Source organism: Hyla sarda, unplaced genomic scaffold (assembly GCF_029499605.1).
Source record: "Hyla sarda isolate aHylSar1 unplaced genomic scaffold, aHylSar1.hap1 scaffold_1684, whole genome shotgun sequence".
In the NCBI taxonomy this organism is placed as follows: Eukaryota; Metazoa; Chordata; class Amphibia; order Anura; family Hylidae; genus Hyla; species Hyla sarda.
This window is the reverse complement of record NW_026608324.1, coordinates 1-69,275: the sequence shown is the minus strand read 5'-3', so window position 1 is coordinate 69,275 and position 69,275 is coordinate 1. Positions and strand designations below refer to the sequence as shown.

Here is a 69,275-nt window from a genome sequence, read left to right as displayed (position 1 = left end):
AAAGGCAGAGGCGTTTGGAAGCTCAACACTACTTTATTAGAGGACATGAAAACAAAAAATGATTTTATTGCTGCTTATAACAAATGGAGATTGCGTCAATCCCAATATAAAAATATTTTGGATTGGTGGGAGGATGTTAAAAAGTGGACTAAACTGTTTTTTATCCGTGTGGGCATCCAAAAGGCTAAGGAGAAAAAGTTATGGTTTAAAATGTTAAACACTAAAATCCAAACATATTATAAACTAAAGCAAGCCGGGCTTGAGATGGATGATGTTATTGCTCAGACAAAGAATGAAATAAAAAATGCCATTAGTCAAAAAGGAAAAGAAATGATTTTTAACAGCAAGGTGCAATGTCTGGAGAATGATGAAAAGTGTTCGAGATTCTTTTTTAAGAAGGTGGTGGGAAAGAAAGAAATGATATCTGTAATAGAAGGGAAGATAACTAATGAAGAGATGTTGCGAGAAGCACAAGTATTTTATCAGGAGCTTTTTAATAAAAAAGATATTGATATTTCCTTTACTAATGATGTTTTAGATACCTTGGATTCAAAACTTGACAAAACTGACCAAGAGAGCCTTTGTGATGAAATCTTTTTACCTGAACTTTTAAGCACTTTTAAGAGTTTTTTAAATGGTAAAACACCTGGTTCGGATGGGTTGCCAGTTGAATTTTATCTGTGTTTTTGGTCCATTTTAAAAGATGATCTTTTAGGTATTTTTAACTGTGCTTTTAAATCTGAGATTTTACCTGCGTCCTGGAGAGATGGTGTTGTTACTCTGATTTTTAAAAAAGGAGACATCTCTAAATTAGAAAATTGGAGGCCTATTACCCTGCTAAATACAGACTATAAGGTTTTAGCAAAAATTTTAGCAAATAGGCTCAAGCAGGTAATTTCTAAGGTTATACACAGTGACCAAGTATGCGGAGTACCTGGAAGGAAAATAAGTGATCATCTAAACCTTGTAAAAGATGTTTTATGGTATCAGAAACAATGTGATCAGAAATTGGCAATTTTATCCTTGGATTTTCAAAAGGCTTATGACCGTGTTTCTCATGATTTTTTATGGTTGGTTTTAAAGAAAATGAATTTTCCTGATTTTATTGTTGGAAAAATTGCACTTTTATATAAAAACTGTTTTAGTCGTATTTTAATTAACGGTTTTTTATCCCAAGAGGTATGTTTACAGTCTGGGGTGAAACAGGGGTGCCCCCTATCACCCATTCTTTTCATATGTGCAATAGAACCTCTGTTGAATGTTTTGAGAAAAGATAAGCTCATTAGAGGAGTGCCAATCCCTGGAAGTGGAGGACAGAGCGTAAAGACGATAGCATACATGGATGATGTTAATATTCTATGTCCAGATGAACCATCCCTGAAACGTGCTATCAGACAGACAGAATTTTTTTGTGAGGGCTCTGGCTTCAAATTAAATAAAAATAAATGTGATTGCTTTGCAATAGGGAATTGGGGCAATACGGAGGTGAATGTGCAATATGATAAAATCAAAATCTTGGGTGTCATCTTTGACAATGAAAATAATGGAGAGGAAAGCTGGTCCATCGTCAAAGAGAAAGTGCAAAAGAAAATAAGTTTTTGGAAAATGAGGAAATTAACAATAGAAGGAAAAGTACTGATAATGAAAGCTTTGTTGCTACCTATCATGCTATATTTAAGCTTGGTTTTCCCACCGAGTGAACGCACCTTAAAGTTTTTAAACAAGATTTGCTTTCATTTTTTATGGGGGTCTAAAATGGATAAACTCAGGAGAGATGTAATGATGAAGACAAAGAAATTGGGGGGTAAGGATGTGCCTGATTTAAAAAGGTTTTTATATATTCACTTTTTTTCTATGTGTTTTAATGGCTTGCAAAGAAACTGTTATTGGTCTTATTTTTTAAAATATGCTGCAGGTCACATTTTTAGAAAAAGAAAGTGGATAACCTTACCTTTAACGTCCCCAATCTTATTTATTCCCCCAGCGCACTATGTGGTTTTAGAAAAGATTATTCGTATTTATGGCATTGCTAATTTTAGTCAAGAAATTTGTAGTAATGCACGAAAATTAGTTCCTGAAATCAGGAAGATAGAACAGATTTGCTTAATATCTAATTATTCCACTGAGAAATCTCTAAGAGTTTGGAGGATGGTGAATATGGGATTCTTATCTAATGACTTAAAAGATCTGGCCTGGCAGATAGCACATCAATGTTTGCCTACCAGAGAATTCCAACACAGAAGAGGATTGTGTCGTAGTGCAAAGTGCCCGAGAATGGGGTGTCCTAGTGAGGAAACAGTTTTACACCTTTTTTGGAACTGTTTTTACGCCCAAGAGATATGGCATTTGATAGGACCCTTACTAAAATTCATTTCTGATCTTAATTTTTTAAATCATGAAGTTATTTTATATGGATTTTATAATGTTTTATCTGTGGAAAAGTCTCGGGTTTTGTGGATTAGTATAAATTGTATTAAAATTGCACTATGGAAGACGAGGAATATTCTTCTTTTTAAAAGAGACACTATTACCTCTAAAGATTGTGTTCGCCTAGCTCTTAGTGAGATGTATGTTTTCTATTTATTGGATAAAAAAAGATTAGGTCACAAAGTGGCTAAAAGTCTTTGGAATCTACATCTGTGGAATATGCTTTTAGCAGACTAAGTATAATCTGGACTGCGTAAGGTCTTTTAGTCTAAGAATATTATATCTAAAAGTAAAAAATCTGTTCTTATCAGTTTAATATCTGATACGTCCCCTATCTGGGGACCATATATTAAATGGATTTTTGAGAACGGGGGCCGATTTCGAAGCTTGCTTCCGTCGCCCTATGCATTGACCCGATATGGCAGTATCTTCGGGTACAGTGCACCACCCCCTTACAGGGTTAAAAAGAAAGATTCCTACTTTCATTGCTACCTGCTTGCTGGCTAGCCAGCTAGCCAGCCCTGTGGGCCTTGCTGCTGCTGCTGCTGCAGCCAAAAAACAAAAGGTGGTGCTGCTGCTGCTTCTGCTTCTGCTTGTGTCTGGCCGCTGTTGGAGCATCCAGGCACAGGACTTCTGCTGCTGCTGACTAAATGGCCTCCTTAATTGGATCATTTGAGTAGCCAGCACACCTGTGCAGGTAGGGCATGACATGATAGGCAGCTGCCTTGATAGCGGGTGGGTGCTGAATGTTCCTAATTGACAAAATAAGATTAATGCTTATGAAGAAATATAAAATCTCATCCCTTCCCCAATATCGCGCCACACCCCTACCCCTTAATTCCCTGGTTGAACTTGATGGACATATGTCTTTTTTCGACCGTACTAACTATGTAACTATGTAACATAACATGGGGGGGGGGGGGTCTCCTGGCTGTTCACACAGGTGTGTCATTGCTGTACATTGACCATGCATTGCTTCTGTGGTATTGCAAAGGCAAAGACAAATGCTTCCAGCCATCCATTGCACTAATGGATTGGTCATCAGCTGGCTGTCTATGTCCCGCATCAATATAGACCAAAGTACAGAGGGTTAGGCTATGCTATTGTGCACCTACCTGATGCATCAGAAGGTGCGAGGCCCTTGCTAAATTCTGTGCACAGACTTTGAGATCTATGCTTTAGACTGTATCTAAACCTGCTCCAACATGGACTGACATTCTGGCCTACTTTCAGCCGATGCGACTTGTCTGTCGCTGAACAGTCGCTTTTTATGTATTCAGCACCTATGTATAATGTTGTAAAAATGCTCTAGAAGCTAAAGTCGCAGAAATGTCACACATATTTGGCCTGCAACTTTCTGTGCGACAAATTCAGACAGGAAAAATCAGTATAAATCCTTAGAAAATTATCCCCCAGTGTCTCCATCTGCTGGCGGTATTGAATAAGCATTGCTGCACTGATGGGGTATGCATTAGACGAAAAAAAAGAAGAAAAAGAAGAATAATACGCCCAGAAAAGAGGCGAAAAGGAGAAAAACGTAAAAAAACGTGAAAAAAAAGTAAGAGGAAGAGAAGGGAAAAAAAGGTGGAAATGGGTTTAAAAGTGATTTCGGCGGAGAAATATATATATATATATATATATATATATATATATATATATACGCGCACACACACACATATATATAAACGTATTCTCCGTTGAGATATTGCAGCCGCTGCTGTGTCCAGGCCCAGGAGCCTTAGCACTGTGCTGTGATGTCACTCAATACCACTGACATCACTAGGTGTAAACAACATCTCTCCTTTGCTGTGTATGTGACTATGGAGCTGTTTGGTGATGTCGTCTATTATGGCCTTCATAGAAGCAACAGGAGATTGTTGCATCCATCTAGAACCCTCAGAACTACAGTGCTATGATGTCACTCACTTCCACAGGCCTTGCAGAGTGTAAACAACAACAACCCAGCTTTGTTGTGTATGTAACCATAGGGATTTGTGATGTCACCTAGAACCTTCACAGCAGCGACAGCTTTATGAGGAGCATCAGCACTGCTCTGCCTGAGCAGAACCATCACCGCCATAGGTTGTCAAATAACCCGGGTTTAACCCACACAGGTAAGTCCAATGGGGTGCAGGCATGTCCTCTATGCTTACAGCTTCCCGTGGGTGTTGGTTTGATACCGTTTGGGGACAGCCAAGGAGGCATCTGCAGGCAACAAAGGTAGGTGTGTGCTTGTGTGTGTGTTTCCTATGCAGATCCTAAGCCCAGTGTCACATGCAAGTAGGAGGAGTAAGAAGGGTTCCTGGCAAATCCGGGTTATGGATTGCATTTAAAAAGGCCCCGTGGGAGTGCAATGGGCCCCTGTCTTGCTGCTTAGCAATAATGGTATGGGTTTAGGTTCTGCTGTGTGTACTGGTGGTTGACTGCCCCCCAGCCCAGAGTGTGCATGGAAAATTGTCTGGCAGCCTCCCTGACAGCAAGCAGTGATAGTGCCCATGAAGGGGACCTTGTTGGGCCCGCCCCTTTCACGGTTATCGCTTCTCGGCCTTTTGGCTAAGATCAAGTGTAGTATCTGTTCTTATCAGTTTAATATCTGATACGTCCCCTATCTGGGGACCATATATTAAATGGATTTTTGAGAACGGGGGCCGATTTCGAAGCTTGCTTCCGTCGCCCTATGCATTGACCCGATATGGCAGTATCTTCGGGTACAGTGCACCACCCCCTTACAGGGTTAAAAAGAAAGATTCCTACTTTCATTGCTACCTGCTTGCTGGCTAGCCAGCTAGCCAGCCCTGTGGGCCTTGCTGCTGCTGCTGCTGCAGCCAAAAAACAAAAGGTGGTGCTGCTGCTGCTTCTGCTTCTGCTTGTGTCTGGCCGCTGTTGGAGCGTCCAGGCACAGGACTTCTGCTGCTGCTGACTAAATGGCCTCCTTAATTGGATCATTTGAGTAGCCAGCACACCTGTGCAGGTAGGGCATGACATGATAGGCAGCTGCCTTGATAGCGGGTGGGTGCTGAATGTTCCTAATTGACAAAATAAGATTAATGCTTATGAAGAAATATAAAATCTCATCCCTTCCCCAATATCGCGCCACACCCCTACCCCTTAATTCCCTGGTTGAACTTGATGGACATATGTCTTTTTTCGACCGTACTAACTATGTAACTATGTAACATAACATGGGGGGGGGGGGGTCTCCTGGCTGTTCACACAGGTGTGTCATTGCTGTACATTGACCATGCATTGCTTCTGTGGTATTGCAAAGGCAAAGACAAATGCTTCCAGCCATCCATTGCACTAATGGATTGGTCATCAGCTGGCTGTCTATGTCCCGCATCAATATAGACCAAAGTACAGAGGGTTAGGCTATGCTATTGTGCACCTACCTGATGCATCAGAAGGTGCGAGGCCCTTGCTAAATTCTGTGCACAGACTTTGAGATCTATGCTTTAGACTGTATCTAAACCTGCTCCAACATGGACTGACATTCTGGCCTACTTTCAGCCGATGCGACTTGTCTGTCGCTGAACAGTCGCTTTTTATGTATTCAGCACCTATGTATAATGTTGTAAAAATGCTCTAGAAGCTAAAGTCGCAGAAATGTCACACATATTTGGCCTGCAACTTTCTGTGCGACAAATTCAGACAGGAAAAATCAGTATAAATCCTTAGAAAATTATCCCCCAGTGTCTCCATCTGCTGGCGGTATTGAATAAGCATTGCTGCACTGATGGGGTATGCATTAGACGAAAAAAAAGAAGAAAAAGAAGAATAATACGCCCAGAAAAGAGGGAAAAGGAGAAAAACGTAAAAAAACGTGAAAAAAAAGTAAGAGGAAGAGAAGGGAAAAAAAGGTGGAAATGGGTTTAAAAGTGATTTCGGCGGAGAAATATATATATATATATATATATATATATATATATATATATATATATACGCGCACACACACACATATATATAAACGTATTCTCCGTTGAGATATTGCAGCCGCTGCTGTGTCCAGGCCCAGGAGCCTTAGCACTGTGCTGTGATGTCACTCAATACCACTGACATCACTAGGTGTAAACAACATCTCTCCTTTGCTGTGTATGTGACTATGGAGCTGTTTGGTGATGTCGTCTATTATGGCCTTCATAGAAGCAACAGGAGATTGTTGCATCCATCTAGAACCCTCAGAACTACAGTGCTATGATGTCACTCACTTCCACAGGCCTTGCAGAGTGTAAACAACAACAACCCAGCTTTGTTGTGTATGTAACCATAGGGATTTGTGATGTCACCTAGAACCTTCACAGCAGCGACAGCTTTATGAGGAGCATCAGCACTGCTCTGCCTGAGCAGAACCATCACCGCCATAGGTTGTCAAATAACCCGGGTTTAACCCACACAGGTAAGTCCAATGGGGTGCAGGCATGTCCTCTATGCTTACAGCTTCCCGTGGGTGTTGGTTTGATACCGTTTGGGGACAGCCAAGGAGGCATCTGCAGGCAACAAAGGTAGGTGTGTGCTTGTGTGTGTGTTTCCTATGCAGATCCTAAGCCCAGTGTCACATGCAAGTAGGAGGAGTAAGAAGGGTTCCTGGCAAATCCGGGTTATGGATTGCATTTAAAAAGGCCCCGTGGGAGTGCAATGGGCCCCTGTCTTGCTGCTTAGCAATAATGGTATGGGTTTAGGTTCTGCTGTGTGTACTGGTGGTTGACTGCCCCCCAGCCCAGAGTGTGCATGGAAAATTGTCTGGCAGCCTCCCTGACAGCAAGCAGTGATAGTGCCCATGAAGGGGACCTTGTTGGGCCCGCCCCTTTCACGGTTATCGCTTCTCGGCCTTTTGGCTAAGATCAAGTGTAGTATCTGTTCTTATCAGTTTAATATCTGATACGTCCCCTATCTGGGGACCATATATTAAATGGATTTTTGAGAACGGGGGCCGATTTCGAAGCTTGCTTCCGTCGCCCTATGCATTGACCCGATATGGCAGTATCTTCGGGTACAGTGCACCACCCCCTTACAGGGTTAAAAAGAAAGATTCCTACTTTCATTGCTACCTGCTTGCTGGCTAGCCAGCTAGCCAGCCCTGTGGGCCTTGCTGCTGCTGCTGCTGCAGCCAAAAAACAAAAGGTGGTGCTGCTGCTGCTTCTGCTTCTGCTTGTGTCTGGCCGCTGTTGGAGCGTCCAGGCACAGGACTTCTGCTGCTGCTGACTAAATGGCCTCCTTAATTGGATCATTTGAGTAGCCAGCACACCTGTGCAGGTAGGGCATGACATGATAGGCAGCTGCCTTGATAGCGGGTGGGTGCTGAATGTTCCTAATTGACAAAATAAGATTAATGCTTATGAAGAAATATAAAATCTCATCCCTTCCCCAATATCGCGCCACACCCCTACCCCTTAATTCCCTGGTTGAACTTGATGGACATATGTCTTTTTTCGACCGTACTAACTATGTAACTATGTAACATAACATGGGGGGGGGGGGGGTCTCCTGGCTGTTCACACAGGTGTGTCATTGCTGTACATTGACCATGCATTGCTTCTGTGGTATTGCAAAGGCAAAGACAAATGCTTCCAGCCATCCATTGCACTAATGGATTGGTCATCAGCTGGCTGTCTATGTCCCGCATCAATATAGACCAAAGTACAGAGGGTTAGGCTATGCTATTGTGCACCTACCTGATGCATCAGAAGGTGCGAGGCCCTTGCTAAATTCTGTGCACAGACTTTGAGATCTATGCTTTAGACTGTATCTAAACCTGCTCCAACATGGACTGACATTCTGGCCTACTTTCAGCCGATGCGACTTGTCTGTCGCTGAACAGTCGCTTTTTATGTATTCAGCACCTATGTATAATGTTGTAAAAATGCTCTAGAAGCTAAAGTCGCAGAAATGTCACACATATTTGGCCTGCAACTTTCTGTGCGACAAATTCAGACAGGAAAAATCAGTATAAATCCTTAGAAAATTATCCCCCAGTGTCTCCATCTGCTGGCGGTATTGAATAAGCATTGCTGCACTGATGGGGTATGCATTAGACGAAAAAAAAGAAGAAAAAGAAGAATAATACGCCCAGAAAAGAGGCGAAAAGGAGAAAAACGTAAAAAAACGTGAAAAAAAAGTAAGAGGAAGAGAAGGGAAAAAAAGGTGGAAATGGGTTTAAAAGTGATTTCGGCGGAGAAATATATATATATATATATATATATATATATATATATATATACGCGCACACACACACATATATATAAACGTATTCTCCGTTGAGATATTGCAGCCGCTGCTGTGTCCAGGCCCAGGAGCCTTAGCACTGTGCTGTGATGTCACTCAATACCACTGACATCACTAGGTGTAAACAACATCTCTCCTTTGCTGTGTATGTGACTATGGAGCTGTTTGGTGATGTCGTCTATTATGGCCTTCATAGAAGCAACAGGAGATTGTTGCATCCATCTAGAACCCTCAGAACTACAGTGCTATGATGTCACTCACTTCCACAGGCCTTGCAGAGTGTAAACAACAACAACCCAGCTTTGTTGTGTATGTAACCATAGGGATTTGTGATGTCACCTAGAACCTTCACAGCAGCGACAGCTTTATGAGGAGCATCAGCACTGCTCTGCCTGAGCAGAACCATCACCGCCATAGGTTGTCAAATAACCCGGGTTTAACCCACACAGGTAAGTCCAATGGGGTGCAGGCATGTCCTCTATGCTTACAGCTTCCCGTGGGTGTTGGTTTGATACCGTTTGGGGACAGCCAAGGAGGCATCTGCAGGCAACAAAGGTAGGTGTGTGCTTGTGTGTGTGTTTCCTATGCAGATCCTAAGCCCAGTGTCACATGCAAGTAGGAGGAGTAAGAAGGGTTCCTGGCAAATCCGGGTTATGGATTGCATTTAAAAAGGCCCCGTGGGAGTGCAATGGGCCCCTGTCTTGCTGCTTAGCAATAATGGTATGGGTTTAGGTTCTGCTGTGTGTACTGGTGGTTGACTGCCCCCCAGCCCAGAGTGTGCATGGAAAATTGTCTGGCAGCCTCCCTGACAGCAAGCAGTGATAGTGCCCATGAAGGGGACCTTGTTGGGCCCGCCCCTTTCACGGTTATCACTTCTCGGCCTTTTGGCTAAGATCAAGTGTAGTTCTGCTCACTTGGTCTGGCCAGAGGGTGTCTGGGGTACCCGGCTCCTTTGCCTGGGGGGATCGTCCTTCTTAACGGAGGGACTTCACCCCCCTGCTGCTATCAGGGAGCCGGCTTAGTCCCCAGACAACGGGAGGCGATCCCCACCTACCTACTTCGGTGGGGGAGGTGTCTGGACATCATGGACATGGAGGAAGATTGCGTTTTTTCTTCGGAAGGCGTGCCGCCTTTTGCGAGACTTCGGAATGGAGTTCGTATTTCCCTGCTCGATGTCCGGAAGAAGGAAAGAGGCCTTGTCTTTGTCGTGGAAGAAGTGCTGTTTAAGTTGCTGGAAGTCAAGAGGGAGCAAATCCTATCCATGCTTGAGTTTCCCAGAAGTGGATACTACGACGTGGTGCTGGCTTCTGAAGAGGACTATGATTCATTTTGGAACATATTGCAGCAAAAGAAGGTATGTCCGGTTTTGGAAGGGGTGGAGATAGTTCCACATTTCCCACGTAGAGAACGATTGGTGACTATAAGGATGTATAGCCCATATACTTCGGAGGAGGATATCGTTACCTTTTTGTCTCGATTCTGTGACAGTGTTCTGCCTAAAGGCAAGGTATTTAATCAATATGGACTATGGACCACCAAGTGGAGGTTCCATGTGAAATTTAAAATGGCAGATGGCAAGTTAGTGATCCCCCCAGGCCGGTTTAAAATTGGTTCTGTGAACGGGGATCTGTATTTTTCTGGCATGCAAGATTTTTGCCGCAAATGTAAACAGTACGGTCACAGAAAGGAGGATTGCACGTTTTTGTGGTGTTTCAAGTGTCAAGAGGAGGGTCACGACGTGGAAAATTGTCAAAAGAAACGGAAATGCCATCTGTGTGGTGAGGAGGGCCATCTGCTTGGCTCGTGTCCTAAGAAAAAGTCTGAGAAAAATTCAGAGAAAAAGGAAGCTGTAAAAAGAAGCAGAGAGGAACCAGCTGAAGTGAAAGAACCAGAAGTGGAGCAGGTTCCAACTAGAAGACCTACAGAGCAGAAGAAGAAGAGAGAGGAGGAAGTGTATGTGCCAGTGCAGTATTTTGGTGTGCTTGGTGGTTTGTTGGAAAATTTGTCGGAAGCAGAAAGAAAAACGTTTGACAAAGATATGATGGATCTAAAGATAGGCTTGAAGAACCGGGAGGAAGAAGCTCGGGATAAAGTCTATTTTTCTTTCAAGGCAGACATGAACCGTTTTGTTGAAACGTATAAAATTCCAGGCTGGTTAGCGTCTCAAGTTAAGAAAGATATAGCAAATGGCAATATCAGTCGAGGACTGATAGACTTTCTAATGGTGTTTGCATGGAGGAAGGGGATGACCTTCTAATTTGGTTTTGCTTAATTAGAAAGTAATGTTTGGTTTTGCTATTTTATGTTGTTTCTTATTTTGTTTTTAAATGTTCTATTTTGTTTCATTAGTGTTTAAGAAAAGAAATAAAAACATGTTACCTGATGATGAACACAAAATTGAGTTCCAAATAAGATCTTGGAACTCTGAGTGAGTTCTGAGGGCTAACTTAAAAAAATCTGTTCTTATCAGTTTAATATCTGATACGTCCCCTATCTGGGGACCATATATTAAATGGATTTTTGAGAACGGGGGCCGATTTCGAAGCTTGCTTCCGTCGCCCTATGCATTGACCCGATATGGCAGTATCTTCGGGTACAGTGCACCACCCCCTTACAGGGTTAAAAAGAAAGATTCCTACTTTCATTGCTACCTGCTTGCTGGCTAGCCAGCTAGCCAGCCCTGTGGGCCTTGCTGCTGCTGCTGCTGCAGCCAAAAAACAAAAGGTGGTGCTGCTGCTGCTTCTGCTTCTGCTTGTGTCTGGCCGCTGTTGGAGCGTCCAGGCACAGGACTTCTGCTGCTGCTGACTAAATGGCCTCCTTAATTGGATCATTTGAGTAGCCAGCACACCTGTGCAGGTAGGGCATGACATGATAGGCAGCTGCCTTGATAGCAGGTGGGTGCTGAATGTTCCTAATTGACAAAATAAGATTAATGCTTATGAAGAAATATAAAATCTCATCCCTTCCCCAATATCGCGCCACACCCCTACCCCTTAATTCCCTGGTTGAACTTGATGGACATATGTCTTTTTTCGACCGTACTAACTATGTAACTATGTAACATAACATGGGGGGGGGGGTCTCCTGGCTGTTCACACAGGTGTGTCATTGCTGTACATTGACCATGCATTGCTTCTGTGGTATTGCAAAGGCAAAGACAAATGCTTCCAGCCATCCATTGCACTAATGGATTGGTCATCAGCTGGCTGTCTATGTCCCGCATCAATATAGACCAAAGTACAGAGGGTTAGGCTATGCTATTGTGCACCTACCTGATGCATCAGAAGGTGCGAGGCCCTTGCTAAATTCTGTGCACAGACTTTGAGATCTATGCTTTAGACTGTATCTAAACCTGCTCCAACATGGACTGACATTCTGGCCTACTTTCAGCCGATGCGACTTGTCTGTCGCTGAACAGTCGCTTTTTATGTATTCAGCACCTATGTATAATGTTGTAAAAATGCTCTAGAAGCTAAAGTCGCAGAAATGTCACACATATTTGGCCTGCAACTTTCTGTGCGACAAATTCAGACAGGAAAAATCAGTATAAATCCTTAGAAAATTATCCCCCAGTGTCTCCATCTGCTGGCAGTATTGAATAAGCATTGCTGCACTGATGGGGTATGCATTAGACGAAAAAAAAGAAGAAAAAGAAGAATAATACGCCCAGAAAAGAGGCGAAAAGGAGAAAAACGTAAAAAAACGTGAAAAAAAAGTAAGAGGAAGAGAAGGGAAAAAAAGGTGGAAATGGGTTTAAAAGTGATTTCGGCGGAGAAATATATATATATATATATATATATATATATATATATATATATATATACGCGCACACACACACATATATATAAACGTATTCTCCGTTGAGATATTGCAGCCGCTGCTGTGTCCAGGCCCAGGAGCCTTAGCACTGTGCTGTGATGTCACTCAATACCACTGACATCACTAGGTGTAAACAACATCTCTCCTTTGCTGTGTATGTGACTATGGAGCTGTTTGGTGATGTCGTCTATTATGGCCTTCATAGAAGCAACAGGAGATTGTTGCATCCATCTAGAACCCTCAGAACTACAGTGCTATGATGTCACTCACTTCCACAGGCCTTGCAGAGTGTAAACAACAACAACCCAGCTTTGTTGTGTATGTAACCATAGGGATTTGTGATGTCACCTAGAACCTTCACAGCAGCGACAGCTTTATGAGGAGCATCAGCACTGCTCTGCCTGAGCAGAACCATCACCGCCATAGGTTGTCAAATAACCCGGGTTTAACCCACACAGGTAAGTCCAATGGGGTGCAGGCATGTCCTCTATGCTTACAGCTTCCCGTGGGTGTTGGTTTGATACCGTTTGGGGACAGCCAAGGAGGCATCTGCAGGCAACAAAGGTAGGTGTGTGCTTGTGTGTGTGTTTCCTATGCAGATCCTAAGCCCAGTGTCACATGCAAGTAGGAGGAGTAAGAAGGGTTCCTGGCAAATCCGGGTTATGGATTGCATTTAAAAAGGCCCCGTGGGAGTGCAATGGGCCCCTGTCTTGCTGCTTAGCAATAATGGTATGGGTTTAGGTTCTGCTGTGTGTACTGGTGGTTGACTGCCCCCCAGCCCAGAGTGTGCATGGAAAATTGTCTGGCAGCCTCCCTGACAGCAAGCAGTGATAGTGCCCATGAAGGGGACCTTGTTGGGCCCGCCCCTTTCACGGTTATCGCTTCTCGGCCTTTTGGCTAAGATCAAGTGTAGTATCTGTTCTTATCAGTTTAATATCTGATACGTCCCCTATCTGGGGACCATATATTAAATGGATTTTTGAGAACGGGGGCCGATTTCGAAGCTTGCTTCCGTCGCCCTATGCATTGACCCGATATGGCAGTATCTTCGGGTACAGTGCACCACCCCCTTACAGGGTTAAAAAGAAAGATTCCTACTTTCATTGCTACCTGCTTGCTGGCTAGCCAGCTAGCCAGCCCTGTGGGCCTTGCTGCTGCTGCTGCTGCAGCCAAAAAACAAAAGGTGGTGCTGCTGCTGCTTCTGCTTCTGCTTGTGTCTGGCCGCTGTTGGAGCGTCCAGGCACAGGACTTCTGCTGCTGCTGACTAAATGGCCTCCTTAATTGGATCATTTGAGTAGCCAGCACACCTGTGCAGGTAGGGCATGACATGATAGGCAGCTGCCTTGATAGCGGGTGGGTGCTGAATGTTCCTAATTGACAAAATAAGATTAATGCTTATGAAGAAATATAAAATCTCATCCCTTCCCCAATATCGCGCCACACCCCTACCCCTTAATTCCCTGGTTGAACTTGATGGACATATGTCTTTTTTCGACCGTACTAACTATGTAACTATGTAACATAACATGGGGGGGGGGGGGTCTCCTGGCTGTTCACACAGGTGTGTCATTGCTGTACATTGACCATGCATTGCTTCTGTGGTATTGCAAAGGCAAAGACAAATGCTTCCAGCCATCCATTGCACTAATGGATTGGTCATCAGCTGGCTGTCTATGTCCCGCATCAATATAGACCAAAGTACAGAGGGTTAGGCTATGCTATTGTGCACCTACCTGATGCATCAGAAGGTGCGAGGCCCTTGCTAAATTCTGTGCACAGACTTTGAGATCTATGCTTTAGACTGTATCTAAACCTGCTCCAACATGGACTGACATTCTGGCCTACTTTCAGCCGATGCGACTTGTCTGTCGCTGAACAGTCGCTTTTTATGTATTCAGCACCTATGTATAATGTTGTAAAAATGCTCTAGAAGCTAAAGTCGCAGAAATGTCACACATATTTGGCCTGCAACTTTCTGTGCGACAAATTCAGACAGGAAAAATCAGTATAAATCCTTAGAAAATTATCCCCCAGTGTCTCCATCTGCTGGCGGTATTGAATAAGCATTGCTGCACTGAAGGGGTATGCATTAGACGAAAAAAAAGAAGAAAAAGAAGAATAATACGCCCAGAAAAGAGGCGAAAAGGAGAAAAACGTAAAAAAACGTGAAAAAAAAGTAAGAGAAAGAGAAGGGAAAAAAAGGTGGAAATGGGTTTAAAAGTGATTTCGGCGGAGAAATATATATATATATATATATATATATATATATACGCGCACACACACACATATATATAAACGTATTCTCCGTTGAGATATTGCAGCCGCTGCTGTGTCCAGGCCCAGGAGCCTTAGCACTGTGCTGTGATGTCACTCAATACCACTGACATCACTAGGTGTAAACAACATCTCTCCTTTGCTGTGTATGTGACTATGGAGCTGTTTGGTGATGTCGTCTATTATGGCCTTCATAGAAGCAACAGGAGATTGTTGCATCCATCTAGAACCCTCAGAACTACAGTGCTATGATGTCACTCACTTCCACAGGCCTTGCAGAGTGTAAACAACAACAACCCAGCTTTGTTGTGTATGTAACCATAGGGATTTGTGATGTCACCTAGAACCTTCACAGCAGCGACAGCTTTATGAGGAGCATCAGCACTGCTCTGCCTGAGCAGAACCATCACCGCCATAGGTTGTCAAATAACCCGGGTTTAACCCACACAGGTAAGTCCAATGGGGTGCAGGCATGTCCTCTATGCTTACAGCTTCCCGTGGGTGTTGGTTTGATACCGTTTGGGGACAGCCAAGGAGGCATCTGCAGGCAACAAAGGTAGGTGTGTGCTTGTGTGTGTGTTTCCTATGCAGATCCTAAGCCCAGTGTCACATGCAAGTAGGAGGAGTAAGAAGGGTTCCTGGCAAATCCGGGTTATGGATTGCATTTAAAAAGGCCCCGTGGGAGTGCAATGGGCCCCTGTCTTGCTGCTTAGCAATAATGGTATGGGTTTAGGTTCTGCTGTGTGTACTGGTGGTTGACTGCCCCCCAGCCCAGAGTGTGCATGGAAAATTGTCTGGCAGCCTCCCTGACAGCAAGCAGTGATAGTGCCCATGAAGGGGACCTTGTTGGGCCCGCCCCTTTCACGGTTATCGCTTCTCGGCCTTTTGGCTAAGATCAAGTGTAGTATCTGTTCTTATCAGTTTAATATCTGATACGTCCCCTATCTGGGGACCATATATTAAATGGATTTTTGAGAACGGGGGCCGATTTCGAAGCTTGCTTCCGTCGCCCTATGCATTGACCCGATATGGCAGTATCTTCGGGTACAGTGCACCACCCCCTTACACTGTTAAAAAGAAAGATTCCTACTTTCATTGCTACCTGCTTGCTGGCTAGCCAGCTAGCCAGCCCTGTGGGCCTTGCTGCTGCTGCTGCAGCCAAAAAACAAAAGGTGGTGCTGCTGCTGCTTCTGCTTCTGCTTGTGTCTGGCCGCTGTTGGAGCGTCCAGGCACAGGACTTCTGCTGCTGCTGACTAAATGGCCTCCTTAATTGGATCATTTGAGTAGCCAGCACACCTGTGCAGGTAGGGCATGACATGATAGGCAGCTGCCTTGATAGCGGGTGGGTGCTGAATGTTCCTAATTGACAAAATAAGATTAATGCTTATGAAGAAATATAAAATCTCATCCCTTCCCCAATATCGCGCCACACCCCTACCCCTTAATTCCCTGGTTGAACTTGATGGACATATGTCTTTTTTCGACCGTACTAACTATGTAACTATGTAACATAACATGGGGGGGGGGGGTCTCCTGGCTGTTCACACAGGTGTGTCATTGCTGTACATTGACCATGCATTGCTTCTGTGGTATTGCAAAGGCAAAGACAAATGCTTCCAGCCATCCATTGCACTAATGGATTGGTCATCAGCTGGCTGTCTATGTCCCGCATCAATATAGACCAAAGTACAGAGGGTTAGGCTATGCTATTGTGCACCTACCTGATGCATCAGAAGGTGCGAGGCCCTTGCTAAATTCTGTGCACAGACTTTGAGATCTATGCTTTAGACTGTATCTAAACCTGCTCCAACATGGACTGACATTCTGGCCTACTTTCAGCCGATGCGACTTGTCTGTCGCTGAACAGTCGCTTTTTATGTATTCAGCACCTATGTATAATGTTGTAAAAATGCTCTAGAAGCTAAAGTCGCAGAAATGTCACACATATTTGGCCTGCAACTTTCTGTGCGACAAATTCAGACAGGAAAAATCAGTATAAATCCTTAGAAAATTATCCCCCAGTGTCTCCATCTGCTGGCGGTATTGAATAAGCATTGCTGCACTGATGGGGTATGCATTAGACGAAAAAAAAGAAGAAAAAGAAGAATAATACGCCCAGAAAAGAGGCGAAAAGGAGAAAAACGTAAAAAAACGTGAAAAAAAAGTAAGAGGAAGAGAAGGGAAAAAAAGGTGGAAATGGGTTTAAAAGTGATTTCGGCGGAGAAATATATATATATATATATATATATATATATATATATATATATATATATATATATACGCGCACACACACACATATATATAAACGTATTCTCCGTTGAGATATTGCAGCCGCTGCTGTGTCCAGGCCCAGGAGCCTTAGCACTGTGCTGTGATGTCACTCAATACCACTGACATCACTAGGTGTAAACAACATCTCTCCTTTGCTGTGTATGTGACTATGGAGCTGTTTGGTGATGTCGTCTATTATGGCCTTCATAGAAGCAACAGGAGATTGTTGCATCCATCTAGAACCCTCAGAACTACAGTGCTATGATGTCACTCACTTCCACAGGCCTTGCAGAGTGTAAACAACAACAACCCAGCTTTGTTGTGTATGTAACCATAGGGATTTGTGATGTCACCTAGAACCTTCACAGCAGCGACAGCTTTATGAGGAGCATCAGCACTGCTCTGCCTGAGCAGAACCATCACCGCCATAGGTTGTCAAATAACCCGGGTTTAACCCACACAGGTAAGTCCAATGGGGTGCAGGCATGTCCTCTATGCTTACAGCTTCCCGTGGGTGTTGGTTTGATACCGTTTGGGGACAGCCAAGGAGGCATCTGCAGGCAACAAAGGTAGGTGTGTGCTTGTGTGTGTGTTTCCTATGCAGATCCTAAGCCCAGTGTCACATGCAAGTAGGAGGAGTAAGAAGGGTTCCTGGCAAATCCGGGTTATGGATTGCATTTAAAAAGGCCCCGTGGGAGTGCAATGGGCCCCTGTCTTGCTGCTTAGCAATAATGGTATGGGTTTAGGTTCTGCTGTGTGTACTGGTGGTTGACTGCCCCCCAGCCCAGAGTGTGCATGGAAAATTGTCTGGCAGCCTCCCTGACAGCAAGCAGTGATAGTGCCCATGAAGGGGACCTTGTTGGGCCCGCCCCTTTCACGGTTATCGCTTCTCGGCCTTTTGGCTAAGATCAAGTGTAGTATCTGTTCTTATCAGTTTAATATCTGATACGTCCCCTATCTGGGGACCATATATTAAATGGATTTTTGAGAACGGGGGCCGATTTCGAAGCTTGCTTCCGTCGCCCTATGCATTGACCCGATATGGCAGTATCTTCGGGTACAGTGCACCACCCCCTTACAGGGTTAAAAAGAAAGATTCCTACTTTCATTGCTACCTGCTTGCTGGCTAGCCAGCTAGCCAGCCCTGTGGGCCTTGCTGCTGCTGCTGCTGCAGCCAAAAAACAAAAGGTGGTGCTGCTGCTGCTTCTGCTTCTGCTTGTGTCTGGCCGCTGTTGGAGCGTCCAGGCACAGGACTTCTGCTGCTGCTGCTGACTAAATGGCCTCCTTAATTGGATCATTTGAGTAGCCAGCACACCTGTGCAGGTAGGGCATGACATGATAGGCAGCTGCCTTGATAGCGGGTGGGTGCTGAATGTTCCTAATTGACAAAATAAGATTAATGCTTATGAAGAAATATAAAATCTCATCCCTTCCCCAATATCGCGCCACACCCCTACCCCTTAATTCCCTGGTTGAACTTGATGGACATATGTCTTTTTTCGACCGTACTAACTATGTAACTATGTAACATAACATGGGGGGGGGGGGTCTCCTGGCTGTTCACACAGGTGTGTCATTGCTGTACATTGACCATGCATTGCTTCTGTGGTATTGCAAAGGCAAAGACAAATGCTTCCAGCCATCCATTGCACTAATGGATTGGTCATCAGCTGGCTGTCTATGTCCCGCATCAATATAGACCAAAGTACAGAGGGTTAGGCTATGCTATTGTGCACCTACCTGATGCATCAGAAGGTGCGAGGCCCTTGCTAAATTCTGTGCACAGACTTTGAGATCTATGCTTTAGACTGTATCTAAACCTGCTCCAACATGGACTGACATTCTGGCCTACTTTCAGCCGATGCGACTTGTCTGTCGCTGAACAGTCGCTTTTTATGTATTCAGCACCTATGTATAATGTTGTAAAAATGCTCTAGAAGCTAAAGTCGCAGAAATGTCACACATATTTGGCCTGCAACTTTCTGTGCGACAAATTCAGACAGGAAAAATCAGTATAAATCCTTAGAAAATTATCCCCCAGTGTCTCCATCTGCTGGCGGTATTGAATAAGCATTGCTGCACTGATGGGGTATGCATTAGACGAAAAAAAAGAAGAAAAAGAAGAATAATACGCCCAGAAAAGAGGCGAAAAGGAGAAAAACGTAAAAAAACGTGAAAAAAAAGTAAGAGGAAGAGAAGGGAAAAAAAGGTGGAAATGGGTTTAAAAGTGATTTCGGCGGAGAAATATATATATATATATATATATATATATATATACGCGCACACACACACATATATATAAACGTATTCTCCGTTGAGATATTGCAGCCGCTGCTGTGTCCAGGCCCAGGAGCCTTAGCACTGTGCTGTGATGTCACTCAATACCACTGACATCACTAGGTGTAAACAACATCTCTCCTTTGCTGTGTATGTGACTATGGAGCTGTTTGGTGATGTCGTCTATTATGGCCTTCATAGAAGCAACAGGAGATTGTTGCATCCATCTAGAACCCTCAGAACTACAGTGCTATGATGTCACTCACTTCCACAGGCCTTGCAGAGTGTAAACAACAACAACCCAGCTTTGTTGTGTATGTAACCATAGGGATTTGTGATGTCACCTAGAACCTTCACAGCAGCGACAGCTTTATGAGGAGCATCAGCACTGCTCTGCCTGAGCAGAACCATCACCGCCATAGGTTGTCAAATAACCCGGGTTTAACCCACACAGGTAAGTCCAATGGGGTGCAGGCATGTCCTCTATGCTTACAGCTTCCCGCGGGTGTTGGTTTGATACCGTTTGGGGACAGCCAAGGAGGCATCTGCAGGCAACAAAGGTAGGTGTGTGCTTGTGTGTGTGTTTCCTATGCAGATCCTAAGCCCAGTGTCACATGCAAGTAGGAGGAGTAAGAAGGGTTCCTGGCAAATCCGGGTTATGGATTGCATTTAAAAAGGCCCCGTGGGAGTGCAATGGGCCCCTGTCTTGCTGCTTAGCAATAATGGTATGGGTTTAGGTTCTGCTGTGTGTACTGGTGGTTGACTGCCCCCCAGCCCAGAGTGTGCATGGAAAATTGTCTGGCAGCCTCCCTGACAGCAAGCAGTGATAGTGCCCATGAAGGGGACCTTGTTGGGCCCGCCCCTTTCACGGTTATCGCTTCTCGGCCTTTTGGCTAAGATCAAGTGTAGTATCTGTTCTTATCAGTTTAATATCTGATACGTCCCCTATCTGGGGACCATATATTAAATGGATTTTTGAGAACGGGGGCCGATTTCGAAGCTTGCTTCCGTCGCCCTATGCATTGACCCGATATGGCAGTATCTTCGGGTACAGTGCACCACCCCCTTACAGGGTTAAAAAGAAAGATTCCTACTTTCATTGCTACCTGCTTGCTGGCTAGCCAGCTAGCCAGCCCTGTGGGCCTTGCTGCTGCTGCTGCTGCAGCCAAAAAACAAAAGGTGGTGCTGCTGCTGCTTCTGCTTCTGCTTGTGTCTGGCCGCTGTTGGAGCGTCCAGGCACAGGACTTCTGCTGCTGCTGACTAAATGGCCTCCTTAATTGGATCATTTGAGTAGCCAGCACACCTGTGCAGGTAGGGCATGACATGATAGGCAGCTGCCTTGATAGCGGGTGGGTGCTGAATGTTCCTAATTGACAAAATAAGATTAATGCTTATGAAGAAATATAAAATCTCATCCCTTCCCCAATATCGCGCCACACCCCTACCCCTTAATTCCCTGGTTGAACTTGATGGACATATGTCTTTTTTCGACCGTACTAACTATGTAACTATGTAACATAACATGGGGGGGGGGGGTCTCCTGGCTGTTCACACAGGTGTGTCATTGCTGTACATTGACCATGCATTGCTTCTGTGGTATTGCAAAGGCAAAGACAAATGCTTCCAGCCATCCATTGCACTAATGGATTGGTCATCAGCTGGCTGTCTATGTCCCGCATCAATATAGACCAAAGTACAGAGGGTTAGGCTATGCTATTGTGCACCTACCTGATGCATCAGAAGGTGCGAGGCCCTTGCTAAATTCTGTGCACAGACTTTGAGATCTATGCTTTAGACTGTATCTAAACCTGCTCCAACATGGACTGACATTCTGGCCTACTTTCAGCCGATGCGACTTGTCTGTCGCTGAACAGTCGCTTTTTATGTATTCAGCACCTATGTATAATGTTGTAAAAATGCTCTAGAAGCTAAAGTCGCAGAAATGTCACACATATTTGGCCTGCAACTTTCTGTGCGACAAATTCAGACAGGAAAAATCAGTATAAATCCTTAGAAAATTATCCCCCAGTGTCTCCATCTGCTGGCGGTATTGAATAAGCATTGCTGCACTGATGGGGTATGCATTAGACGAAAAAAAAGAAGAAAAAGAAGAATAATACGCCCAGAAAAGAGGCGAAAAGGAGAAAAACGTAAAAAAACGTGAAAAAAAAGTAAGAGAAAGAGAAGGGAAAAAAAGGTGGAAATGGGTTTAAAAGTGATTTCGGCGGAGAAATATATATATATATATATATATATATATATATATATATATACGCGCACACACACACATATATATAAACGTATTCTCCGTTGAGATATTGCAGCCGCTGCTGTGTCCAGGCCCAGGAGCCTTAGCACTGTGCTGTGATGTCACTCAATACCACTGACATCACTAGGTGTAAACAACATCTCTCCTTTGCTGTGTATGTGACTATGGAGCTGTTTGGTGATGTCGTCTATTATGGCCTTCATAGAAGCAACAGGAGATTGTTGCATCCATCTAGAACCCTCAGAACTACAGTGCTATGATGTCACTCACTTCCACAGGCCTTGCAGAGTGTAAACAACAACAACCCAGCTTTGTTGTGTATGTAACCATAGGGATTTGTGATGTCACCTAGAACCTTCACAGCAGCGACAGCTTTATGAGGAGCATCAGCACTGCTCTGCCTGAGCAGAACCATCACCGCCATAGGTTGTCAAATAACCCGGGTTTAACCCACACAGGTAAGTCCAATGGGGTGCAGGCATGTCCTCTATGCTTACAGCTTCCCGTGGGTGTTGGTTTGATACCGTTTGGGGACAGCCAAGGAGGCATCTGCAGGCAACAAAGGTAGGTGTGTGCTTGTGTGTGTGTTTCCTATGCAGATCCTAAGCCCAGTGTCACATGCAAGTAGGAGGAGTAAGAAGGGTTCCTGGCAAATCCGGGTTATGGATTGCATTTAAAAAGGCCCCGTGGGAGTGCAATGGGCCCCTGTCTTGCTGCTTAGCAATAATGGTATGGGTTTAGGTTCTGCTGTGTGTACTGGTGGTTGACTGCCCCCCAGCCCAGAGTGTGCATGGAAAATTGTCTGGCAGCCTCCCTGACAGCAAGCAGTGATAGTGCCCATGAAGGGGACCTTGTTGGGCCCGCCCCTTTCACGGTTATCGCTTCTCGGCCTTTTGGCTAAGATCAAGTGTAGTATCTGTTCTTATCAGTTTAATATCTGATACGTCCCCTATCTGGGGACCATATATTAAATGGATTTTTGAGAACGGGGGCCGATTTCGAAGCTTGCTTCCGTCGCCCTATGCATTGACCCGATATGGCAGTATCTTCGGGTACAGTGCACCACCCCCTTACAGGGTTAAAAAGAAAGATTCCTACTTTCATTGCTACCTGCTTGCTGGCTAGCCAGCTAGCCAGCCCTGTGGGCCTTGCTGCTGCTGCTGCTGCAGCCAAAAAACAAAAGGTGGTGCTGCTGCTGCTTCTGCTTCTGCTTGTGTCTGGCCGCTGTTGGAGCGTCCAGGCACAGGACTTCTGCTGCTGCTGACTAAATGGCCTCCTTAATTGGATCATTTGAGTAGCCAGCACACCTGTGCAGGTAGGGCATGACATGATAGGCAGCTGCCTTGATAGCGGGTGGGTGCTGAATGTTCCTAATTGACAAAATAAGATTAATGCTTATGAAGAAATATAAAATCTCATCCCTTCCCCAATATCGCGCCACACCCCTACCCCTTAATTCCCTGGTTGAACTTGATGGACATATGTCTTTTTTCGACCGTACTAACTATGTAACTATGTAACATAACATGGGGGGGGGGGGTCTCCTGGCTGTTCACACAGGTGTGTCATTGCTGTACATTGACCATGCATTGCTTCTGTGGTATTGCAAAGGCAAAGACAAATGCTTCCAGCCATCCATTGCACTAATGGATTGGTCATCAGCTGGCTGTCTATGTCCCGCATCAATATAGACCAAAGTACAGAGGGTTAGGCTATGCTATTGTGCACCTACCTGATGCATCAGAAGGTGCGAGGCCCTTGCTAAATTCTGTGCACAGACTTTGAGATCTATGCTTTAGACTGTATCTAAACCTGCTCCAACATGGACTGACATTCTGGCCTACTTTCAGCCGATGCGACTTGTCTGTCGCTGAACAGTCGCTTTTTATGTATTCAGCACCTATGTATAATGTTGTAAAAATGCTCTAGAAGCTAAAGTCGCAGAAATGTCACACATATTTGGCCTGCAACTTTCTGTGCGACAAATTCAGACAGGAAAAATCAGTATAAATCCTTAGAAAATTATCCCCCAGTGTCTCCATCTGCTGGCGGTATTGAATAAGCATTGCTGCACTGATGGGGTATGCATTAGACGAAAAAAAAGAAGAAAAAGAAGAATAATACGCCCAGAAAAGAGGCGAAAAGGAGAAAAACGTAAAAAAACGTGAAAAAAAAGTAAGAGGAAGAGAAGGGAAAAAAAGGTGGAAATGGGTTTAAAAGTGATTTCGGCGGAGAAATATATATATATATATATATATATATATATATATATATATATATACGCGCACACACACACATATATATAAACGTATTCTCCGTTGAGATATTGCAGCCGCTGCTGTGTCCAGGCCCAGGAGCCTTAGCACTGTGCTGTGATGTCACTCAATACCACTGACATCACTAGGTGTAAACAACATCTCTCCTTTGCTGTGTATGTGACTATGGAGCTGTTTGGTGATGTCGTCTATTATGGCCTTCATAGAAGCAACAGGAGATTGTTGCATCCATCTAGAACCCTCAGAACTACAGTGCTATGATGTCACTCACTTCCACAGGCCTTGCAGAGTGTAAACAACAACAACCCAGCTTTGTTGTGTATGTAACCATAGGGATTTGTGATGTCACCTAGAACCTTCACAGCAGCGACAGCTTTATGAGGAGCATCAGCACTGCTCTGCCTGAGCAGAACCATCACCGCCATAGGTTGTCAAATAACCCGGGTTTAACCCACACAGGTAAGTCCAATGGGGTGCAGGCATGTCCTCTATGCTTACAGCTTCCCGTGGGTGTTGGTTTGATACCGTTTGGGGACAGCCAAGGAGGCATCTGCAGGCAACAAAGGTAGGTGTGTGCTTGTGTGTGTGTTTCCTATGCAGATCCTAAGCCCAGTGTCACATGCAAGTAGGAGGAGTAAGAAGGGTTCCTGGCAAATCCGGGTTATGGATTGCATTTAAAAAGGCCCCGTGGGAGTGCAATGGGCCCCTGTCTTGCTGCTTAGCAATAATGGTATGGGTTTAGGTTCTGCTGTGTGTACTGGTGGTTGACTGCCCCCCAGCCCAGAGTGTGCATGGAAAATTGTCTGGCAGCCTCCCTGACAGCAAGCAGTGATAGTGCCCATGAAGGGGACCTTGTTGGGCCCGCCCCTTTCACGGTTATCGCTTCTCGGCCTTTTGGCTAAGATCAAGTGTAGTATCTGTTCTTATCAGTTTAATATCTGATACGTCCCCTATCTGGGGACCATATATTAAATGGATTTTTGAGAACGGGGGCCGATTTCGAAGCTTGCTTCCGTCGCCCTATGCATTGACCCGATATGGCAGTATCTTCGGGTACAGTGCACCACCCCCTTACAGGGTTAAAAAGAAAGATTCCTACTTTCATTGCTACCTGCTTGCTGGCTAGCCAGCTAGCCAGCCCTGTGGGCCTTGCTGCTGCTGCTGCTGCAGCCAAAAAACAAAAGGTGGTGCTGCTGCTGCTTCTGCTTCTGCTTGTGTCTGGCCGCTGTTGGAGCGTCCAGGCACAGGACTTCTGCTGCTGCTGACTAAATGGCCTCCTTAATTGGATCATTTGAGTAGCCAGCACACCTGTGCAGGTAGGGCATGACATGATAGGCAGCTGCCTTGATAGCGGGTGGGTGCTGAATGTTCCTAATTGACAAAATAAGATTAATGCTTATGAAGAAATATAAAATCTCATCCCTTCCCCAATATCGCGCCACACCCCTACCCCTTAATTCCCTGGTTGAACTTGATGGACATATGTCTTTTTTCGACCGTACTAACTATGTAACTATGTAACATAACATGGGGGGGGGGGGTCTCCTGGCTGTTCACACAGGTGTGTCATTGCTGTACATTGACCATGCATTGCTTCTGTGGTATTGCAAAGGCAAAGACAAATGCTTCCAGCCATCCATTGCACTAATGGATTGGTCATCAGCTGGCTGTCTATGTCCCGCATCAATATAGACCAAAGTACAGAGGGTTAGGCTATGCTATTGTGCACCTACCTGATGCATCAGAAGGTGCGAGGCCCTTGCTAAATTCTGTGCACAGACTTTGAGATCTATGCTTTAGACTGTATCTAAACCTGCTCCAACATGGACTGACATTCTGGCCTACTTTCAGCCGATGCGACTTGTCTGTCGCTGAACAGTCGCTTTTTATGTATTCAGCACCTATGTATAATGTTGTAAAAATGCTCTAGAAGCTAAAGTCGCAGAAATGTCACACATATTTGGCCTGCAACTTTCTGTGCGACAAATTCAGACAGGAAAAATCAGTATAAATCCTTAGAAAATTATCCCCCAGTGTCTCCATCTGCTGGCGGTATTGAATAAGCATTGCTGCACTGATGGGGTATGCATTAGACGAAAAAAAAGAAGAAAAAGAAGAATAATACGCCCAGAAAAGAGGCGAAAAGGAGAAAAACGTAAAAAAACGTGAAAAAAAAGTAAGAGGAAGAGAAGGGAAAAAAAGGTGGAAATGGGTTTAAAAGTGATTTCGGCGGAGAATATATATATATATATATATATATATATATATATATATATACGCGCACACACACACATATATATAAACGTATTCTCCGTTGAGATATTGCAGCCGCTGCTGTGTCCAGGCCCAGGAGCCTTAGCACTGTGCTGTGATGTCACTCAATACCACTGACATCACTAGGTGTAAACAACATCTCTCCTTTGCTGTGTATGTGACTATGGAGCTGTTTGGTGATGTCGTCTATTATGGCCTTCATAGAAGCAACAGGAGATTGTTGCATCCATCTAGAACCCTCAGAACTACAGTGCTATGATGTCACTCACTTCCACAGGCCTTGCAGAGTGTAAACAACAACAACCCAGCTTTGTTGTGTATGTAACCATAGGGATTTGTGATGTCACCTAGAACCTTCACAGCAGCGACAGCTTTATGAGGAGCATCAGCACTGCTCTGCCTGAGCAGAACCATCACCGCCATAGGTTGTCAAATAACCCGGGTTTAACCCACACAGGTAAGTCCAATGGGGTGCAGGCATGTCCTCTATGCTTACAGCTTCCCGTGGGTGTTGGTTTGATACCGTTTGGGGACAGCCAAGGAGGCATCTGCAGGCAACAAAGGTAGGTGTGTGCTTGTGTGTGTGTTTCCTATGCAGATCCTAAGCCCAGTGTCACATGCAAGTAGGAGGAGTAAGAAGGGTTCCTGGCAAATCCGGGTTATGGATTGCATTTAAAAAGGCCCCGTGGGAGTGCAATGGGCCCCTGTCTTGCTGCTTAGCAATAATGGTATGGGTTTAGGTTCTGCTGTGTGTACTGGTGGTTGACTGCCCCCCAGCCCAGAGTGTGCATGGAAAATTGTCTGGCAGCCTCCCTGACAGCAAGCAGTGATAGTGCCCATGAAGGGGACCTTGTTGGGCCCGCCCCTTTCACGGTTATCGCTTCTCGGCCTTTTGGCTAAGATCAAGTGTAGTATCTGTTCTTATCAGTTTAATATCTGATACGTCCCCTATCTGGGGACCATATATTAAATGGATTTTTGAGAACGGGGGCCGATTTCGAAGCTTGCTTCCGTCGCCCTATGCATTGACCCGATATGGCAGTATCTTCGGGTACAGTGCACCACCCCCTTACAGGGTTAAAAAGAAAGATTCCTACTTTCATTGCTACCTGCTTGCTGGCTAGCCAGCTAGCCAGCCCTGTGGGCCTTGCTGCTGCTGCTGCTGCAGCCAAAAAACAAAAGGTGGTGCTGCTGCTGCTTCTGCTTCTGCTTGTGTCTGGCCGCTGTTGGAGCGTCCAGGCACAGGACTTCTGCTGCTGCTGACTAAATGGCCTCCTTAATTGGATCATTTGAGTAGCCAGCACACCTGTGCAGGTAGGGCATGACATGATAGGCAGCTGCCTTGATAGCGGGTGGGTGCTGAATGTTCCTAATTGACAAAATAAGATTAATGCTTATGAAGAAATATAAAATCTCATCCCTTCCCCAATATCGCGCCACACCCCTACCCCTTAATTCCCTGGTTGAACTTGATGGACATATGTCTTTTTTCGACCGTACTAACTATGTAACTATGTAACATAACATGGGGGGGGGGGGGTCTCCTGGCTGTTCACACAGGTGTGTCATTGCTGTACATTGACCATGCATTGCTTCTGTGGTATTGCAAAGGCAAAGACAAATGCTTCCAGCCATCCATTGCACTAATGGATTGGTCATCAGCTGGCTGTCTATGTCCCGCATCAATATAGACCAAAGTACAGAGGGTTAGGCTATGCTATTGTGCACCTACCTGATGCATCAGAAGGTGCGAGGCCCTTGCTAAATTCTGTGCACAGACTTTGAGATCTATGCTTTAGACTGTATCTAAACCTGCTCCAACATGGACTGACATTCTGGCCTACTTTCAGCCGATGCGACTTGTCTGTCGCTGAACAGTCGCTTTTTATGTATTCAGCACCTATGTATAATGTTGTAAAAATGCTCTAGAAGCTAAAGTCGCAGAAATGTCACACATATTTGGCCTGCAACTTTCTGTGCGACAAATTCAGACAGGAAAAATCAGTATAAATCCTTAGAAAATTATCCCCCAGTGTCTCCATCTGCTGGCGGTATTGAATAAGCATTGCTGCACTGATGGGGTATGCATTAGACGAAAAAAAAGAAGAAAAAGAAGAATAATACGCCCAGAAAAGAGGCGAAAAGGAGAAAAACGTAAAAAAACGTGAAAAAAAAGTAAGAGGAAGAGAAGGGAAAAAAAGGTGGAAATGGGTTTAAAAGTGATTTCGGCGGAGAATTATATATATATATATATATATATATATATATATATATATATATATACGCGCACACACACACATATATATAAACGTATTCTCCGTTGAGATATTGCAGCCGCTGCTGTGTCCAGGCCCAGGAGCCTTAGCACTGTGCTGTGATGTCACTCAATACCACTGACATCACTAGGTGTAAACAACATCTCTCCTTTGCTGTGTATGTGACTATGGAGCTGTTTGGTGATGTCGTCTATTATGGCCTTCATAGAAGCAACAGGAGATTGTTGCATCCATCTAGAACCCTCAGAACTACAGTGCTATGATGTCACTCACTTCCACAGGCCTTGCAGAGTGTAAACAACAACAACCCAGCTTTGTTGTGTATGTAACCATAGGGATTTGTGATGTCACCTAGAACCTTCACAGCAGCGACAGCTTTATGAGGAGCATCAGCACTGCTCTGCCTGAGCAGAACCATCACCGCCATAGGTTGTCAAATAACCCGGGTTTAACCCACACAGGTAAGTCCAATGGGGTGCAGGCATGTCCTCTATGCTTACAGCTTCCCGTGGGTGTTGGTTTGATACCGTTTGGGGACAGCCAAGGAGGCATCTGCAGGCAACAAAGGTAGGTGTGTGCTTGTGTGTGTGTTTCCTATGCAGATCCTAAGCCCAGTGTCACATGCAAGTAGGAGGAGTAAGAAGGGTTCCTGGCAAATCCGGGTTATGGATTGCATTTAAAAAGGCCCCGTGGGAGTGCAATGGGCCCCTGTCTTGCTGCTTAGCAATAATGGTATGGGTTTAGGTTCTGCTGTGTGTACTGGTGGTTGACTGCCCCCCAGCCCAGAGTGTGCATGGAAAATTGTCTGGCAGCCTCCCTGACAGCAAGCAGTGATAGTGCCCATGAAGGGGACCTTGTTGGGCCCGCCCCTTTCACGGTTATCGCTTCTCGGCCTTTTGGCTAAGATCAAGTGTAGTATCTGTTCTTATCAGTTTAATATCTGATACGTCCCCTATCTGGGGACCATATATTAAATGGATTTTTGAGAACGGGGGCCGATTTCGAAGCTTGCTTCCGTCGCCCTATGCATTGACCCGATATGGCAGTATCTTCGGGTACAGTGCACCACCCCCTTACAGGGTTAAAAAGAAAGATTCCTACTTTCATTGCTACCTGCTTGCTGGCTAGCCAGCTAGCCAGCCCTGTGGGCCTTGCTGCTGCTGCTGCTGCAGCCAAAAAACAAAAGGTGGTGCTGCTGCTGCTTCTGCTTCTGCTTGTGTCTGGCCGCTGTTGGAGCGTCCAGGCACAGGACTTCTGCTGCTGCTGACTAAATGGCCTCCTTAATTGGATCATTTGAGTAGCCAGCACACCTGTGCAGGTAGGGCATGACATGATAGGCAGCTGCCTTGATAGCGGGTGGGTGCTGAATGTTCCTAATTGACAAAATAAGATTAATGCTTATGAAGAAATATAAAATCTCATCCCTTCCCCAATATCGCGCCACACCCCTACCCCTTAATTCCCTGGTTGAACTTGATGGACATATGTCTTTTTTCGACCGTACTAACTATGTAACTATGTAACATAACATGGGGGGGGGGGGGTCTCCTGGCTGTTCACACAGGTGTGTCATTGCTGTACATTGACCATGCATTGCTTCTGTGGTATTGCAAAGGCAAAGACAAATGCTTCCAGCCATCCATTGCACTAATGGATTGGTCATCAGCTGGCTGTCTATGTCCCGCATCAATATAGACCAAAGTACAGAGGGTTAGGCTATGCTATTGTGCACCTACCTGATGCATCAGAAGGTGCGAGGCCCTTGCTAAATTCTGTGCACAGACTTTGAGATCTATGCTTTAGACTGTATCTAAACCTGCTCCAACATGGACTGACATTCTGGCCTACTTTCAGCCGATGCGACTTGTCTGTCGCTGAACAGTCGCTTTTTATGTATTCAGCACCTATGTATAATGTTGTAAAAATGCTCTAGAAGCTAAAGTCGCAGAAATGTCACACATATTTGGCCTGCAACTTTCTGTGCGACAAATTCAGACAGGAAAAATCAGTATAAATCCTTAGAAAATTATCCCCCAGTGTCTCCATCTGCTGGCGGTATTGAATAAGCATTGCTGCACTGATGGGGTATGCATTAGACGAAAAAAAAGAAGAAAAAGAAGAATAATACGCCCAGAAAAGAGGCGAAAAGGAGAAAAACGTAAAAAAACGTGAAAAAAAAGTAAGAGGAAGAGAAGGGAAAAAAAGGTGGAAATGGGTTTAAAAGTGATTTCGGCGGAGAAATATATATATATATATATATATATATATATATATATATATATATATATACACGCGCACACACACACATATATATAAACATATTCTCCGTTGAGATATTGCAGCCGCTGCTGTGTCCAGGCCCAGGAGCCTTAGCACTGTGCTGTGATGTCACTCAATACCACTGACATCACTAGGTGTAAACAACATCTCTCCTTTGCTGTGTATGTGACTATGGAGCTGTTTGGTGATGTCGTCTATTATGGCCTTCATAGAAGCAACAGGAGATTGTTGCATCCATCTAGAACCCTCAGAACTACAGTGCTATGATGTCACTCACTTCCACAGGCCTTGCAGAGTGTAAACAACAACAACCCAGCTTTGTTGTGTATGTAACCATAGGGATTTGTGATGTCACCTAGAACCTTCACAGCAGCGACAGCTTTATGAGGAGCATCAGCACTGCTCTGCCTGAGCAGAACCATCACCGCCATAGGTTGTCAAATAACCCGGGTTTAACCCACACAGGTAAGTCCAATGGGGTGCAGGCATGTCCTCTATGCTTACAGCTTCCCGTGGGTGTTGGTTTGATACCGTTTGGGGACAGCCAAGGAGGCATCTGCAGGCAACAAAGGTAGGTGTGTGCTTGTGTGTGTGTTTCCTATGCAGATCCTAAGCCCAGTGTCACATGCAAGTAGGAGGAGTAAGAAGGGTTCCTGGCAAATCCGGGTTATGGATTGCATTTAAAAAGGCCCCGTGGGAGTGCAATGGGCCCCTGTCTTGCTGCTTAGCAATAATGGTATGGGTTTAGGTTCTGCTGTGTGTACTGGTGGTTGACTGCCCCCCAGCCCAGAGTGTGCATGGAAAATTGTCTGGCAGCCTCCCTGACAGCAAGCAGTGATAGTGCCCATGAAGGGGACCTTGTTGGGCCCGCCCCTTTCACGGTTATCGCTTCTCGGCCTTTTGGCTAAGATCAAGTGTAGTATCTGTTCTTATCAGTTTAATATCTGATACGTCCCCTATCTGGGGACCATATATTAAATTGATTTTTGAGAACGGGGGCCGATTTCGAAGCTTGCTTCCGTCGCCCTATGCATTGACCCGATATGGCAGTATCTTCGGGTACAGTGCACCACCCCCTTACAGGGTTAAAAAGAAAGATTCCTACTTTCATTGCTACCTGCTTGCTGGCTAGCCAGCTAGCCAGCCCTGTGGGCCTTGCTGCTGCTGCTGCTGCAGCCAAAAAACAAAAGGTGGTGCTGCTGCTGCTTCTGCTTCTGCTTGTGTCTGGCCGCTGTTGGAGCGTCCAGGCACAGGACTTCTGCTGCTGCTGACTAAATGGCCTCCTTAATTGGATCATTTGAGTAGCCAGCACACCTGTGCAGGTAGGGCATGACATGATAGGCAGCTGCCTTGATAGCGGGTGGGTGCTGAATGTTCCTAATTGACAAAATAAGATTAATGCTTATGAAGAAATATAAAATCTCATCCCTTCCCCAATATCGCGCCACACCCCTACCCCTTAATTCCCTGGTTGAACTTGATGGACATATGTCTTTTTTCGACCGTACTAACTATGTAACTATGTAACATAACATGGGGGGGGGGGGGTCTCCTGGCTGTTCACACAGGTGTGTCATTGCTGTACATTGACCATGCATTGCTTCTGTGGTATTGCAAAGGCAAAGACAAATGCTTCCAGCCATCCATTGCACTAATGGATTGGTCATCAGCTGGCTGTCTATGTCCCGCATCAATATAGACCAAAGTACAGAGGGTTAGGCTATGCTATTGTGCACCTACCTGATGCATCAGAAGGTGCGAGGCCCTTGCTAAATTCTGTGCACAGACTTTGAGATCTATGCTTTAGACTGTATCTAAACCTGCTCCAACATGGACTGACATTCTGGCCTACTTTCAGCCGATGCGACTTGTCTGTCGCTGAACAGTCGCTTTTTATGTATTCAGCACCTATGTATAATGTTGTAAAAATGCTCTAGAAGCTAAAGTCGCAGAAATGTCACACATATTTGGCCTGCAACTTTCTGTGCGACAAATTCAGACAGGAAAAATCAGTATAAATCCTTAGAAAATTATCCCCCAGTGTCTCCATCTGCTGGCGGTATTGAATAAGCATTGCTGCACTGATGGGGTATGCATTAGACGAAAAAAAAGAAGAAAAAGAAGAATAATACGCCCAGAAAAGAGGCGAAAAGGAGAAAAACGTAAAAAAACGTGAAAAAAAAGTAAGAGGAAGAGAAGGGAAAAAAAGGTGGAAATGGGTTTAAAAGTGATTTCGGCGGAGAAATATATATATATATATATATATATATATATATACGCGCACACACATATATATAAACGTATTCTCCGTTGAGATATTGCAGCCGCTGCTGTGTCCAGGCCCAGGAGCCTTAGCACTGTGCTGTGATGTCACTCAATACCACTGACATCACTAGGTGTAAACAACATCTCTCCTTTGCTGTGTATGTGACTATGGAGCTGTTTGGTGATGTCGTCTATTATGGCCTTCATAGAAGCAACAGGAGATTGTTGCATCCATCTAGAACCCTCAGAACTACAGTGCTATGATGTCACTCACTTCCACAGGCCTTGCAGAGTGTAAACAACAACAACCCAGCTTTGTTGTGTATGTAACCATAGGGATTTGTGATGTCACCTAGAACCTTCACAGCAGCGACAGCTTTATGAGGAGCATCAGCACTGCTCTGCCTGAGCAGAACCATCACCGCCATAGGTTGTCAAATAACCCGGGTTTAACCCACACAGGTAAGTCCAATGGGGTGCAGGCATGTCCTCTATGCTTACAGCTTCCCGTGGGTGTTGGTTTGATACCGTTTGGGGACAGCCAAGGAGGCATCTGCAGGCAACAAAGGTAGGTGTGTGCTTGTGTGTGTGTTTCCTATGCAGATCCTAAGCCCAGTGTCACATGCAAGTAGGAGGAGTAAGAAGGGTTCCTGGCAAATCCGGGTTATGGATTGCATTTAAAAAGGCCCCGTGGGAGTGCAATGGGCCCCTGTCTTGCTGCTTAGCAATAATGGTATGGGTTTAGGTTCTGCTGTGTGTACTGGTGGTTGACTGCCCCCCAGCCCAGAGTGTGCATGGAAAATTGTCTGGCAGCCTCCCTGACAGCAAGCAGTGATAGTGCCCATGAAGGGGACCTTGTTGGGCCCGCCCCTTTCACGGTTATCGCTTCTCGGCCTTTTGGCTAAGATCAAGTGTAGTATCTGTTCTTATCAGTTTAATATCTGATACGTCCCCTATCTGGGGACCATATATTAAATGGATTTTTGAGAACGGGGGCCGATTTCGAAGCTTGCTTCCGTCGCCCTATGCATTGACCCGATATGGCAGTATCTTCGGGTACAGTGCACCACCCCCTTACAGGGTTAAAAAGAAAGATTCCTACTTTCATTGCTACCTGCTTGCTGGCTAGCCAGCTAGCCAGCCCTGTGGGCCTTGCTGCTGCTGCTGCTGCAGCCAAAAAACAAAAGGTGGTGCTGCTGCTTCTGCTTCTGCTTGTGTCTGGCCGCTGTTGGAGCGTCCAGGCACAGGACTTCTGCTGCTGCTGACTAAATGGCCTCCTTAATTGGATCATTTGAGTAGCCAGCACACCTGTGCAGGTAGGGCATGACATGATAGGCAGCTGCCTTGATAGCGGGTGGGTGCTGAATGTTCCTAATTGACAAAATAAGATTAATGCTTATGAAGAAATATAAAATCTCATCCCTTCCCCAATATCGCGCCACACCCCTACCCCTTAATTCCCTGGTTGAACTTGATGGACATATGTCTTTTTTCGACCGTACTAACTATGTAACTATGTAACATAACATGGGGGGGGGGGGTCTCCTGGCTGTTCACACAGGTGTGTCATTGCTGTACATTGACCATGCATTGCTTCTGTGGTATTGCAAAGGCAAAGACAAATGCTTCCAGCCATCCATTGCACTAATGGATTGGTCATCAGCTGGCTGTCTATGTCCCGCATCAATATAGACCAAAGTACAGAGGGTTAGGCTATGCTATTGTGCACCTACCTGATGCATCAGAAGGTGCGAGGCCCTTGCTAAATTCTGTGCACAGACTTTGAGATCTATGCTTTAGACTGTATCTAAACCTGCTCCAACATGGACTGACATTCTGGCCTACTTTCAGCCGATGCGACTTGTCTGTCGCTGAACAGTCGCTTTTTATGTATTCAGCACCTATGTATAATGTTGTAAAAATGCTCTAGAAGCTAAAGTCGCAGAAATGTCACACATATTTGGCCTGCAACTTTCTGTGCGACAAATTCAGACAGGAAAAATCAGTATAAATCCTTAGAAAATTATCCCCCAGTGTCTCCATCTGCTGGCGGTATTGAATAAGCATTGCTGCACTGATGGGGTATGCATTAGACGAAAAAAAAGAAGAAAAAGAAGAATAATACGCCCAGAAAAGAGGCGAAAAGGAGAAAAACGTAAAAAAACGTGAAAAAAAAGTAAGAGGAAGAGAAGGGAAAAAAAGGTGGAAATGGGTTTAAAAGTGATTTCGGCGGAGAAATATATATATATATATATATATATATATATATATATATATATATATATACGCGCACACACACACATATATATAAACGTATTCTCCGTTGAGATATTGCAGCCGCTGCTGTGTCCAGGCCCAGGAGCCTTAGCACTGTGCTGTGATGTCACTCAATACCACTGACATCACTAGGTGTAAACAACATCTCTCCTTTGCTGTGTATGTGACTATGGAGCTGTTTGGTGATGTCGTCTATTATGGCCTTCATAGAAGCAACAGGAGATTGTTGCATCCATCTAGAACCCTCAGAACTACAGTGCTATGATGTCACTCACTTCCACAGGCCTTGCAGAGTGTAAACAACAACAACCCAGCTTTGTTGTGTATGTAACCATAGGGATTTGTGATGTCACCTAGAACCTTCACAGCAGCGACAGCTTTATGAGGAGCATCAGCACTGCTCTGCCTGAGCAGAACCATCACCGCCATAGGTTGTCAAATAACCCGGGTTTAACCCACACAGGTAAGTCCAATGGGGTGCAGGCACGTCCTCTATGCTTACAGCTTCCCGTGGGTGTTGGTTTGATACCGTTTGGGGACAGCCAAGGAGGCATCTGCAGGCAACAAAGGTAGGTGTGTGCTTGTGTGTGTGTTTCCTATGCAGATCCTAAGCCCAGTGTCACATGCAAGTAGGAGGAGTAAGAAGGGTTCCTGGCAAATCCGGGTTATGGATTGCATTTAAAAAGGCCCCGTGGGAGTGCAATGGGCCCCTGTCTTGCTGCTTAGCAATAATGGTATGGGTTTAGGTTCTGCTGTGTGTACTGGTGGTTGACTGCCCCCCAGCCCAGAGTGTGCATGGAAAATTGTCTGGCAGCCTCCCTGACAGCAAGCAGTGATAGTGCCCATGAAGGGGACCTTGTTGGGCCCGCCCCTTTCACGGTTATCGCTTCTCGGCCTTTTGGCTAAGATCAAGTGTAGTATCTGTTCTTATCAGTTTAATATCTGATACGTCCCCTATCTGGGGACCATATATTAAATGGATTTTTGAGAACGGGGGCCGATTTCGAAGCTTGCTTCCGTCGCCCTATGCATTGACCCGATATGGCAGTATCTTCGGGTACAGTGCACCACCCCCTTACAGGGTTAAAAAGAAAGATTCCTACTTTCATTGCTACCTGCTTGCTGGCTAGCCAGCTAGCCAGCCCTGTGGGCCTTGCTGCTGCTGCTGCTGCAGCCAAAAAACAAAAGGTGGTGCTGCTGCTGCTTCTGCTTCTGCTTGTGTCTGGCCGCTGTTGGAGCGTCCAGGCACAGGACTTCTGCTGCTGCTGACTAAATGGCCTCCTTAATTGGATCATTTGAGTAGCCAGCACACCTGTGCAGGTAGGGCATGACATGATAGGCAGCTGCCTTGATAGCGGGTGGGTGCTGAATGTTCCTAATTGACAAAATAAGATTAATGCTTATGAAGAAATATAAAATCTCATCCCTTCCCCAATATCGCGCCACACCCCTACCCCTTAATTCCCTGGTTGAACTTGATGGACATATGTCTTTTTTCGACCGTACTAACTATGTAACTATGTAACATAACATGGGGGGGGGGGGGGTCTCCTGGCTGTTCACACAGGTGTGTCATTGCTGTACATTGACCATGCATTGCTTCTGTGGTATTGCAAAGGCAAAGACAAATGCTTCCAGCCATCCATTGCACTAATGGATTGGTCATCAGCTGGCTGTCTATGTCCCGCATCAATATAGACCAAAGTACAGAGGGTTAGGCTATGCTATTGTGCACCTACCTGATGCATCAGAAGGTGCGAGGCCCTTGCTAAATTCTGTGCACAGACTTTGAGATCTATGCTTTAGACTGTATCTAAACCTGCTCCAACATGGACTGACATTCTGGCCTACTTTCAGCCGATGCGACTTGTCTGTCGCTGAACAGTCGCTTTTTATGTATTCAGCACCTATGTATAATGTTGTAAAAATGCTCTAGAAGCTAAAGTCGCAGAAATGTCACACATATTTGGCCTGCAACTTTCTGTGCGACAAATTCAGACAGGAAAAATCAGTATAAATCCTTAGAAAATTATCCCCCAGTGTCTCCATCTGCTGGCGGTATTGAATAAGCATTGCTGCACTGATGGGGTATGCATTAGACGAAAAAAAAGAAGAAAAAGAAGAATAATACGCCCAGAAAAGAGGCGAAAAGGAGAAAAACGTAAAAAAACGTGAAAAAAAAGTAAGAGGAAGAGAAGGGAAAAAAAGGTGGAAATGGGTTTAAAAGTGATTTCGGCGGAGAAATATATATATATATATATATATATATATATATATATATATATACGCGCACACACACACATATATATAAACGTATTCTCCGTTGAGATATTGCAGCCGCTGCTGTGTCCAGGCCCAGGAGCCTTAGCACTGTGCTGTGATGTCACTCAATACCACTGACATCACTAGGTGTAAACAACATCTCTCCTTTGCTGTGTATGTGACTATGGAGCTGTTTGGTGATGTCGTCTATTATGGCCTTCATAGAAGCAACAGGAGATTGTTGCATCCATCTAGAACCCTCAGAACTACAGTGCTATGATGTCACTCACTTCCACAGGCCTTGCAGAGTGTAAACAACAACAACCCAGCTTTGTTGTGTATGTAACCATAGGGATTTGTGATGTCACCTAGAACCTTCACAGCAGCAACAGCTTTATGAGGAGCATCAGCACTGCTCTGCCTGAGCAGAACCATCACCGCCATAGGTTGTCAAATAACCCGGGTTTAACCCACACAGGTAAGTCCAATGGGGTGCAGGCATGTCCTCTATGCTTACAGCTTCCCGTGGGTGTTGGTTTGATACCGTTTGGGGACAGCCAAGGAGGCATCTGCAGGCAACAAAGGTAGGTGTGTGCTTGTGTGTGTGTTTCCTATGCAGATCCTAAGCCCAGTGTCACATGCAAGTAGGAGGAGTAAGAAGGGTTCCTGGCAAATCCGGGTTATGGATTGCATTTAAAAAGGCCCCGTGGGAGTGCAATGGGCCCCTGTCTTGCTGCTTAGCAATAATGGTATGGGTTTAGGTTCTGCTGTGTGTACTGGTGGTTGACTGCCCCCCAGCCCAGAGTGTGCATGGAAAATTGTCTGGCAGCCTCCCTGACAGCAAGCAGTGATAGTGCCCATGAAGGGGACCTTGTTGGGCCCGCCCCTTTCACGGTTATCGCTTCTCGGCCTTTTGGCTAAGATCAAGTGTAGTATCTGTTCTTATCAGTTTAATATCTGATACGTCCCCTATCTGGGGACCATATATTAAATGGATTTTTGAGAACGGGGGCCGATTTCGAAGCTTGCTTCCGTCGCCCTATGCATTGACCCGATATGGCAGTATCTTCGGGTACAGTGCACCACCCCCTTACAGGGTTAAAAAGAAAGATTCCTACTTTCATTGCTACCTGCTTGCTGGCTAGCCAGCTAGCCAGCCCTGTGGGCCTTGCTGCTGCTGCTGCTGCAGCCAAAAAACAAAAGGTGGTGCTGCTGCTGCTTCTGCTTCTGCTTGTGTCTGGCCGCTGTTGGAGCGTCCAGGCACAGGACTTCTGCTGCTGCTGACTAAATGGCCTCCTTAATTGGATCATTTGAGTAGCCAGCACACCTGTGCAGGTAGGGCATGACATGATAGGCAGCTGCCTTGATAGCGGGTGGGTGCTGAATGTTCCTAATTGACAAAATAAGATTAATGCTTATGAAGAAATATAAAATCTCATCCCTTCCCCAATATCGCGCCACACCCCTACCCCTTAATTCCCTGGTTGAACTTGATGGACATATGTCTTTTTTCGACCGTACTAACTATGTAACTATGTAACATAACATGGGGGGGGGGGGTCTCCTGGCTGTTCACACAGGTGTGTCATTGCTGTACATTGACCATGCATTGCTTCTGTGGTATTGCAAAGGCAAAGACAAATGCTTCCAGCCATCCATTGCACTAATGGATTGGTCATCAGCTGGCTGTCTATGTCCCGCATCAATATAGACCAAAGTACAGAGGGTTAGGCTATGCTATTGTGCACCTACCTGATGCATCAGAAGGTGCGAGGCCCTTGCTAAATTCTGTGCACAGACTTTGAGATCTATGCTTTAGACTGTATCTAAACCTGCTCCAACATGGACTGACATTCTGGCCTACTTTCAGCCGATGCGACTTGTCTGTCGCTGAACAGTCGCTTTTTATGTATTCAGCACCTATGTATAATGTTGTAAAAATGCTCTAGAAGCTAAAGTCGCAGAAATGTCACACATATTTGGCCTGCAACTTTCTGTGCGACAAATTCAGACAGGAAAAATCAGTATAAATCCTTAGAAAATTATCCCCCAGTGTCTCCATCTGCTGGCGGTATTGAATAAGCATTGCTGCACTGATGGGGTATGCATTAGACGAAAAAAAAGAAGAAAAAGAAGAATAATACGCCCAGAAAAGAGGCGAAAAGGAGAAAAACGTAAAAAAACGTGAAAAAAAAGTAAGAGGAAGAGAAGGGAAAAAAAGGTGGAAATGGGTTTAAAAGTGATTTCGGCGGAGAAATATATATATATATATATATATATATATATATATATATATATATACGCGCACACACACACATATATATAAACGTATTCTCCGTTGAGATATTGCAGCCGCTGCTGTGTCCAGGCCCAGGAGCCTTAGCACTGTGCTGTGATGTCACTCAATACCACTGACATCACTAGGTGTAAACAACATCTCTCCTTTGCTGTGTATGTGACTATGGAGCTGTTTGGTGATGTCGTCTATTATGGCCTTCATAGAAGCAACAGGAGATTGTTGCATCCATCTAGAACCCTCAGAACTACAGTGCTATGATGTCACTCACTTCCACAGGCCTTGCAGAGTGTAAACAACAACAACCCAGCTTTGTTGTGTATGTAACCATAGGGATTTGTGATGTCACCTAGAACCTTCACAGCAGCGACAGCTTTATGAGGAGCATCAGCACTGCTCTGCCTGAGCAGAACCATCACCGCCATAGGTTGTCAAATAACCCGGGTTTAACCCACACAGGTAAGTCCAATGGGGTGCAGGCATGTCCTCTATGCTTACAGCTTCCCGTGGGTGTTGGTTTGATACCGTTTGGGGACAGCCAAGGAGGCATCTGCAGGCAACAAAGGTAGGTGTGTGCTTGTGTGTGTGTTTCCTATGCAGATCCTAAGCCCAGTGTCACATGCAAGTAGGAGGAGTAAGAAGGGTTCCTGGCAAATCCGGGTTATGGATTGCATTTAAAAAGGCCCCGTGGGAGTGCAATGGGCCCCTGTCTTGCTGCTTAGCAATAATGGTATGGGTTTAGGTTCTGCTGTGTGTACTGGTGGTTGACTGCCCCCCAGCCCAGAGTGTGCATGGAAAATTGTCTGGCAGCCTCCCTGACAGCAAGCAGTGATAGTGCCCATGAAGGGGACCTTGTTGGGCCCGCCCCTTTCACGGTTATCGCTTCTCGGCCTTTTGGCTAAGATCAAGTGTAGTATCTGTTCTTATCAGTTTAATATCTGATACGTCCCCTATCTGGGGACCATATATTAAATGGATTTTTGAGAACGGGGGCCGATTTCGAAGCTTGCTTCCGTCGCCCTATGCATTGACCCGATATGGCAGTATCTTCGGGTACAGTGCACCACCCCCTTACAGGGTTAAAAAGAAAGATTCCTACTTTCATTGCTACCTGCTTGCTGGCTAGCCAGCTAGCCAGCCCTGTGGGCCTTGCTGCTGCTGCTGCTGCAGCCAAAAAACAAAAGGTGGTGCTGCTGCTGCTTCTGCTTCTGCTTGTGTCTGGCCGCTGTTGGAGCGTCCAGGCACAGGACTTCTGCTGCTGCTGACTAAATGGCCTCCTTAATTGGATCATTTGAGTAGCCAGCACACCTGTGCAGGTAGGGCATGACATGATAGGCAGCTGCCTTGATAGCGGGTGGGTGCTGAATGTTCCTAATTGACAAAATAAGATTAATGCTTATGAAGAAATATAAAATCTCATCCCTTCCCCAATATCGCGCCACACCCCTACCCCTTAATTCCCTGGTTGAACTTGATGGACATATGTCTTTTTTCGACCGTACTAACTATGTAACTATGTAACATAACATGGGGGGGGGGGGTCTCCTGGCTGTTCACACAGGTGTGTCATTGCTGTACATTGACCATGCATTGCTTCTGTGGTATTGCAAAGGCAAAGACAAATGCTTCCAGCCATCCATTGCACTAATGGATTGGTCATCAGCTGGCTGTCTATGTCCCGCATCAATATAGACCAAAGTACAGAGGGTTAGGCTATGCTATTGTGCACCTACCTGATGCATCAGAAGGTGCGAGGCCCTTGCTAAATTCTGTGCACAGACTTTGAGATCTATGCTTTAGACTGTATCTAAACCTGCTCCAACATGGACTGACATTCTGGCCTACTTTCAGCCGATGCGACTTGTCTGTCGCTGAACAGTCGCTTTTTATGTATTCAGCACCTATGTATAATGTTGTAAAAATGCTCTAGAAGCTAAAGTCGCAGAAATGTCACACATATTTGGCCTGCAACTTTCTGTGCGACAAATTCAGACAGGAAAAATCAGTATAAATCCTTAGAAAATTATCCCCCAGTGTCTCCATCTGCTGGCGGTATTGAATAAGCATTGCTGCACTGATGGGGTATGCATTAGACGAAAAAAAAGAAGAAAAAGAAGAATAATACGCCCAGAAAAGAGGCGAAAAGGAGAAAAACGTAAAAAAACGTGAAAAAAAAGTAAGAGGAAGAGAAGGGAAAAAAAGGTGGAAATGGGTTTAAAAGTGATTTCGGCGGAGAAATATATATATATATATATATATATATATATATATATATATATATATATATATATACGCGCACACACACACATATATATAAACGTATTCTCCGTTGAGATATTGCAGCCGCTGCTGTGTCCAGGCCCAGGAGCCTTAGCACTGTGCTGTGATGTCACTCAATACCACTGACATCACTAGGTGTAAACAACATCTCTCCTTTGCTGTGTATGTGACTATGGAGCTGTTTGGTGATGTCGTCTATTATGGCCTTCATAGAAGCAACAGGAGATTGTTGCATCCATCTAGAACCCTCAGAACTACAGTGCTATGATGTCACTCACTTCCACAGGCCTTGCAGAGTGTAAACAACAACAACCCAGCTTTGTTGTGTATGTAACCATAGGGATTTGTGATGTCACCTAGAACCTTCACAGCAGCGACAGCTTTATGAGGAGCATCAGCACTGCTCTGCCTGAGCAGAACCATCACCGCCATAGGTTGTCAAATAACCCGGGTTTAACCCACACAGGTAAGTCCAATGGGGTGCAGGCATGTCCTCTATGCTTACAGCTTCCCGTGGGTGTTGGTTTGATACCGTTTGGGGACAGCCAAGGAGGCATCTGCAGGCAACAAAGGTAGGTGTGTGCTTGTGTGTGTGTTTCCTATGCAGATCCTAAGCCCAGTGTCACATGCAAGTAGGAGGAGTAAGAAGGGTTCCTGGCAAATCCGGGTTATGGATTGCATTTAAAAAGGCCCCGTGGGAGTGCAATGGGCCCCTGTCTTGCTGCTTAGCAATAATGGTATGGGTTTAGGTTCTGCTGTGTGTACTGGTGGTTGACTGCCCCCCAGCCCAGAGTGTGCATGGAAAATTGTCTGGCAGCCTCCCTGACAGCAAGCAGTGATAGTGCCCATGAAGGGGACCTTGTTGGGCCCGCCCCTTTCACGGTTATCGCTTCTCGGCCTTTTGGCTAAGATCAAGTGTAGTATCTGTTCTTATCAGTTTAATATCTGATACGTCCCCTATCTGGGGACCATATATTAAATGGATTTTTGAGAACGGGGGCCGATTTCGAAGCTTGCTTCCGTCGCCCTATGCATTGACCCGATATGGCAGTATCTTCGGGTACAGTGCACCACCCCCTTACAGGGTTAAAAAGAAAGATTCCTACTTTCATTGCTACCTGCTTGCTGGCTAGCCAGCTAGCCAGCCCTGTGGGCCTTGCTGCTGCTGCTGCTGCAGCCAAAAAACAAAAGGTGGTGCTGCTGCTGCTTCTGCTTCTGCTTGTGTCTGGCCGCTGTTGGAGCGTCCAGGCACAGGACTTCTGCTGCTGCTGACTAAATGGCCTCCTTAATTGGATCATTTGAGTAGCCAGCACACCTGTGCAGGTAGGGCATGACATGATAGGCAGCTGCCTTGATAGCGGGTGGGTGCTGAATGTTCCTAATTGACAAAATAAGATTAATGCTTATGAAGAAATATAAAATCTCATCCCTTCCCCAATATCGCGCCACACCCCTACCCCTTAATTCCCTGGTTGAACTTGATGGACATATGTCTTTTTTCGACCGTACTAACTATGTAACTATGTAACATAACATGGGGGGGGGGGGTCTCCTGGCTGTTCACACAGGTGTGTCATTGCTGTACATTGACCATGCATTGCTTCTGTGGTATTGCAAAGGCAAAGACAAATGCTTCCAGCCATCCATTGCACTAATGGATTGGTCATCAGCTGGCTGTCTATGTCCCGCATCAATATAGACCAAAGTACAGAGGGTTAGGCTATGCTATTGTGCACCTACCTGATGAATCAGAAGGTGCGAGGCCCTTGCTAAATTCTGTGCACAGACTTTGAGATCTATGCTTTAGACTGTATCTAAACCTGCTCCAACATGGACTGACATTCTGGCCTACTTTCAGCCGATGCGACTTGTCTGTCGCTGAACAGTCGCTTTTTATGTATTCAGCACCTATGTATAATGTTGTAAAAATGCTCTAGAAGCTAAAGTCGCAGAAATGTCACACATATTTGGCCTGCAACTTTCTGTGCGACAAATTCAGACAGGAAAAATCAGTATAAATCCTTAGAAAATTATCCCCCAGTGTCTCCATCTGCTGGCGGTATTGAATAAGCATTGCTGCACTGATGGGGTATGCATTAGACGAAAAAAAAGAAGAAAAAGAAGAATAATACGCCCAGAAAAGAGGCGAAAAGGAGAAAAACGTAAAAAAACGTGAAAAAAAAGTAAGAGGAAGAGAAGGGAAAAAAAGGTGGAAATGGGTTTAAAAGTGATTTCGGCGGAGAAATATATATATATATATATATATATATATATATATATATACGCGCACACACACACATATATATAAACGTATTCTCCGTTGAGATATTGCAGCCGCTGCTGTGTCCAGGCCCAGGAGCCTTAGCACTGTGCTGTGATGTCACTCAATACCACTGACATCACTAGGTGTAAACAACATCTCTCCTTTGCTGTGTATGTGACTATGGAGCTGTTTGGTGATGTCGTCTATTATGGCCTTCATAGAAGCAACAGGAGATTGTTGCATCCATCTAGAACCCTCAGAACTACAGTGCTATGATGTCACTCACTTCCACAGGCCTTGCAGAGTGTAAACAACAACAACCCAGCTTTGTTGTGTATGTAACCATAGGGATTTGTGATGTCACCTAGAACCTTCACAGCAGCGACAGCTTTATGAGGAGCATCAGCACTGCTCTGCCTGAGCAGAACCATCACCGCCATAGGTTGTCAAATAACCCGGGTTTAACCCACACAGGTAAGTCCAATGGGGTGCAGGCATGTCCTCTATGCTTACAGCTTCCCGTGGGTGTTGGTTTGATACCGTTTGGGGACAGCCAAGGAGGCATCTGCAGGCAACAAAGGTAGGTGTGTGCTTGTGTGTGTGTTTCCTATGCAGATCCTAAGCCCAGTGTCACATGCAAGTAGGAGGAGTAAGAAGGGTTCCTGGCAAATCCGGGTTATGGATTGCATTTAAAAAGGCCCCGTGGGAGTGCAATGGGCCCCTGTCTTGCTGCTTAGCAATAATGGTATGGGTTTAGGTTCTGCTGTGTGTACTGGTGGTTGACTGCCCCCCAGCCCAGAGTGTGCATGGAAAATTGTCTGGCAGCCTCTCTGACAGCAAGCAGTGATAGTGCCCATGAAGGGGACCTTGTTGGGCCCGCCCCTTTCACGGTTATCGCTTCTCGGCCTTTTGGCTAAGATCAAGTGTAGTATCTGTTCTTATCAGTTTAATATCTGATACGTCCCCTATCTGGGGACCATATATTAAATGGATTTTTGAGAACGGGGGCCGATTTCGAAGCTTGCTTCCGTCGCCCTATGCATTGACCCGATATGGCAGTATCTTCGGGTACAGTGCACCACCCCCTTACAGGGTTAAAAAGAAAGATTCCTACTTTCATTGCTACCTGCTTGCTGGCTAGCCAGCTAGCCAGCCCTGTGGGCCTTGCTGCTGCTGCTGCTGCAGCCAAAAAACAAAAGGTGGTGCTGCTGCTGCTTCTGCTTCTGCTTGTGTCTGGCCGCTGTTGGAGCGTCCAGGCACAGGACTTCTGCTGCTGCTGACTAAATGGCCTCCTTAATTGGATCATTTGAGTAGCCAGCACACCTGTGCAGGTAGGGCATGACATGATAGGCAGCTGCCTTGATAGCGGGTGGGTGCTGAATGTTCCTAATTGACAAAATAAGATTAATGCTTATGAAGAAATATAAAATCTCATCCCTTCCCCAATATCGCGCCACACCCCTACCCCTTAATTCCCTGGTTGAACTTGATGGACATATGTCTTTTTTCGACCGTACTAACTATGTAACTATGTAACATAACATGGGGGGGGGGGTCTCCTGGCTGTTCACACAGGTGTGTCATTGCTGTACATTGACCATGCATTGCTTCTGTGGTATTGCAAAGGCAAAGACAAATGCTTCCAGCCATCCATTGCACTAATGGATTGGTCATCAGCTGGCTGTCTATGTCCCGCATCAATATAGACCAAAGTACAGAGGGTTAGGCTATGCTATTGTGCACCTACCTGATGCATCAGAAGGTGCGAGGCCCTTGCTAAATTCTGTGCACAGACTTTGAGATCTATGCTTTGGACTGTATCTAAACCTGCTCCAACATGGACTGACATTCTGGCCTACTTTCAGCCGATGCGACTTGTCTGTCGCTGAACAGTCGCTTTTTATGTATTCAGCACCTATGTATAATGTTGTAAAAATGCTCTAGAAGCTAAAGTCGCAGAAATGTCACACATATTTGGCCTGCAACTTTCTGTGCGACAAATTCAGACAGGAAAAATCAGTATAAATCCTTAGAAAATTATCCCCCAGTGTCTCCATCTGCTGGCGGTATTGAATAAGCATTGCTGCACTGATGGGGTATGCATTAGACGAAAAAAAAGAAGAAAAAGAAGAATAATACGCCCAGAAAAGAGGCGAAAAGGAGAAAAACGTAAAAAAACGTGAAAAAAAAGTAAGAGGAAGAGAAGGGAAAAAAAGGTGGAAATGGGTTTAAAAGTGATTTCGGCGGAGAAATATATATATATATATATATATATATATATATATATATATATATACGCGCACACACACACATATATATAAACGTATTCTCCGTTGAGATATTGCAGCCGCTGCTGTGTCCAGGCCCAGGAGCCTTAGCACTGTGCTGTGATGTCACTCAATACCACTGACATCACTAGGTGTAAACAACATCTCTCCTTTGCTGTGTATGTGACTATGGAGCTGTTTGGTGATGTCGTCTATTATGGCCTTCATAGAAGCAACAGGAGATTGTTGCATCCATCTAGAACCCTCAGAACTACAGTGCTATGATGTCACTCACTTCCACAGGCCTTGCAGAGTGTAAACAACAACAACCCAGCTTTGTTGTGTATGTAACCATAGGGATTTGTGATGTCACCTAGAACCTTCACAGCAGCGACAGCTTTATGAGGAGCATCAGCACTGCTCTGCCTGAGCAGAACCATCACCGCCATAGGTTGTCAAATAACCCGGGTTTAACCCACACAGGTAAGTCCAATGGGGTGCAGGCATGTCCTCTATGCTTACAGCTTCCCGTGGGTGTTGGTTTGATACCGTTTGGGGACAGCCAAGGAGGCATCTGCAGGCAACAAAGGTAGGTGTGTGCTTGTGTGTGTGTTTCCTATGCAGATCCTAAGCCCAGTGTCACATGCAAGTAGGAGGAGTAAGAAGGGTTCCTGGCAAATCCGGGTTATGGATTGCATTTAAAAAGGCCCCGTGGGAGTGCAATGGGCCCCTGTCTTGCTGCTTAGCAATAATGGTATGGGTTTAGGTTCTGCTGTGTGTACTGGTGGTTGACTGCCCCCCAGCCCAGAGTGTGCATGGAAAATTGTCTGGCAGCCTCCCTGACAGCAAGCAGTGATAGTGCCCATGAAGGGGACCTTGTTGGGCCCGCCCCTTTCACGGTTATCGCTTCTCGGCCTTTTGGCTAAGATCAAGTGTAGTAATACAGGAGATCTGGTCAGAAGGTACTCGGGTACCCCTCTCCTCGGCCTTGTGGGATCGCCCAGGTTTATTGCCTGGGCTTCACCCACTTGTTGCTATTGGGGAGAGGGCCTAGTCCCAGGGTAACGAGTAGCGATCGCCTCTCAAGACCTTCGGGTGGAGAGAGGTTAGAACCATGGATGATGATCCGGATCCAGGTTCTGTGCCGGCATACGCAAGGATCAAAAACACCGTGAGAGTCATTCTCACGGATGATACCAAAAGGGCGGACGATTTGAAATTCGTAGTAGAGGACGTGCTCGGAGGAGTTTTCGGAATACAGAAGGGCGAGATATTGGCAATCCAGGACTACCCGAAGCGTAAAATTTTTGATGTGACGTTCACACAAAATGGCATCCACAGAGATTTTGTTACCAGAGCTGCTGCGAGTAAAGACAAAAAGCTTCAGGGTGTCCGGATTATTGAGCACGTTCTAGACGATATTAAGCTGGTGGTAGTAAAGATGTATTCCCCTTTCGCCAACCTACACGATGTTGAGTTGTTTTTACAAGTCTATTTTAGTAAGGTTGAGTGCAGAGGAAAAATCATGAACAGCTGTGGCATCTGGACATCTAAGTGGAGATTTCAGGTTACATGCAAAAAAGATGACAGATTGCCAGGGGGAATACAACTACCACCAGCTCGTTTTAAAATAAATAATATGTGTGGCGACCTCTTTTATGCGGGGATGCCAAGCTACTGCAGGAAGTGTCACAGATATGGACACACAAAAGAAAACTGTGAAAGTACATGCAAAAAATGTGGTAGCACACAGCACGAGACAGAGAAATGCACAAGAGGAGGGAGGTGCAATTTCTGTCAACAATTCGGTCACCTTTTCTCCTCTTGTCCCCACAGACATAGGACGGAGCAGCAGTGGCAACCCTGGAGGCAGCAAGGACAGCAACCGGGACACCAGCCGAGGCAAGCAGAGCCAGTGATTACCCCCCCACAAGAGGTAAGCGGTGAGATGGAGAAGGAGAAAGACCCCCCTCAGGCAAAAGGAGGGGACCCTAAAGAGCAGAGGATGGCCAAAAAACGTGCAAGTGGTGGAAAAACTGGCCCCCAGGAGCATGCTGGGTTAAGAGAGGAGCGGACGGCGGCCGAATCCGCTCCTCAGCAACCTCTGGCTCAGGGTCCCCCTGAGAGCGATGATCCGGGTGGAGAGGTGAAGGTTAAAAGGCGGAGGGGCTCCAGAAGACTCTATTCGGAGGCGGTCCAGGGGGAGCCGATGGAAGTACCTGCGGATGCAGGGAACCCAAGTGACGTTCCTCCACAGGTCCCCATAGGGGATACCCCCCCTCCTCCCTGCCAGGAGGAGGTTTCAGGGGTGACCGTCTCTGAGGTACCAGAGACGGAACTAAGTGAACACCCGACCCCTATGGAGGGGCAAGAGGTGGAAGAACCCAATGAGTCTGGAGCCCTGATTGCCAGGATGCCCGAGAACAACTATGCCTCAATCATGATGGAGGAGGGGGGTCGGCTGAGTGATGGTGCCTCCTCTCCTGCTTCCTCTATGCGTACAGTTGAGTCAGATTTTGGGGGGTATGAGGCTTCGGAGGGGGAATCAGAGGTGTAAGACGTTTTCTTGTACATTCCCATGGCTGAGTTGTCCGGTCTGTCCTTGAACGTGAGAAGTGTGAGCGCCAGAGTAAGAAGGGTTGCCCTATTTAATTACTTGTCGGTTTTTGCTGCTTCCGTCCTTTTCCTGCAGGAATGTGGCATCCCGCACAGATTAAATTATAAAGAATATGAAGATGATTGGGTGCACGGTCCATCAGTCTGGTCTGGATCAAATGAGTCCAGATCAGCAGGGGTCGCCATACTTTTTAAAGGGAACGTTTTAATTGAGAGTTTTAACGAAATTTTACCAGGCAGAATTTTATTGGTCAACGCTTTTATTAATGGTATTAAATGGCAGTTTTTAAATTTTTATGGTTCTCCTGATAAGAATGAAAGAATAAAAATGTTGGAGATTTTACCCCTTTTTATTAACAATTCTAGTCCTCTTGTTTTATCAGGTGATTTTAATTGTATTTTAAGGGGAGAACGCTGTTTTTCGAACGCAGTGAGTAGGAACTATGACAAGACGTCTTTTATGTTAAAAAACTTGATTTTAGATTTTAATCTCACTGATGTTTTTAAAAAATGTAATTTTAACGTACCAGAGGAAGACGGTGTTACCTGGAGCAATGCAAGCTGTAGCTCCAGGATAGATTTTATTTTTTGTTCTTATCAAGTACTGCCTTTTAACTGTGATCTTTTTACCAATGTTTTTTCTGACCATAAATTATTGTATTTTAAAGTTAAAAGTGATTTTAAAAGGAGAACTGGTAGGAATGCCTGGAAGTTAAACGTGTCCCTTTTAGAAGATCCGCAGGTTTTATCAGATTTTATCACCTTTTACAAGGAATGCAGACGAGTAAAAGACCCCAACACTCCCACCAGTATCTGGTGGGAAAAAATGAAACTAAAAATAAAAGAATTTTTTATCCGTGTTGGGGTTAGGAAAGCTAAAGAAAAACGTGAATTTTATAATATCCTAAATACTCGTCTGCAAACCCTGTACAAATTCAGAGCACATGGGATGGAGGTGGAGAAGGAGGTACATGATCTTAAAAAAGAAATAACTAAGTGCCTGGAGCAGAAAGGAAAAGAAATTATCTTTAGGTCTCGAATACAGCATCTTGAGGAAAACGAGACCTGCTCCAGGTATTTTTTTAAGAAAATACATGAAAATAGAAGGTTAATAGAAAACATTGAAGGAGTGAATGATGTACAGGGTATTTTAAAAAAGGTGCAAGAGTTTTATGCGGATCTTTTTAATGTAAAACACATTGATGAATGTTTTATGAATGACTCGTTAAAGGAGATCACCAATTTTTTAGATCCTGTCTCACAGTCTTTTTTATTGCAGAATATTTCAGAGCAGGAGATTTTAGAGACCGTCAAGAGTTTTAAAACAGGTAAAGTGCCTGGGCCGGATGGTATACCCATTGAATTTTATGTTACTTTTTATGGTATTTTAAAAGAAGATTTGTTCTCCCTTTTTACGGAAGTCTTTAAGTCTAAAATCCTCCCAGGCTCATGGAAGAAGGGTGATGTCTCCCTGCTATTCAAAAAGGGAGACCGGTCGGAACTCAAAAACTGGAGACCAATCACCCTTCTGAACTGCGACTATAAAATAATGGCGAAACTGTGTGCTAACCGCTTAAAGAACGTAATCCATAAAATAATTCATACAAACCAAGTCTGTGGGGTGCCTGGGAGGAGTTTATGGGAGAACCTAAACCTTTTAAAGGATGTAATTAGCGACACCAAATTAAGAAAAGGAAAGCTGGCGGTTTTATCCATAGATTTTGAAAAAGCTTTCGACAGGGTGTCACATTTTTATCTTTTTAAGGTTTTAGAGAAAATGGGTATACCTGATGGCTTTTTATTGTCTCTTAGAGCTTTTTATGATAACTGTACTAGTAAAATTTTAGTAAATGGTTTTAAGACACAGGGCGTGATTTTAAATTCCGGAGTGAAGCAGGGGTGTCCCTTGTCCCCACTACTCTTCATTTGCGCAATAGAGCCTCTTTTATGTACAATACGAAAGGATAAGCAGATCCATGGAGTCCCCCTGCCAGGAGGAGGGGGACTAGAGGCGAAGGTAGTGGGGTACATGGACGATGTTGCGGTGTTTTGCAGGGACACCCCATCGCTTCAGAAGACGCTAAAACAGATTCAATATTTTAATTGTGCCTCCGGTTTTAAAGTCAATTTTAACAAAAGTAACATTTTAAACATAGGCGGAATGCCTTTGTATGATGTGCCCGTCCCTGTGTCTGAGTCGGTGCAGATTTTAGGTGTCTCCTTTGACGAGTCTAATAATGGTTTTAATAGCTGGGACTTGGTGGCTCAAAAAATAAATAAGAAAATATGTATGTGGAACATGCGAGAACTTACAATGGAAGGGAAGGTTTTAATTACAAAAATGGTGCTTTTACCTATTTTATTGTATTTAAGTCTGGTTTTCCCACCCCCCGAAATGGTTCTAAAGAAAATAACAAAAGCTTGTTTTACTTTCTTTTGGAGTTCTAAGAGCGAAAAATTAAAGAGACAAATTGTGATAAAACCGAACTCCAGGGGCGGTAAGGATTTTCCAGATTTTAAAGCTTTCCTTTTAATAAAGTTTTTTAGCATGTGTTTTACTACTGTTTTTAAAGATAGCTACTGGTCTTATTTTGTTCGTTTTAATACTGGTTATTTTATGCGGAGGAACGGCTGGTTTTCTACAGTTTTAAGTTGCCCTTATTCTTTGAATTTACCCCCTCAATACATGATTTTAGGAAAAATTTTAAACTTATATAATTTTAAAGGTAAAAGTGTTCAGGATCTGTGCAATAGCAAAAAACTACTAAAGGAAATAAAAGAAACCAGTACCGTGACTCCCATCAAAAATTTTAACGAACAGAAGTGTATACAGATTTGGAAGATGTTGAGTATTAATTATCTTTTTAATTCACAGAAGGACCTGGCCTGGAGCTGCGCACACGAGTGTCTTCCATGCCGGGCATTCCAGCACCGAAGAGGATTATCCAACTCTGCAACCTGCCCGAGGGAGGGATGCCGACAAGAGGAGACCGTGCACCATCTAATATGGACTTGTTTTTACTCGCAGAAAATATGGACAAAGATACTCCCTCTGGTAAAAAGGATAACTGGACTAAAAGACTTAAATATTGCAGTGGTTTTTTATGGTTGCCTGGAATGCCCAACACGGACTCAAGAGACTATTGCATGGAAGATCATAAACTGTGTGAAGGCAGCTCTGTGGAAGGCCAGGAATATTTTATTGTTCAAGCATGAGGTTTTATCTGTGAAGGACATTTTATCTATCTGTTTTTATGAAATGTACCAGTACTATCTTTTAGACAAGAAGAGATTTCCGCTTTTATCTAGAAAATGGTTTTTAAAAGAATGGAATTCTATCTTGTAAAGCCACCAAGTGCCCATTTTATGTTTTAATATGTTGTAAATATGTTATTTATATGTAACTGTATTTATTGACATATTTGCACAATTTTGTTAACATTATTTAATTTTTAATAAAGTTGCCCCCGTAAGGGTAGTCAAGTTAAAAAAAAAATCTGTTCTTATCAGTTTAATATCTGATACGTCCCCTATCTGGGGACCATATATTAAATGGATTTTTGAGAACGGGGGCCGATTTCGAAGCTTGCTTCCGTCGCCCTATGCATTGACCCGATATGGCAGTATCTTCGGGTACAGTGCACCACCCCCTTACAGGGTTAAAAAGAAAGATTCCTACTTTCATTGCTACCTGCTTGCTGGCTAGCCAGCTAGCCAGCCCTGTGGGCCTTGCTGCTGCTGCTGCTGCAGCCAAAAAACAAAAGGTGGTGCTGCTGCTGCTTCTGCTTCTGCTTGTGTCTGGCCGCTGTTGGAGCGTCCAGGCACAGGACTTCTGCTGCTGCTGACTAAATGGCCTCCTTAATTGGATCATTTGAGTAGCCAGCACACCTGTGCAGGTAGGGCATGACATGATAGGCAGCTGCCTTGATAGCGGGTGGGTGCTGAATGTTCCTAATTGACAAAATAAGATTAATGCTTATGAAGAAATATAAAATCTCATCCCTTCCCCAATATCGCGCCACACCCCTACCCCTTAATTCCCTGGTTGAACTTGATGGACATATGTCTTTTTTCGACCGTACTAACTATGTAACTATGTAACATAACATGGGGGGGGGGGGGTCTCCTGGCTGTTCACACAGGTGTGTCATTGCTGTACATTGACCATGCATTGCTTCTGTGGTATTGCAAAGGCAAAGACAAATGCTTCCAGCCATCCATTGCACTAATGGATTGGTCATCAGCTGGCTGTCTATGTCCCGCATCAATATAGACCAAAGTACAGAGGGTTAGGCTATGCTATTGTGCACCTACCTGATGCATCAGAAGGTGCGAGGCCCTTGCTAAATTCTGTGCACAGACTTTGAGATCTATGCTTTAGACTGTATCTAAACCTGCTCCAACATGGACTGACATTCTGGCCTACTTTCAGCCGATGCGACTTGTCTGTCGCTGAACAGTCGCTTTTTATGTATTCAGCACCTATGTATAATGTTGTAAAAATGCTCTAGAAGCTAAAGTCGCAGAAATGTCACACATATTTGGCCTGCAACTTTCTGTGCGACAAATTCAGACAGGAAAAATCAGTATAAATCCTTAGAAAATTATCCCCCAGTGTCTCCATCTGCTGGCGGTATTGAATAAGCATTGCTGCACTGATGGGGTATGCATTAGACGAAAAAAAAGAAGAAAAAGAAGAATAATACGCCCAGAAAAGAGGCGAAAAGGAGAAAAACGTAAAAAAACGTGAAAAAAAAGTAAGAGGAAGAGAAGGGTTTAAAAGTGATTTCGGCGGAGAAATATATATATATATATATATATATATATATATATATATATATACGCGCACACACACACATATATATAAACGTATTCTCTGTTGAGATATTGCAGCCGCTGCTGTGTCCAGGCCCAGGAGCCTTAGCACTGTGCTGTGATGTCACTCAATACCACTGACATCACTAGGTGTAAACAACATCTCTCCTTTGCTGTGTATGTGACTATGGAGCTGTTTGGTGATGTCGTCTATTATGGCCTTCATAGAAGCAACAGGAGATTGTTGCATCCATCTAGAACCCTCAGAACTACAGTGCTATGATGTCACTCACTTCCACAGGCCTTGCAGAGTGTAAACAACAACAACCCAGCTTTGTTGTGTATGTAACCATAGGGATTTGTGATGTCACCTAGAACCTTCACAGCAGCGACAGCTTTATGAGGAGCATCAGCACTGCTCTGCCTGAGCAGAACCATCACCGCCATAGGTTGTCAAATAACCCGGGTTTAACCCACACAGGTAAGTCCAATGGGGTGCAGGCATGTCCTCTATGCTTACAGCTTCCCGTGGGTGTTGGTTTGATACCGTTTGGGGACAGCCAAGGAGGCATCTGCAGGCAACAAAGGTAGGTGTGTGCTTGTGTGTGTGTTTCCTATGCAGATCCTAAGCCCAGTGTCACATGCAAGTAGGAGGAGTAAGAAGGGTTCCTGGCAAATCCGGGTTATGGATTGCATTTAAAAAGGCCCCGTGGGAGTGCAATGGGCCCCTGTCTTGCTGCTTAGCAATAATGGTATGGGTTTAGGTTCTGCTGTGTGTACTGGTGGTTGACTGCCCCCCAGCCCAGAGTGTGCATGGAAAATTGTCTGGCAGCCTCCCTGACAGCAAGCAGTGATAGTGCCCATGAAGGGGACCTTGTTGGGCCCGCCCCTTTCACGGTTATCGCTTCTCGGCCTTTTGGCTAAGATCAAGTGTAGTATCTGTTCTTATCAGTTTAATATCTGATACGTCCCCTATCTGGGGACCATATATTAAATGGATTTTTGAGAACGGGGGCCGATTTCGAAGCTTGCTTCCGTCGCCCTATGCATTGACCCGATATGGCAGTATCTTCGGGTACAGTGCACCACCCCCTTACAGGGTTAAAAAGAAAGATTCCTACTTTCATTGCTACCTGCTTGCTGGCTAGCCAGCTAGCCAGCCCTGTGGGCCTTGCTGCTGCTGCTGCTGCAGCCAAAAAACAAAAGGTGGTGCTGCTGCTGCTTCTGCTTCTGCTTGTGTCTGGCCGCTGTTGGAGCGTCCAGGCACAGGACTTCTGCTGCTGCTGACTAAATGGCCTCCTTAATTGGATCATTTGAGTAGCCAGCACACCTGTGCAGGTAGGGCATGACATGATAGGCAGCTGCCTTGATAGCGGGTGGGTGCTGAATGTTCCTAATTGACAAAATAAGATTAATGCTTATGAAGAAATATAAAATCTCATCCCTTCCCCAATATCGCGCCACACCCCTACCCCTTAATTCCCTGGTTGAACTTGATGGACATATGTCTTTTTTCGACCGTACTAACTATGTAACTATGTAACATAACATGGGGGGGGGGGGGGTCTCCTGGCTGTTCACACAGGTGTGTCATTGCTGTACATTGACCATGCATTGCTTCTGTGGTATTGCAAAGGCAAAGACAAATGCTTCCAGCCATCCATTGCACTAATGGATTGGTCATCAGCTGGCTGTCTATGTCCCGCATCAATATAGACCAAAGTACAGAGGGTTAGGCTATGCTATTGTGCACCTACCTGATGCATCAGAAGGTGCGAGGCCCTTGCTAAATTCTGTGCACAGACTTTGAGATCTATGCTTTAGACTGTATCTAAACCTGCTCCAACATGGACTGACATTCTGGCCTACTTTCAGCCGATGCGACTTGTCTGTCGCTGAACAGTCGCTTTTTATGTATTCAGCACCTATGTATAATGTTGTAAAAATGCTCTAGAAGCTAAAGTCGCAGAAATGTCACACATATTTGGCCTGCAACTTTCTGTGCGACAAATTCAGACAGGAAAAATCAGTATAAATCCTTAGAAAATTATCCCCCAGTGTCTCCATCTGCTGGCGGTATTGAATAAGCATTGCTGCACTGATGGGGTATGCATTAGACGAAAAAAAAGAAGAAAAAGAAGAATAATACGCCCAGAAAAGAGGCGAAAAGGAGAAAAACGTAAAAAAACGTGAAAAAAAAGTAAGAGGAAGAGAAGGGAAAAAAAGGTGGAAATGGGTTTAAAAGTGATTTCGGCGGAGAATATATATATATATATATATATATATATATATATATATATATATATATACGCGCACACACACACATATATATAAACGTATTCTCCGTTGAGATATTGCAGCCGCTGCTGTGTCCAGGCCCAGGAGCCTTAGCACTGTGCTGTGATGTCACTCAATACCACTGACATCACTAGGTGTAAACAACATCTCTCCTTTGCTGTGTATGTGACTATGGAGCTGTTTGGTGATGTCGTCTATTATGGCCTTCATAGAAGCAACAGGAGATTGTTGCATCCATCTAGAACCCTCAGAACTACAGTGCTATGATGTCACTCACTTCCACAGGCCTTGCAGAGTGTAAACAACAACAACCCAGCTTTGTTGTGTATGTAACCATAGGGATTTGTGATGTCACCTAGAACCTTCACAGCAGCGACAGCTTTATGAGGAGCATCAGCACTGCTCTGCCTGAGCAGAACCATCACCGCCATAGGTTGTCAAATAACCCGGGTTTAACCCACACAGGTAAGTCCAATGGGGTGCAGGCATGTCCTCTATGCTTACAGCTTCCCGTGGGTGTTGGTTTGATACCGTTTGGGGACAGCCAAGGAGGCATCTGCAGGCAACAAAGGTAGGTGTGTGCTTGTGTGTGTGTTTCCTATGCAGATCCTAAGCCCAGTGTCACATGCAAGTAGGAGGAGTAAGAAGGGTTCCTGGCAAATCCGGGTTATGGATTGCATTTAAAAAGGCCCCGTGGGAGTGCAATGGGCCCCTGTCTTGCTGCTTAGCAATAATGGTATGGGTTTAGGTTCTGCTGTGTGTACTGGTGGTTGACTGCCCCCCAGCCCAGAGTGTGCATGGAAAATTGTCTGGCAGCCTCCCTGACAGCAAGCAGTGATAGTGCCCATGAAGGGGACCTTGTTGGGCCCGCCCCTTTCACGGTTATCGCTTCTCGGCCTTTTGGCTAAGATCAAGTGTAGTATCTGTTCTTATCAGTTTAATATCTGATACGTCCCCTATCTGGGGACCATATATTAAATGGATTTTTGAGAACGGGGGCCGATTTCGAAGCTTGCTTCCGTCGCCCTATGCATTGACCCGATATGGCAGTATCTTCGGGTACAGTGCACCACCCCCTTACAGGGTTAAAAAGAAAGATTCCTACTTTCATTGCTACCTGCTTGCTGGCTAGCCAGCTAGCCAGCCCTGTGGGCCTTGCTGCTGCTGCTGCTGCAGCCAAAAAACAAAAGGTGGTGCTGCTGCTGCTTCTGCTTCTGCTTGTGTCTGGCCGCTGTTGGAGCGTCCAGGCACAGGACTTCTGCTGCTGCTGACTAAATGGCCTCCTTAATTGGATCATTTGAGTAGCCAGCACACCTGTGCAGGTAGGGCATGACATGATAGGCAGCTGCCTTGATAGCGGGTGGGTGCTGAATGTTCCTAATTGACAAAATAAGATTAATGCTTATGAAGAAATATAAAATCTCATCCCTTCCCCAATATCGCGCCACACCCCTACCCCTTAATTCCCTGGTTGAACTTGATGGACATATGTCTTTTTTCGACCGTACTAACTATGTAACTATGTAACATAACATGGGGGGGGGGGGTCTCCTGGCTGTTCACACAGGTGTGTCATTGCTGTACATTGACCATGCATTGCTTCTGTGGTATTGCAAAGGCAAAGACAAATGCTTCCAGCCATCCATTGCACTAATGGATTGGTCATCAGCTGGCTGTCTATGTCCCGCATCAATATAGACCAAAGTACAGAGGGTTAGGCTATGCTATTGTGCACCTACCTGATGCATCAGAAGGTGCGAGGCCCTTGCTAAATTCTGTGCACAGACTTTGAGATCTATGCTTTAGACTGTATCTAAACCTGCTCCAACATGGACTGACATTCTGGCCTACTTTCAGCCGATGCGACTTGTCTGTCGCTGAACAGTCGCTTTTTATGTATTCAGCACCTATGTATAATGTTGTAAAAATGCTCTAGAAGCTAAAGTCGCAGAAATGTCACACATATTTGGCCTGCAACTTTCTGTGCGACAAATTCAGACAGGAAAAATCAGTATAAATCCTTAGAAAATTATCCCCCAGTGTCTCCATCTGCTGGCGGTATTGAATAAGCATTGCTGCACTGATGGGGTATGCATTAGACGAAAAAAAAGAAGAAAAAGAAGAATAATACGCCCAGAAAAGAGGCGAAAAGGAGAAAAACGTAAAAAAACGTGAAAAAAAAGTAAGAGGAAGAGAAGGGAAAAAAAGGTGGAAATGGGTTTAAAAGTGATTTCGGCGGAGAATATATATATATATATATATATATATATATATATATATATATATACGCGCACACACACACATATATATAAACGTATTCTCCGTTGAGATATTGCAGCCGCTGCTGTGTCCAGGCCCAGGAGCCTTAGCACTGTGCTGTGATGTCACTCAATACCACTGACATCACTAGGTGTAAACAACATCTCTCCTTTGCTGTGTATGTGACTATGGAGCTGTTTGGTGATGTCGTCTATTATGGCCTTCATAGAAGCAACAGGAGATTGTTGCATCCATCTAGAACCCTCAGAACTACAGTGCTATGATGTCACTCACTTCCACAGGCCTTGCAGAGTGTAAACAACAACAACCCAGCTTTGTTGTGTATGTAACCATAGGGATTTGTGATGTCACCTAGAACCTTCACAGCAGCGACAGCTTTATGAGGAGCATCAGCACTGCTCTGCCTGAGCAGAACCATCACCGCCATAGGTTGTCAAATAACCCGGGTTTAACCCACACAGGTAAGTCCAATGGGGTGCAGGCATGTCCTCTATGCTTACAGCTTCCCGTGGGTGTTGGTTTGATACCGTTTGGGGACAGCCAAGGAGGCATCTGCAGGCAACAAAGGTAGGTGTGTGCTTGTGTGTGTGTTTCCTATGCAGATCCTAAGCCCAGTGTCACATGCAAGTAGGAGGAGTAAGAAGGGTTCCTGGCAAATCCGGGTTATGGATTGCATTTAAAAAGGCCCCGTGGGAGTGCAATGGGCCCCTGTCTTGCTGCTTAGCAATAATGGTATGGGTTTAGGTTCTGCTGTGTGTACTGGTGGTTGACTGCCCCCCAGCCCAGAGTGTGCATGGAAAATTGTCTGGCAGCCTCCCTGACAGCAAGCAGTGATAGTGCCCATGAAGGGGACCTTGTTGGGCCCGCCCCTTTCACGGTTATCGCTTCTCGGCCTTTTGGCTAAGATCAAGTGTAGTATCTGTTCTTATCAGTTTAATATCTGATACGTCCCCTATCTGGGGACCATATATTAAATGGATTTTTGAGAACGGGGGCCGATTTCGAAGCTTGCTTCCGTCGCCCTATGCATTGACCCGATATGGCAGTATCTTCGGGTACAGTGCACCACCCCCTTACAGGGTTAAAAAGAAAGATTCCTACTTTCATTGCTACCTGCTTGCTGGCTAGCCAGCTAGCCAGCCCTGTGGGCCTTGCTGCTGCTGCTGCTGCAGCCAAAAAACAAAAGGTGGTGCTGCTGCTTCTGCTTCTGCTTGTGTCTGGCCGCTGTTGGAGCGTCCAGGCACAGGACTTCTGCTGCTGCTGACTAAATGGCCTCCTTAATTGGATCATTTGAGTAGCCAGCACACCTGTGCAGGTAGGGCATGACATGATAGGCAGCTGCCTTGATAGCGGGTGGGTGCTGAATGTTCCTAATTGACAAAATAAGATTAATGCTTATGAAGAAATATAAAATCTCATCCCTTCCCCAATATCGCGCCACACCCCTACCCCTTAATTCCCTGGTTGAACTTGATGGACATATGTCTTTTTTCGACCGTACTAACTATGTAACTATGTAACATAACATGGGGGGGGGGGGTCTCCTGGCTGTTCACACAGGTGTGTCATTGCTGTACATTGACCATGCATTGCTTCTGTGGTATTGCAAAGGCAAAGACAAATGCTTCCAGCCATCCATTGCACTAATGGATTGGTCATCAGCTGGCTGTCTATGTCCCGCATCAATATAGACCAAAGTACAGAGGGTTAGGCTATGCTATTGTGCACCTACCTGATGCATCAGAAGGTGCGAGGCCCTTGCTAAATTCTGTGCACAGACTTTGAGATCTATGCTTTAGACTGTATCTAAACCTGCTCCAACATGGACTGACATTCTGGCCTACTTTCAGCCGATGCGACTTGTCTGTCGCTGAACAGTCGCTTTTTATGTATTCAGCACCTATGTATAATGTTGTAAAAATGCTCTAGAAGCTAAAGTCGCAGAAATGTCACACATATTTGGCCTGCAACTTTCTGTGCGACAAATTCAGACAGGAAAAATCAGTATAAATCCTTAGAAAATTATCCCCCAGTGTCTCCATCTGCTGGCGGTATTGAATAAGCATTGCTGCACTGATGGGGTATGCATTAGACGAAAAAAAAGAAGAAAAAGAAGAATAATACGCCCAGAAAAGAGGCGAAAAGGAGAAAAACGTAAAAAAACGTGAAAAAAAAGTAAGAGGAAGAGAAGGGAAAAAAAGGTGGAAATGGGTTTAAAAGTGATTTCGGCGGAGAATATATATATATATATATATATATATATATATATATATATATATATACGCGCACACACACACATATATATAAACGTATTCTCCGTTGAGATATTGCAGCCGCTGCTGTGTCCAGGCCCAGGAGCCTTAGCACTGTGCTGTGATGTCACTCAATACCACTGACATCACTAGGTGTAAACAACATCTCTCCTTTGCTGTGTATGTGACTATGGAGCTGTTTGGTGATGTCGTCTATTATGGCCTTCATAGAAGCAACAGGAGATTGTTGCATCCATCTAGAACCCTCAGAACTACAGTGCTATGATGTCACTCACTTCCACAGGCCTTGCAGAGTGTAAACAACAACAACCCAGCTTTGTTGTGTATGTAACCATAGGGATTTGTGATGTCACCTAGAACCTTCACAGCAGCGACAGCTTTATGAGGAGCATCAGCACTGCTCTGCCTGAGCAGAACCATCACCGCCATAGGTTGTCAAATAACCCGGGTTTAACCCACACAGGTAAGTCCAATGGGGTGCAGGCATGTCCTCTATGCTTACAGCTTCCCGTGGGTGTTGGTTTGATACCGTTTGGGGACAGCCAAGGAGGCATCTGCAGGCAACAAAGGTAGGTGTGTGCTTGTGTGTGTGTTTCCTATGCAGATCCTAAGCCCAGTGTCACATGCAAGTAGGAGGAGTAAGAAGGGTTCCTGGCAAATCCGGGTTATGGATTGCATTTAAAAAGGCCCCGTGGGAGTGCAATGGGCCCCTGTCTTGCTGCTTAGCAATAATGGTATGGGTTTAGGTTCTGCTGTGTGTACTGGTGGTTGACTGCCCCCCAGCCCAGAGTGTGCATGGAAAATTGTCTGGCAGCCTCCCTGACAGCAAGCAGTGATAGTGCCCATGAAGGGGACCTTGTTGGGCCCGCCCCTTTCACGGTTATCGCTTCTCGGCCTTTTGGCTAAGATCAAGTGTAGTATCTGTTCTTATCAGTTTAATATCTGATACGTCCCCTATCTGGGGACCATATATTAAATGGATTTTTGAGAACGGGGGCCGATTTCGAAGCTTGCTTCCGTCGCCCTATGCATTGACCCGATATGGCAGTATCTTCGGGTACAGTGCACCACCCCCTTACAGGGTTAAAAAGAAAGATTCCTACTTTCATTGCTACCTGCTTGCTGGCTAGCCAGCTAGCCAGCCCTGTGGGCCTTGCTGCTGCTGCTGCTGCAGCCAAAAAACAAAAGGTGGTGCTGCTGCTGCTTCTGCTTCTGCTTGTGTCTGGCCGCTGTTGGAGCGTCCAGGCACAGGACTTCTGCTGCTGCTGACTAAATGGCCTCCTTAATTGGATCATTTGAGTAGCCAGCACACCTGTGCAGGTAGGGCATGACATGATAGGCAGCTGCCTTGATAGCGGGTGGGTGCTGAATGTTCCTAATTGACAAAATAAGATTAATGCTTATGAAGAAATATAAAATCTCATCCCTTCCCCAATATCGCGCCACACCCCTACCCCTTAATTCCCTGGTTGAACTTGATGGACATATGTCTTTTTTCGACCGTACTAACTATGTAACTATGTAACATAACATGGGGGGGGGGGGGTCTCCTGGCTGTTCACACAGGTGTGTCATTGCTGTACATTGACCATGCATTGCTTCTGTGGTATTGCAAAGGCAAAGACAAATGCTTCCAGCCATCCATTGCACTAATGGATTGGTCATCAGCTGGCTGTCTATGTCCCGCATCAATATAGACCAAAGTACAGAGGGTTAGGCTATGCTATTGTGCACCTACCTGATGCATCAGAAGGTGCGAGGCCCTTGCTAAATTCTGTGCACAGACTTTGAGATCTATGCTTTAGACTGTATCTAAACCTGCTCCAACATGGACTGACATTCTGGCCTACTTTCAGCCGATGCGACTTGTCTGTCGCTGAACAGTCGCTTTTTATGTATTCAGCACCTATGTATAATGTTGTAAAAATGCTCTAGAAGCTAAAGTCGCAGAAATGTCACACATATTTGGCCTGCAACTTTCTGTGCGACAAATTCAGACAGGAAAAATCAGTATAAATCCTTAGAAAATTATCCCCCAGTGTCTCCATCTGCTGGCGGTATTGAATAAGCATTGCTGCACTGATGGGGTATGCATTAGACGAAAAAAAAGAAGAAAAAGAAGAATAATACGCCCAGAAAAGAGGCGAAAAGGAGAAAAACGTAAAAAAACGTGAAAAAAAAGTAAGAGGAAGAGAAGGGAAAAAAAGGTGGAAATGGGTTTAAAAGTGATTTCGGCGGAGAAATATATATATATATATATATATATATATATATATATATATATATATACGCGCACACACACACATATATATAAACGTATTCTCCGTTGAGATATTGCAGCCGCTGCTGTGTCCAGGCCCAGGAGCCTTAGCACTGTGCTGTGATGTCACTCAATACCACTGACATCACTAGGTGTAAACAACATCTCTCCTTTGCTGTGTATGTGACTATGGAGCTGTTTGGTGATGTCGTATTTTATGGCCTTCATAGAAGCAACAGGAGATTGTTGCATCCATCTAGAACCCTCAGAACTACAGTGCTATGATGTCACTCACTTCCACAGGCCTTGCAGAGTGTAAACAACAACAACCCAGCTTTGTTGTGTATGTAACCATAGGGATTTGTGATGTCACCTAGAACCTTCACAGCAGCGACAGCTTTATGAGGAGCATCAGCACTGCTCTGCCTGAGCAGAACCATCACCGCCATAGGTTGTCAAATAACCCGGGTTTAACCCACACAGGTAAGTCCAATGGGGTGCAGGCATGTCCTCTATGCTTACAGCTTCCCGTGGGTGTTGGTTTGATACCGTTTGGGGACAGCCAAGGAGGCATCTGCAGGCAACAAAGGTAGGTGTGTGCTTGTGTGTGTGTTTCCTATGCAGATCCTAAGCCCAGTGTCACATGCAAGTAGGAGGAGTAAGAAGGGTTCCTGGCAAATCCGGGTTATGGATTGCATTTAAAAAGGCCCCGTGGGAGTGCAATGGGCCCCTGTCTTGCTGCTTAGCAATAATGGTATGGGTTTAGGTTCTGCTGTGTGTACTGGTGGTTGACTGCCCCCCAGCCCAGAGTGTGCATGGAAAATTGTCTGGCAGCCTCCCTGACAGCAAGCAGTGATAGTGCCCATGAAGGGGACCTTGTTGGGCCCGCCCCTTTCACGGTTATCGCTTCTCGGCCTTTTGGCTAAGATCAAGTGTAGTATCTGTTCTTATCAGTTTAATATCTGATACGTCCCCTATCTGGGGACCATATATTAAATGGATTTTTGAGAACGGGGGCCGATTTCGAAGCTTGCTTCCGTCGCCCTATGCATTGACCCGATATGGCAGTATCTTCGGGTACAGTGCACCACCCCCTTACAGGGTTAAAAAGAAAGATTCCTACTTTCATTGCTACCTGCTTGCTGGCTAGCCAGCTAGCCAGCCCTGTGGGCCTTGCTGCTGCTGCTGCTGCAGCCAAAAAACAAAAGGTGGTGCTGCTGCTGCTTCTGCTTCTGCTTGTGTCTGGCCGCTGTTGGAGCGTCCAGGCACAGGACTTCTGCTGCTGCTGACTAAATGGCCTCCTTAATTGGATCATTTGAGTAGCCAGCACACCTGTGCAGGTAGGGCATGACATGATAGGCAGCTGCCTTGATAGCGGGTGGGTGCTGAATGTTCCTAATTGACAAAATAAGATTAATGCTTATGAAGAAATATAAAATCTCATCCCTTCCCCAATATCGCGCCACACCCCTACCCCTTAATTCCCTGGTTGAACTTGATGGACATATGTCTTTTTTCGACCGTACTAACTATGTAACTATGTAACATAACATGGGGGGGGGGGGGTCTCCTGGCTGTTCACACAGGTGTGTCATTGCTGTACATTGACCATGCATTGCTTCTGTGGTATTGCAAAGGCAAAGACAAATGCTTCCAGCCATCCATTGCACTAATGGATTGGTCATCAGCTGGCTGTCTATGTCCCGCATCAATATAGACCAAAGTACAGAGGGTTAGGCTATGCTATTGTGCACCTACCTGATGCATCAGAAGGTGCGAGGCCCTTGCTAAATTCTGTGCACAGACTTTGAGATCTATGCTTTAGACTGTATCTAAACCTGCTCCAACATGGACTGACATTCTGGCCTACTTTCAGCCGATGCGACTTGTCTGTCGCTGAACAGTCGCTTTTTATGTATTCAGCACCTATGTATAATGTTGTAAAAATGCTCTAGAAGCTAAAGTCGCAGAAATGTCACACATATTTGGCCTGCAACTTTCTGTGCGACAAATTCAGACAGGAAAAATCAGTATAAATCCTTAGAAAATTATCCCCCAGTGTCTCCATCTGCTGGCGGTATTGAATAAGCATTGCTGCACTGATGGGGTATGCATTAGACGAAAAAAAAGAAGAAAAAGAAGAATAATACGCCCAGAAAAGAGGCGAAAAGGAGAAAAACGTAAAAAAACGTGAAAAAAAAGTAAGAGGAAGAGAAGGGAAAAAAAGGTGGAAATGGGTTTAAAAGTGATTTCGGCGGAGAATATATATATATATATATATATATATATATATATATATATACGCGCACACACACACATATATATAAACGTATTCTCCGTTGAGATATTGCAGCCGCTGCTGTGTCCAGGCCCAGGAGCCTTAGCACTGTGCTGTGATGTCACTCAATACCACTGACATCACTAGGTGTAAACAACATCTCTCCTTTGCTGTGTATGTGACTATGGAGCTGTTTGGTGATGTCGTCTATTATGGCCTTCATAGAAGCAACAGGAGATTGTTGCATCCATCTAGAACCCTCAGAACTACAGTGCTATGATGTCACTCACTTCCACAGGCCTTGCAGAGTGTAAACAACAACAACCCAGCTTTGTTGTGTATGTAACCATAGGGATTTGTGATGTCACCTAGAACCTTCACAGCAGCGACAGCTTTATGAGGAGCATCAGCACTGCTCTGCCTGAGCAGAACCATCACCGCCATAGGTTGTCAAATAACCCGGGTTTAACCCACACAGGTAAGTCCAATGGGGTGCAGGCATGTCCTCTATGCTTACAGCTTCCCGTGGGTGTTGGTTTGATACCGTTTGGGGACAGCCAAGGAGGCATCTGCAGGCAACAAAGGTAGGTGTGTGCTTGTGTGTGTGTTTCCTATGCAGATCCTAAGCCCAGTGTCACATGCAAGTAGGAGGAGTAAGAAGGGTTCCTGGCAAATCCGGGTTATGGATTGCATTTAAAAAGGCCCCGTGGGAGTGCAATGGGCCCCTGTCTTGCTGCTTAGCAATAATGGTATGGGTTTAGGTTCTGCTGTGTGTACTGGTGGTTGACTGCCCCCCAGCCCAGAGTGTGCATGGAAAATTGTCTGGCAGCCTCCCTGACAGCAAGCAGTGATAGTGCCCATGAAGGGGACCTTGTTGGGCCCGCCCCTTTCACGGTTATCGCTTCTCGGCCTTTTGGCTAAGATCAAGTGTAGTATCTGTTCTTATCAGTTTAATATCTGATACGTCCCCTATCTGGGGACCATATATTAAATGGATTTTTGAGAACGGGGGCCGATTTCGAAGCTTGCTTCCGTCGCCCTATGCATTGACCCGATATGGCAGTATCTTCGGGTACAGTGCACCACCCCCTTACAGGGTTAAAAAGAAAGATTCCTACTTTCATTGCTACCTGCTTGCTGGCTAGCCAGCTAGCCAGCCCTGTGGGCCTTGCTGCTGCTGCTGCTGCAGCCAAAAAACAAAAGGTGGTGCTGCTGCTGCTTCTGCTTCTGCTTGTGTCTGGCCGCTGTTGGAGCGTCCAGGCACAGGACTTCTGCTGCTGCTGACTAAATGGCCTCCTTAATTGGATCATTTGAGTAGCCAGCACACCTGTGCAGGTAGGGCATGACATGATAGGCAGCTGCCTTGATAGCGGGTGGGTGCTGAATGTTCCTAATTGACAAAATAAGATTAATGCTTATGAAGAAATATAAAATCTCATCCCTTCCCCAATATCGCGCCACACCCCTACCCCTTAATTCCCTGGTTGAACTTGATGGACATATGTCTTTTTTCGACCGTACTAACTATGTAACTATGTAACATAACATGGGGGGGGGGGGTCTCCTGGCTGTTCACACAGGTGTGTCATTGCTGTACATTGACCATGCATTGCTTCTGTGGTATTGCAAAGGCAAAGACAAATGCTTCCAGCCATCCATTGCACTAATGGATTGGTCATCAGCTGGCTGTCTATGTCCCGCATCAATATAGACCAAAGTACAGAGGGTTAGGCTATGCTATTGTGCACCTACCTGATGCATCAGAAGGTGCGAGGCCCTTGCTAAATTCTGTGCACAGACTTTGAGATCTATGCTTTAGACTGTATCTAAACCTGCTCCAACATGGACTGACATTCTGGCCTACTTTCAGCCGATGCGACTTGTCTGTCGCTGAACAGTCGCTTTTTATGTATTCAGCACCTATGTATAATGTTGTAAAAATGCTCTAGAAGCTAAAGTCGCAGAAATGTCACACATATTTGGCCTGCAACTTTCTGTGCGACAAATTCAGACAGGAAAAATCAGTATAAATCCTTAGAAAATTATCCCCCAGTGTCTCCATCTGCTGGCGGTATTGAATAAGCATTGCTGCACTGATGGGGTATGCATTAGACGAAAAAAAAGAAGAAAAAGAAGAATAATACGCCCAGAAAAGAGGCGAAAAGGAGAAAAACGTAAAAAAACGTGAAAAAAAAGTAAGAGGAAGAGAAGGGAAAAAAAGGTGGAAATGGGTTTAAAAGTGATTTCGGCGGAGAAATATATATATATATATATATATATATATATATATATATATATATATACGCGCACACACACACATATATATAAACGTATTCTCCGTTGAGATATTGCAGCCGCTGCTGTGTCCAGGCCCAGGAGCCTTAGCACTGTGCTGTGATGTCACTCAATACCACTGACATCACTAGGTGTAAACAACATCTCTCCTTTGCTGTGTATGTGACTATGGAGCTGTTTGGTGATGTCGTCTATTATGGCCTTCATAGAAGCAACAGGAGATTGTTGCATCCATCTAGAACCCTCAGAACTACAGTGCTATGATGTCACTCACTTCCACAGGCCTTGCAGAGTGTAAACAACAACAACCCAGCTTTGTTGTGTATGTAACCATAGGGATTTGTGATGTCACCTAGAACCTTCACAGCAGCGACAGCTTTATGAGGAGCATCAGCACTGCTCTGCCTGAGCAGAACCATCACCGCCATAGGTTGTCAAATAACCCGGGTTTAACCCACACAGGTAAGTCCAATGGGGTGCAGGCATGTCCTCTATGCTTACAGCTTCCCGTGGGTGTTGGTTTGATACCGTTTGGGGACAGCCAAGGAGGCATCTGCAGGCAACAAAGGTAGGTGTGTGCTTGTGTGTGTGTTTCCTATGCAGATCCTAAGCCCAGTGTCACATGCAAGTAGGAGGAGTAAGAAGGGTTCCTGGCAAATCCGGGTTATGGATTGCATTTAAAAAGGCCCCGTGGGAGTGCAATGGGCCCCTGTCTTGCTGCTTAGCAATAATGGTATGGGTTTAGGTTCTGCTGTGTGTACTGGTGGTTGACTGCCCCCCAGCCCAGAGTGTGCATGGAAAATTGTCTGGCAGCCTCCCTGACAGCAAGCAGTGATAGTGCCCATGAAGGGGACCTTGTTGGGCCCGCCCCTTTCACGGTTATCGCTTCTCGGCCTTTTGGCTAAGATCAAGTGTAGTATCTGTTCTTATCAGTTTAATATCTGATACGTCCCCTATCTGGGGACCATATATTAAATGGATTTTTGAGAACGGGGGCCGATTTCGAAGCTTGCTTCCGTCGCCCTATGCATTGACCCGATATGGCAGTATCTTCGGGTACAGTGCACCACCCCCTTACAGGGTTAAAAAGAAAGATTCCTACTTTCATTGCTACCTGCTTGCTGGCTAGCCAGCTAGCCAGCCCTGTGGGCCTTGCTGCTGCTGCTGCTGCAGCCAAAAAACAAAAGGTGGTGCTGCTGCTGCTTCTGCTTCTGCTTGTGTCTGGCCGCTGTTGGAGCGTCCAGGCACAGGACTTCTGCTGCTGCTGACTAAATGGCCTCCTTAATTGGATCATTTGAGTAGCCAGCACACCTGTGCAGGTAGGGCATGACATGATAGGCAGCTGCCTTGATAGCGGGTGGGTGCTGAATGTTCCTAATTGACAAAATAAGATTAATGCTTATGAAGAAATATAAAATCTCATCCCTTCCCCAATATCGCGCCACACCCCTACCCCTTAATTCCCTGGTTGAACTTGATGGACATATGTCTTTTTTCGACCGTACTAACTATGTAACTATGTAACATAACATGGGGGGGGGGGGGTCTCCTGGCTGTTCACACAGGTGTGTCATTGCTGTACATTGAC

The 69,275-nt window shown here is 45.2% G+C and overlaps 25 non-coding genes and 3 pseudogenes across 25 annotated transcripts; all 28 read left to right on the top strand.

The window, feature by feature from the left end:
• The first annotated feature begins 2,701 nt into the window (after positions 1–2,701).
• On the top strand, positions 2,702–2,877 carry LOC130311889 (U2 spliceosomal RNA; annotated as a pseudogene).
• A 2,083-nt stretch (positions 2,878–4,960) lies between these two features.
• Positions 4,961–5,151, top strand: LOC130311886 (U2 spliceosomal RNA). The gene has a single exon (XR_008860156.1). It is a non-coding gene; the product is annotated as a U2 spliceosomal RNA (small nuclear RNA).
• Positions 5,152–7,239: 2,088 nt separating this feature from the next.
• Positions 7,240–7,430, top strand: LOC130311885 (U2 spliceosomal RNA). The gene has a single exon (XR_008860155.1). It is a non-coding gene; the product is annotated as a U2 spliceosomal RNA (small nuclear RNA).
• Positions 7,431–11,066: 3,636 nt separating this feature from the next.
• Positions 11,067–11,255, top strand: LOC130311890 (U2 spliceosomal RNA). Its single transcript, XR_008860160.1, has one exon. It is a non-coding gene; the product is annotated as a U2 spliceosomal RNA (small nuclear RNA).
• A 2,087-nt stretch (positions 11,256–13,342) lies between these two features.
• Positions 13,343–13,533, top strand: LOC130311884 (U2 spliceosomal RNA). Its single transcript, XR_008860154.1, has one exon. It is a non-coding gene; the product is annotated as a U2 spliceosomal RNA (small nuclear RNA).
• A 2,075-nt stretch (positions 13,534–15,608) lies between these two features.
• Positions 15,609–15,799, top strand: LOC130311883 (U2 spliceosomal RNA). Its single transcript, XR_008860153.1, has one exon. It is a non-coding gene; the product is annotated as a U2 spliceosomal RNA (small nuclear RNA).
• A 2,093-nt stretch (positions 15,800–17,892) lies between these two features.
• LOC130311881 (U2 spliceosomal RNA) lies at positions 17,893–18,083 on the top strand. Its single transcript, XR_008860152.1, has one exon. It is a non-coding gene; the product is annotated as a U2 spliceosomal RNA (small nuclear RNA).
• Positions 18,084–20,160: 2,077 nt separating this feature from the next.
• On the top strand, positions 20,161–20,351 carry LOC130311880 (U2 spliceosomal RNA). Its single transcript, XR_008860151.1, has one exon. It is a non-coding gene; the product is annotated as a U2 spliceosomal RNA (small nuclear RNA).
• Positions 20,352–22,433: 2,082 nt separating this feature from the next.
• LOC130311879 (U2 spliceosomal RNA) lies at positions 22,434–22,624 on the top strand. Its single transcript, XR_008860150.1, has one exon. It is a non-coding gene; the product is annotated as a U2 spliceosomal RNA (small nuclear RNA).
• Positions 22,625–24,710: 2,086 nt separating this feature from the next.
• On the top strand, positions 24,711–24,901 carry LOC130311878 (U2 spliceosomal RNA). Its single transcript, XR_008860149.1, has one exon. It is a non-coding gene; the product is annotated as a U2 spliceosomal RNA (small nuclear RNA).
• Positions 24,902–26,982: 2,081 nt separating this feature from the next.
• LOC130311877 (U2 spliceosomal RNA) lies at positions 26,983–27,173 on the top strand. The gene has a single exon (XR_008860148.1). It is a non-coding gene; the product is annotated as a U2 spliceosomal RNA (small nuclear RNA).
• Positions 27,174–29,262: 2,089 nt separating this feature from the next.
• LOC130311875 (U2 spliceosomal RNA) lies at positions 29,263–29,453 on the top strand. The gene has a single exon (XR_008860146.1). It is a non-coding gene; the product is annotated as a U2 spliceosomal RNA (small nuclear RNA).
• Positions 29,454–31,546: 2,093 nt separating this feature from the next.
• Positions 31,547–31,737, top strand: LOC130311864 (U2 spliceosomal RNA). The gene has a single exon (XR_008860136.1). It is a non-coding gene; the product is annotated as a U2 spliceosomal RNA (small nuclear RNA).
• Positions 31,738–33,808: 2,071 nt separating this feature from the next.
• LOC130311874 (U2 spliceosomal RNA) lies at positions 33,809–33,999 on the top strand. The gene has a single exon (XR_008860145.1). It is a non-coding gene; the product is annotated as a U2 spliceosomal RNA (small nuclear RNA).
• A 2,087-nt stretch (positions 34,000–36,086) lies between these two features.
• On the top strand, positions 36,087–36,277 carry LOC130311873 (U2 spliceosomal RNA). The gene has a single exon (XR_008860144.1). It is a non-coding gene; the product is annotated as a U2 spliceosomal RNA (small nuclear RNA).
• Positions 36,278–38,363: 2,086 nt separating this feature from the next.
• LOC130311872 (U2 spliceosomal RNA) lies at positions 38,364–38,554 on the top strand. Its single transcript, XR_008860143.1, has one exon. It is a non-coding gene; the product is annotated as a U2 spliceosomal RNA (small nuclear RNA).
• Positions 38,555–40,640: 2,086 nt separating this feature from the next.
• Positions 40,641–40,831, top strand: LOC130311871 (U2 spliceosomal RNA). Its single transcript, XR_008860142.1, has one exon. It is a non-coding gene; the product is annotated as a U2 spliceosomal RNA (small nuclear RNA).
• A 2,096-nt stretch (positions 40,832–42,927) lies between these two features.
• LOC130311870 (U2 spliceosomal RNA) lies at positions 42,928–43,118 on the top strand. Its single transcript, XR_008860141.1, has one exon. It is a non-coding gene; the product is annotated as a U2 spliceosomal RNA (small nuclear RNA).
• Positions 43,119–45,198: 2,080 nt separating this feature from the next.
• Positions 45,199–45,389, top strand: LOC130311869 (U2 spliceosomal RNA). The gene has a single exon (XR_008860140.1). It is a non-coding gene; the product is annotated as a U2 spliceosomal RNA (small nuclear RNA).
• A 2,085-nt stretch (positions 45,390–47,474) lies between these two features.
• Positions 47,475–47,607, top strand: LOC130311892 (U2 spliceosomal RNA; annotated as a pseudogene).
• Positions 47,608–52,633: 5,026 nt separating this feature from the next.
• Positions 52,634–52,837, top strand: LOC130311891 (U2 spliceosomal RNA; annotated as a pseudogene).
• Positions 52,838–54,903: 2,066 nt separating this feature from the next.
• LOC130311868 (U2 spliceosomal RNA) lies at positions 54,904–55,094 on the top strand. Its single transcript, XR_008860139.1, has one exon. It is a non-coding gene; the product is annotated as a U2 spliceosomal RNA (small nuclear RNA).
• Positions 55,095–57,185: 2,091 nt separating this feature from the next.
• On the top strand, positions 57,186–57,376 carry LOC130311867 (U2 spliceosomal RNA). The gene has a single exon (XR_008860138.1). It is a non-coding gene; the product is annotated as a U2 spliceosomal RNA (small nuclear RNA).
• A 2,085-nt stretch (positions 57,377–59,461) lies between these two features.
• Positions 59,462–59,652, top strand: LOC130311865 (U2 spliceosomal RNA). Its single transcript, XR_008860137.1, has one exon. It is a non-coding gene; the product is annotated as a U2 spliceosomal RNA (small nuclear RNA).
• A 2,084-nt stretch (positions 59,653–61,736) lies between these two features.
• LOC130311894 (U2 spliceosomal RNA) lies at positions 61,737–61,927 on the top strand. Its single transcript, XR_008860163.1, has one exon. It is a non-coding gene; the product is annotated as a U2 spliceosomal RNA (small nuclear RNA).
• Positions 61,928–64,016: 2,089 nt separating this feature from the next.
• LOC130311893 (U2 spliceosomal RNA) lies at positions 64,017–64,207 on the top strand. The gene has a single exon (XR_008860162.1). It is a non-coding gene; the product is annotated as a U2 spliceosomal RNA (small nuclear RNA).
• A 2,082-nt stretch (positions 64,208–66,289) lies between these two features.
• LOC130311888 (U2 spliceosomal RNA) lies at positions 66,290–66,480 on the top strand. The gene has a single exon (XR_008860159.1). It is a non-coding gene; the product is annotated as a U2 spliceosomal RNA (small nuclear RNA).
• Positions 66,481–68,568: 2,088 nt separating this feature from the next.
• On the top strand, positions 68,569–68,759 carry LOC130311876 (U2 spliceosomal RNA). Its single transcript, XR_008860147.1, has one exon. It is a non-coding gene; the product is annotated as a U2 spliceosomal RNA (small nuclear RNA).
• The last annotated feature ends 516 nt before the right edge of the window (positions 68,760–69,275 follow it).